Here is a 60,948-nt window from a genome sequence, read left to right as displayed (position 1 = left end):
GGTTCACTCCCCAAATGGTCTCAGTGGCCAGAGCTGTGTCAATCCGAAGCCAGGAGCTTCTTCTAGGTCTCCCACGTGGGTGCAGGGGCCCAAGGACTTGGGCCATCTTCTGCTGCTTTCCCAGGCCATAGCAGAGAGCTGGATCGGAGGCGGAGCAGCTGGGACTTGAAACGGCACCCATAGGATATGCCGGCACTACAGGCGGCGGCTTTACCTGCTATGCCACAGCACCAGCCCCCACCCCCATTTGGTTTTTAAAGGGTATACAGCAAAAGCCGTTCCTCTCACCTCTGTCTTTGAGCCACCCAGCCCCCCGCCCCCCGCAACTAGGCAATCAATGTTCCCTGGGTATTTATTTTTTTTCTATTTATTAGAGAGAGAGAGAGAGAGAGAGAGAGAGAGAGAGAGAAATAAAGAAACAAGTTACCATCCAGTGGTTCACTCCCCAGTGCCCACAATAGCTGGGGAATGGGGCTGGCAGCCAGGAACTCAACCTCCATCTCCCACACAGGTGACAGACAGAGACCCAGCTACTTCTGAAACCAGCACCTGCTGCTTCCCAGTGTGAGCATTAGCAGGAAGCTGGGATCAGGAGTGGCGCTGTGACTGTGACTCTGATGGGCGATGTGGGCGTCCTGACCGCTGTCTCCACTGTGAAGCCAAACCGCCCCCCCCCAAGTCTGTTTCTCAGGTTCCAGAAACATTCAATCAATGCTCAGAGAAAACATCAACACTCTCTCCAGAACATTCCTCAGAGAGAAAGCAGGGCTGTGAGTCCCTGGCAGTGGGATTGCGGAGTTCATGGTTTAGTTCCCATCAAGTGCCCTCCAGGGAGGCTGCACAGTGCATCTCCTCACCAGGGTCCCACAGCAGGTTTCACCCCATCTCGGAGTGTTGGTTCAGTTCCCGGCTCCTCCACTTCCCATCCAGTGTCAGAGAGACCTGTTTGTTGTCTGACAGCCCAGTGCACGCACTTCAGGCTCGGCCACGCTGCCGCCCTCCCTTCTCGGCCTGACCCGGATAGGTGGGTCTGTCCCCAGGGAGGGAGCAGAGGCCAGAAACCATCCAGTGACAAACACGCCTGACAACACCGACTCTCTCGAAGGCCACTGCCTCTGCGGCAAGGCACACAAAGGGTCAAGGCTCACTGAGTGTTCAGATTACCGGGCCAGGAAAGACAGCAACTCAGGACCCAAATCTCACCTCCTGCTGGTGAGCAAACCGGTTAAACGCGGCTCCGACTTGCTGAACGTGAAAACAACTGGATTAAAGTATCATCTGGCTGCAGGGGCATGGCTGTGCGCTGGGAAAGCCCGGGAGGGAGAGAGCTGCTGTGTGCACCTGCCAGGCAGGCCTGCTCCTTCCAGGCTCATAGCAAGTTCTTTTCCTTTAGCACAAGACAGCCAAGTCCCTGCTCACTGGCTAACGCTGGCCTCCAAGGCACCTGTGTGGCACTGGGGGCAGTGGTGTTCACAGGCACCGGCCGCCAGGGCGGATGTTCCGGCATGGGCCCTGGCCAAACTGATCCGTATCAGGGCAGCATCCGTGGCATGCGTGGGTTTGTGCGGGTGGGAGGGCGGGTAAGGTGGGAAGAATCACTATGTTCCTAAAGTTGTATTTATGAAATGCATGAAGTTTGTATTCCTTAAATAAAAGGTTCCTGGAGGGAAAAAGATTTGGGTTTGAATCCCCATTCCATTTATCGGCTATAACTTGGACAAATGAAACTCTGCCCCAGTTCTTGTCTCGGTAGAACAAGGAGAATACCCATCCAGCAGGATTATTTTGAGAATTAAATGAGATAATAGGGGTAAAGGGGCAAGCTGAAACCTAAGCCACTGTTCCTTTTCCTCTCCTACACCCACACCCGGAACACAGAGCCAAGGCTGCTCCCTATCAGGCTGGCTCGGCACACCCAAATCTCACTCCGTGACAGGCAGGAGTTTCACACCATGGGTGCTTCACCATTTTGTGCCAAAAATCCCTAGTCAGGTATCAGTTTATAAAAGCATAAAACACATAAGATTATATAAGAGGGGCCGGCGCTGTGGCATAGCACGTAAAGCTGCTCTCATGCCAGCATCCCTTATGGGCGCTGGTTCAAGTCCTGGCTGCACCGCTTCCATTCCAGCTCCCTGCTAAAGCTCCTGGGAAGGCTGTGGGAGATGGCCCAAGTGCTTGGGGCCCTGCACTCATGTGGGAGACCCGGATGAAGCTCCTGGCTTCAGCCTTGCCCAGCCCTGGCCATTGAGGCCATTTGGGGAGTGAACCAGGAAATGCAAGACCTCTATCTCTTCCTCTCTCTCTCCCTGTAACCCTGCCTTTTAAATGAATAAATAAATCTTTTTTTTTTTTTTAAAAAGTACACAAGAAACCAATTTGTTGAAATCCACTATAAACTAGTTTTCAAGAAGTGATCAAAATCTAGTACAAAAATGTGATATAATTAATATATCTGCACTTTTAAAGATTGGTGAGAATCCCAAGTTCTGCTAGTACTCCTGTGGTCTGCTCCTACATTCATCATTGAAGAAGTGCTAAATTTAAGTTGCACAATACTGAAGGTACAGCTTCTTTCCCCCTCCAAATGAGTCTCCAGGCTGGGAAAGTATCATCCCACCTTCGGTTTCAAGACTACTGATAAAGGTTTTGAAAGCAAGCCAGGGGCTGGTGCTGTGGCATCGCAGGTAAAGCCACCGCCTGCAGTGCCGGCATCCCATATGGGCACCAGTTCGAGATCCGGCTGCTGCACTTCCGATCCAGCTCTCTGCTATGGCCTGGGAACACAGTAGAGGATGGCTCAAATCCTTGGATCCCCGTGCCCACGTGGGAGACCTGGAAGAAGCTCCTGGCTCCTGGCTTCAGATCTGCACAGCTCCAGCCATTGTGGCCATCTGGGGAGTGAACCAGCAGATGGAAGACCTCTCTCTCTCTCTGCCTCTCCTTTTCTCTCTGTGTAACTGTGAGTTTCAAGTAAAATTAAAAAAAATTAAAAAAAAAAAAAAAAAGCAAGCAAGCCAGGACTCTTGAATTTTACTTCTGACTTCAAGATTTTCTCTTGGCTTTGGTTTTCTGCAGTCTGAACACCCTGGGCATAGGTGTATTTTTTTCTATTCGTGATTCTCGTGCTCTCTCAGCTTCCCTAACCTGTGGCTTGGTCAATGTTCTCAGCCATTCACTTCCCTTCCACCAGCCCCATCCCATTTTTCCTTATCTCAGTTAGATGCATGCTATGCCTTTTTTTTTTTTCTTTTTAAAGATTTATTTATTTACTTGAAAGGCAGAGTCACAGAGAAGCAGAGGCTGGTTCACTCCCCAGTTGGCCACAAAGGCTGGAGCTGCGCCGATCCGAAGCCAGGAGCCAGGAGCTTCTTCCGGGTCTCCCACGTGGGTGCAGGGGCCAAGGACTTGGGCCATCCTCTATTGCTTTCCCATATGCCTTTCTTAACCTTGGGGTTCCCTGCAACAGTGATCTACCACCGTCATCCTGGGGCCCCACTGGGGCGGGGCTAAGGCCCGGGGCGGGGCCTCCCACACCAGCGTTCCTGTGAGCTCGTGATCTTCCCACGTGTTTGCAGTGGAGCGGCTTCCCCTCTGGCTCACCCCTTCCCAGGCTGCAACAGTCCAGATCTGTGCTGTTAGCGACTTTTCCTCAGGTAACATAGGAAGGCAGCGGCATGTGCTGTGGCATAGCAGGTAAAGCCGCCGCCTGCAGTGAGTCCTGGCTGCTTCACTCCGATTCAGCTCTCCGCTGTGGCCTGGGAAAGCAGCAGAAGACGGCCCAAGTCCCTGGGCCCCTGCACCTGCGTGGGAAGACTCAGAGGAAGCTCCTGGCTTCGGGTCGGCCCAGCTCTGGCCGTTGCGGCCAACTGGGGTTCCCCCCCACCAATTTTTGTAGTAAGGCTTTGGTGTGGGTGTTCTGAACACATGGCGGGCGGGGGGGGGGGGCGGAGGCGGCTCCTCCAAGACTATTAATCCCCAGGGATGTCTCATGCTCCACCCCAGCAATTCACCCACACTTCCATGAAAAGTATTCCCAGTTTCTGGCTCCAGCAACTTGAGCTCCTGGTAGGCGGTTGCTGGCTGCACCTTTTGATTTTGGCATGGTGTGCCCTACAGCTTCAACTCTCCAACGGGCCCGTCTTTGTCCTGCTGTAAGCTCAAGGGGGCCAGCTTCTAAACCCTACCCGCGCAGGCGCTGAAGTAGCAAGAGTTCACTTGGAATGGTCACCCTCTTCCCTCCATAGAATGCCATGCCCAGGCAGGTTGGCCACAGCCCAGCTGTGCCATCAGTGAGTCTTCCCCGTGACAGTGTCCTAAGCCAGGCAGAGTGGAGAGGACCGCTGTCCTGACCTCTCCGTGCGGGTCAGCACTCTGCGCATGTACGGTGCCGGGCTGCGCTGCTGGCTCACGTCCACTTAGGGCACACACTGACAGGAAAGAGCATCATCAAACTTCCCTTTGTACTTCCGAGTTGATGTTCCTGGCCCCAAGTCAAGGTCTTACTTCCTTAGCAAGGCTGGACTATGGCAAGCTGCACTTACTGATCGACTTACAAACACAGCATCTCAAGAACTGACAAATCCTTTTTCTCAATTTCCTGGTTTATTTTTGTGATGACTGACAGCCAGTAATATTAAATCTGACCAAATTCTTGGAAACCAAAAGGCCTCCAAGCTGAAGTGCCCAAATGGCTATTTCAGAAACAAAGGAGAAAGAGAGAAGGGGGGCGGGGGAGGGGAGGGAGGAAAACCGACCATCCCGGACCCAGTCTTGGAGAGCAACAGGTGCACAGATACATTTAGGACAAGATGGTAGTTCATTAAGCTAGCTCTTCACTCTTCAGGAGCTGTCTGCACCTAAACTCAAAAAGTGAGACAAAAGCACATTCCACTTAGCCAGAAGACGCGGGAAATGGTATTGGAAAGTCACCCTTTCATTCAGTCAGTAACTGTGCTAAAAGCCAGTGGGCCCAGGCACAACCTGGAGTCTTGCATCTTTCATGTAAACCCAGTGTGTGCCTCCTGGTTCCATGGCGAGCCTCAGTCTTCTCATCTGTAAAGGAAAACACGACCTACTTCACGAACTTGTGACAGAGATCATAGTGGGAAAACTGAAGACGTACATTCTCTTGTCCTAAATTGGTTTCTAACTCCTCGCCCAGTCCAAACACTGGCATGTTGTACCCATCACGGCCAGCATCTGCTGAGCGCTGAACCCACATGCCACGCAGTATGCAAGCAGACGGAGACACACGTGTCGCACCTGTAAAAGCCTAGGGGCCAGGAGCCTCCTGCTTTCATTGGGCATGCCCTTCCCCACTCCTGTAACCAAAACAAAGGACATCGAGGCAACAGTTCAAGCAAACCCATAGGATGTAGTAACATGGAAATGCCCTGCCCTTAACCCCTCTTCTGCCCTCCTGAGCAGGAAACCAGGTACCAGAAACTACCATGACAATAGGTTAACAGGCCATTTTTTTTTTTTTTTAAAGATTTGAAAGTCAGAGTTACAGAGAGAAGGAGAGGCAGAGAGAGGTCTTCCATCCATTGGTTCACTCCCCAAATAGCTGCAACAGCTAGAGCTGAGCTGATTGGAAGCCAGGAACCAGGAGCTTCTTCCGGGTCTCCCATGTGGGTGCAGGGGTCCAAGCACTTTGGCCATCAGCAGGGAGCTGGATCGGAAGAGGAGCAGCCAGTACTCGAACCAGCAGCCATACGGATGCCAGCGTCAAGGGTGGCGGCTTTACCTGCTCTGCCACAACGCCAGCCCCAGGCAGACTTACAGGAGCTTAAGGGCTTCTAACCACCAACCTCCCCCTTCCCGACCCCACCACCATGCGTGCAGTTAAGAGCACCTGCATTTTTCCTTCAGAGGTTAAAGGTGTAGTTTTACTATAGACCATGGTCTCAGTTTAACACTGAAAAGCATCCTCCCCTAAATTAGGCAAAAACACATTCTCTGGAATAAGCAACGTTTTGCTGAATTTAAGTCCCATTCTCTCGCTTTGTTCCAAGTGATCAAAACCAAAAGAACTCCCAGCCGGCGCTGCTGCTCACTAGGCTAATCCTCCGCCTTGCGGCGCTGGCACACCGGGTTCTAGTCCTGGTCGGGGTGCCGGATTCTGTCCCGGTTGCCCCTCTTCCAGGCCAGCTCTCTGCTGTGGCCCGGGAGTGCAGTGGAGGATGGCCCAGGTGTTTAGGCCCTGCACCCCCATGGGAGACCAGGAGAAGCACCTGGCTCCTGCCATCGGATCAGGGCGGTGCGCCGGCCGCAGCAGCCATTGGAGGGTGAACCAACGGAAAAGGAAGACCTTTCTTTCTTTCTCACTGTCCACTTTGCCTGTAAAAAAAAAAAAAAAAAAAAAAAAAAAGGACCCCCAGGCGCTATGGACATTGTTGTGCCGTGGGAGGCTGTCCTGGACACTGTGGGAGGTTTAGCAGCATCTCTGCCTCCCACCTCAGATCCCAGCAGCATTCCCCAGCTGTGACAATGTATTTCCAGACGCAGTGGAACGTCCCCCAGCGGCAAACTCATCCCTGGTTGAGAACCACTGCTTTAGCGAAATTACACGTCTAGCAGCCTTACCATCCTCCATGCCCACATGCAAACGGCCAGCCCTGAGCTTATTTCTCCAGCTCACTGCAATGCAATCAGTATGCCGCTTAGCTTTGTGCTTCTTCATGTGTCGGAAGCACCCAGAATTCGGGAACTGTGAAATACTGCTTGGGCAACAAAGGGCCTAATTATAGTGCAACTCTGACTTCTTCCCATGACTTCCCATCTCCACCCTTGGGGAGCCACAGCCTAAACCAGTTTGCTCTCAAATGGCTGGGGCTGTGTCCAGGAGGCACCTCTGAAGTGCAGGATCCCCCCTCTTTGCCGGGGGGTTGTGCCGACTCGTCTGGAGACCACAGCCCCGGCTGCAAAGAGCTGGCAACAGCACAGGTCAGGGAGCAGCAGTCGCGTATTTTCTGACCTAGTCAGGGTAGAGCACTTCTCCCCTAAAGAGGTTAAGGTGTGCCACAATCCTGCGTTGAATTAAAGCAAGCACAAATGTGCTAAGGAAAGGCTTACTCCACCCCTGTGAAGATTAAACAAGTCACTCAGATAAACCAGGAAAAAAAAAATTCTTCTGAAAACAAGGAGGCATGGGGCGGACCTATCTTAGAGGCCTTTGAAAGAATCGCTTGAGATTTTATTTTTCAAATGCACAAAGTGCTTCCTAACAACCCAGAAGCTTTAAGGAATGCTTGTTTTAGTGCATCACTTTTTTTTTCTTGTCTAAAAGAAAATACCCCATTGAAAGGGTGGAGGCACACTTGATATCACCACTGCTGAAAGAGGAATGGAGTTACAGGAATGAGGAGTATATAATTAGTAAATAATCCCTCTCAACAAGTGAGTTAAGTAGGAAAGCCAGGAGGGAGGAAAGTCGAAGGCAACACAATCGGTGCATGTCAGAAATGCATTTTAATTTTTATTTGAAAACAACTTAAATTTTTAGACAAATGATTTTAGTATATAAATTTTATTTTATTTTTGTACAGAATATAAAGATTTCCCTCATAATCTTCCATGTGAAGGGTATTACAGGCCTGAAGGAAGAAACTTTTTGCACACAAATGTGTATCTCACGTGGTTGGTTCTGGAAACAAATGGTGTAGTGCTCCTACACATAAATAAGTGACACCACACATTAAGAAGGGGGAGAAAAATATTCTAGTTAATCAGATTCAAGAAGCAAACATGACACAAAAACTGTGCAAATAAGACAGAGTAACTTTAGTTAGGACACTGCAGATTGTACTGGAAGGCTGGTGAGGCTATAGTGTGCACCACATTAAAACAGCGAGGGAGAGTCATTTATAGAGAAAGGCGGGGATGAGGGATTTTCACTAAAGCAAATTAACTTCTTGTCAACTGCCAAAACAAAAGGAAACAAAACTGAGCACATGAGTGTTAGTATACTGAAGGCATGTTCTACCAGTTTCTGTGCAGCATGCTGAAGTTAGTTAGAACTTCTTCACTGGTGCCCACGAATCACGAATGGTCACATTTTTGCCCCTTCTCACCAAATTTCAGGCATGCCTTATTTTAGAGGGAGTATAGCTTTTATCTATGATTTCATCCTGTAAAAACATGTGAAGACAACGTTCATTCTGTGCCAGAGGATGACCAGCGACCCTGGGAATAAAAAGTGCAAATTTAGTACAAGCGTTTATAAAAGGGGTAGCACTAGTAGTGGTCCAAACACACACATATACAGTTTACTACCAACAAGTGTTGTTCTGGGCTGCCTATAAAGCTAGGCTCCTTCAACTAATGGTATATGCGCTTTCCTTTGGTTCACAAGAGTAATTCAGAACACAGTTAATTGCAGATTAACTTTGCATAGCTTCTGGCATGTGTACCCAATTAGCTTCTTAACCATTAGCTGATGTATTCACGAGAAATTTAAATGGATTGTAATGTTAAAAGTGAAATACACTCTAAAAATTCATTTTAAAGAGGAGGATATAGGACTGGAATTGGAAATACAGTGAAGCTTAGTGAAAGCCTAAACAACTAAGATACAGGCACAAACGTCCAGGTGTGTGCGTGTGTGTGTGTGTGCGTGTGTGTAATATATTTACTTGCTTTTAAAGGTTTCCATCCCTGCCTAATACAAAAGCAAACTGGGCACCAGACTTCTAATATAACATTGCCTTTCCCCAAAGGAAGCTATATGGTCACAAAAAGACAAATGAAGATTGTATGCTACAATAGATAATAGTGAGTTAAAGGTTTTGTGTAGCTCCTTTTCTTCTATGAACCACTCACAGATCTTCAAATTACTAAGTAAAAATTTAAGTATAGGCTCACACAACAATATTCTCTAGGCTTTGACTTTACTTGGTCAAACAAGGCCAATGTACAATTACAGTGAGCCCTTTCTTGATGTAACATTGGCTGTTACTTTGGTTTCTTAAAAACAGGTAGAAAGTATCTTCAAAATGTTCACTGACAAATGCATATTATGGTTAAAAATAAAAAGCTTTCAAATTTCTTTGCACCCAAGTAAACTTATCTTTTAATTCAATTTTCTCCAAGTGTTTTGAAGTCCCTTGGTCTAATAGTTCAAGTGGGGATGAACTAAAAGCTAGAAATACTGGCTTGGGTTTATCAAGAGTTTCTAACCTGAAAGACAAATAATCCTAAGTCTTCTTACATTTTCAAAAGAGTACATTTTCTGCGAAAATTAAAAATGTACACCTTTTACACAAGACGTGCTGATAATAACCTCGATCTGCAATCAAACAAAATGATTGCAAGTATATTGTTAGCTTTATTGTTCATGCTAGAACATACCTTAAATCAGAAAGAATCATAAGTAAAACTATTTTTTAAATGCTGTAATTTTAAATGCAATTTGCATAAATTACCCAAGAAAAATAAATACAAAACTTAGGCCAACACAAAGCTATTCATTTCAATTACTCAGGTGTGTTAATATTTATCACATGATATTCAACTTGTCAGATACTTTAAGTAATTCTGAAAGTTAGGAAATGGCCAAAAGGAAAGGCATGCTCACAGCTGAGCACAGCATCTGAATGACCAGTAGTCACTTCGAGACTCTGTTCACACTGATCCTTGTAGAGTAGAAAGCACTTACTTGTTTATAAACTGCTCCAGTCCTTGCTTCCTTTCCTCAATAAAATTGTCATCAAATATTCCGTCATCTCCTCTAAAAGGAAGTTGGCGCAAAAATGCTTTCCCAGGGAGTGGGGGAACTACAACCTAAAAGACAGAAAGAACATTCTTGACTATGTTGGCTGGGCACAACGTGAAGGAAAGCTAGCGCACTCTCACACTAGTTCAAATACAGAAGAAAATGAATTTCGAAACAACGCTGAAAAAAAGACAGCATTTTCGAAGCAAGATAAACAAATGCAGAAAAACCCACTGGGTCAAAGCTCCTCAAAGGCTAGGTCCACAGCTTGTCTTGGACTCATCAAAGCAACAGTATTCACAAACTCAAACGAAGGGCTGCTGGTGCTCCTCCGGGACTGAGGACACGCGCGAATAAAACGCTGTGTGTTCTCACTGCGACATGGGTGGGTCAGAGTTCTGCACTTTCTTCAGCCTCTAACCATCTGCAAGTTTCGGATTTGTGCTTGAGGTGATGACAAAACATACAATCCCATTTGTCACCACTCTTCCAACTTCCTCTCCTATCCCCTATTCTGGATCTTTCCCTAACAGCCTGTCATTTTTTCCTTCCCTCACTGTCAGAACACCCAAATTACCCCCTGCAAAATCCAACAGAGGACCAAGGCACGCTGATCTTTCCCTTCTGGAAGCTATCTGAAGATCAACTCATTTCAGTCAGCACTTAGCTCTGCAGTTCACAGGTTACTGGGCTTCTCCATCCTAGGGTTCTCAACCACGGCACGGCTGATGTTTTAAGCCAGGTGACTCTGTCCTGGGGCGAGGGGCTGGGGACTGCCCAGTGCACTGCAGAATACTCCGCTGCACTCCTGCCGCCCTCTGCCCCACAGACGTCTCCAGACATCCTCAAAGGCCTTCTGGAGGGAAAGTGTCCTACTAATACCTTCAAACCAAGGACTCTGTTTTAGGTTTCTTATGGGCCAAGAAAAGGTGAGCATACAACGGAAGTTTAAATATCTTAAATGACCAGCCACTTAGCTGACTCCTTATATCAAAACAGAAAAGGTTTAAGTGAACAATTAGAACAAGGAGAAATGAAAATAACAAACATATATTTAAAACATTTCTTTCACTGATAACACAAAGTATATCTACTCCAAGAGAGTAAAAACTTTAAGTTCTTGCTGTAATTTTTGTATCTAGAAATTTACCCTAAAACAATGATTTTACAGAAAAAAAGGAAAATTGCAGTTCAACTGCATACAAACGAGCAACAAAAATGACAACAAAGACAACATGAAACCAGATGCCTGACTTAGACATTATAATCTCTTCTGAGATTTATTACTCCAGGAGTCCAGTGATTATAAACATCTAAGGTTTTATTTCCTGAAGTCTCCTTTAATATTCATCAATTGTTTAGTTGAGTGTTAAAATCTACAGGGATCTTACAATTGAGAAATAAAAGGATCCTGACCACTGATCACTACTTGGTGGGCAGCAGAAAACACCTCTATCTACAAAGCTATAATATAAAAGCTACTACATAAAAAAGGACTCTATGGGGCCGACGCTGTGGCACAGTGGGTTAACGCCCTGGCCTGAAGCGCCGGCATCCCATATGGGTGCCAGTTCGAGACCCGGCTGCTCCACTTTCCATCCAGCTCTCTGCTATGGCTGGGAAAGCAGTAGAAGATGACCCAAGTCCTTGGGCCCCTGCCACCCACGTGGGAGACCCGGAAGAGGCTCCTGGCTTCGGACTGGCGCAGCTCCGGCCATTGCGGCCATTTGTGGAGTGAACCATTGGATGGAGGACCTCAATATCTCTCTCTCTCTCTCTCTCTCTGTGTGTGTGTGTGTGTGTGTGTGTATGTGTGTGTATAACTCTGACTTTCAAATAAAATAAATAAATCTTAAAAAAAAAAAAAAAGACTCTAGAGGGGGCCAGTGCTGTGGTGCAGTAGATTAATCCTCCATCTGCCGCCCCTGCATCCCATATGGCTACTAGTTCTAGTCCGGGCTGCTCCTCTTTCTCTCCAGCTCTCTCCTATGGCCTGGGAGAGCAGTGGAGGATGACCAGGAAGAAGCTCCTGGCTTCGGATCAGTTCAGCTCCAGCTGTTGTAGCCATTTGGGGAGTGAATCAGCAGATGGAAGATCTCTGTCTCTCCCTCTCACTGTTTGTAGCTCTACCTCCCAAATAAATTTAAAAAAACAAAACAAACTCTAGAATCGGTGTGCTAAATAAGTGACCATTATTAACTCATGGTAGAAATTGACAGAAAATTTAGGAAAAAGATCACTATGTGGGTAAGATACATTCAAAACAGTCTTTCAAATGGATGCTAAGACTGCATACAACAGGAGTAACAATCAACAAAAATCATGAGCGCTAAAAAGATCCTCTTCAACATTAAATTATTTTTGCTTAAATAGTCTGAAAAGATCTCATTAGAATTCTTACACCACTTTAAGTCATGTGTGAGAGACAGGAAGACACCTGGTAAGCCTAATACACTGAAAGCAAAGCACTTGAATAAAAGTTGAGGGACCGAACTATACTCCCCAGTAAAGACAGCCAAGGTCACCTAGTTTAGAGCAGATCTGATCCACCTCAGTTAAAAGTATTAACATATGATAACGTGATGCTGCCGCCCTTGGCAATACTCTAACGTGAGTACAACTTTCACAGGTTCAGTCCCCAAGATACTTACCTGGTCTGTTAAATGGGAAGCACTGTGCTTCAAAGGACACCATGAAGAAAGTGAAAAATAACCCACAGACTGGGAGATTTTGGCAAATAATGTATCTGATAAAGGACCTGGACCTGTGAGAGTTCCTTTGACTTTCTATGTACAACTCCAAATAAAGAGGCAAATGGCAAAATAAATGGGCAAAGGACTTGAATAAACATTACTCCAAAGAAGACACCCAAATGGCCAATAAGTACATGAAAAGATGATCCACATCATTAGCCATCAAAGAAAATCAAAGCCAACAACAAATGAAGACAGCATTTCCAAGGCACTAGGACAGCTGTACTGAAGAGAAGGTGTACCAAAGTGGGACTCTCACACGCTGCTGGTAGAAATGAAATTGGTGCGCTGCTCTGGAACACAGCCTGGCAAAAGAGTTATGCCTAAGAGCAATGAAAACCGGTCCAGAAAAAAACGTGCATAAATGTTCTTCAGAGTATTGTATTTATATATATATATACATATATATATACACACATATATATACACATACATATATACACATATATATATATAATGTAACAATCCAAAAGGTCACTAAATGATGGACAGATAAAATATAGTATATCCACACAACAGGATGTTACTTACCAGTGCAAAAAGTACTGATACATATTACAACAGGCTGATCCTCAGGAACATGCAAAGTGAGATAAACTGCACACAAAGGATCACATATCCTGTGATTTTCCAGTTATTTTAAAAAAAGTTGAGCAAACAACAAACATAAGCTAAAATATTTGCTACATGCCATTTATATGATATGTCCAGAGAAAGCCAGTTAGTGGATGCTGAGAGCTGGTAAGGAGCAATTGGGAAGAAATTGGAAGTAACTAATGGGAACAGGGCTTCTTCTACAGGGTGATAAAATGCTCTACAACTGATTACAGTGATGTTTGCAAGCTCCGGGAATACACTAAACACCACTGAATGATACACTTGAAATGGGTACTGCGGGGTAGACACCTGGCCTAACAGTTGAGCTGTCAGTGAGAGAAACAGACACACACATACTCTCATTCACAGCAGCCGGGGTTGGGCCAGGCTGAAGCCAGGAGCTGAGAATTCAACCTGGGTCCCCACATGGATAGCAGGGACCCAAGTACCTGAGCTATCACCTACTGCCTCCCACAGTATGCGCCTACTGCATTTTAGTCCTAAAGTCACTTTTCATCCTTCTGAGCATCCCATGCCCTTCATGGCTCCAGGTCGCGATGCCACTCTGGAACAGAGCTGAAATGAGGGATTTTAGGGTGAGGCTTCACTCCATTCAATTTATTTTGCAGCCAAAGCCATCAAAGTTTCTTCTAAGAGAAGAAATCCAACAGTGTTGTTAGACCACAGGTGACAACCTATTAGCAGGTCAGGGCCACCACTGAGGAAAAGCTAATCTAAAGAACATCTGCCTATATTACACAAAGGTAATTACTGTTTCATGAAAACTGTCACATGTACATGTGTGGTAATGAAAAAGCATACTTGTGATGAGTCAATAAAACAAAACTGGAAATACACTGACATGAGATGTATGGAAGAAGAGAAACTTGGCCAGAGGTGCAGAGAGGGTGAGGTGGGGTAAGATGACAGAAAGGAAGGAAGTAAAGCAAGAAACTTCAAAGAAGTATCACTCCAGTGTGGGTTAACAAAGGCCTTGGTTGGCACTGAAGAAAACAAAAAGAGTTCCAAGGAAAAACTACAACAGCTCCTCCCCAACACCCATGAAATAACTGAAGATTTGAAAAAAAGAAACTGTGTCTGCTTTAACCCTACTTCGGTCAAAATCATTTTCCTGAAAGGTCTTCAACAATAAAACTTGAGATGTTTTGTCTTAAAAACAACTCTTACCTTGCTCTCTCTTTCTAATTCACTTCGCAGCCATTCAAAGTCACTGTATCTTCTTCTAACGGTAGATTCCTTCAGCTTGAAAATTGGAAGATTTGTCTGAAACAAAAAAGTCACCCCTAAGTTGAAACAGGTTAAGGAGACTTCAAAAGAAAATGGTTGGGGGTAGAGGGGCAATCTGTCAAATTGATAATGTGAGTCTGGCTACCTTAGATTAGAAAATCATTGGCTACCTTAGATTAGAAAATCATTAACTTAGTAAGACATTTTTACCTATAGCAAAACTTAGGGAAAAAAAGTGTATCGTTTAAACTAGAATACAACTTTTTTTTTTAATTTAATTTTATTTATTTGAAAGACAGAGTTACAGAGAGAGGTAGAGCCAAAGAGAGAGAGGTCTTCCATTCCACTGGTTCACACCCAAATGGCCGCAACCCTCGGAGCAGCACTGATCTGAAGCCAGGAGCCAGGAGCTTCTTCCAGGTCTCCCACATGGGTGCAGGGATCCAAGCACTTTGGCCATCTTCCACTGCTTTCCCAGACCATAGCAGAGAGCTGGATCAGAAGTGGAGCAGCCAGGACTTGAACCAGTGCCCTTATGGGATGCCGGCACTGCAGGCTGGGGCTTTAACCCACTGCACCACAGTGCCAGCCCCTAGAATACAACTTTTAAAACATACCATTACATGTATGCTTCTGGATATCACTCTGAGGTTAGTCACATAAATATAGGTCATTTTCCCCCTTATTATTGCAGTGAGTAGGGGTAAGCAAAGCTAGCTCTATTATCCAGCTCAGCTAGTACCTTGGTACACAGTGCTCTGACAGAAAATACATGCTACCTATTTTTACACAAAATACAAGACACTGTTATTAGAACTAGATTAGAGCCGGAACAATAAAAGACACGAGTAAGGCTTTAAGTTTTACTTCTTAAAAAAGTCACAAGTAAGTATATATTTATGGGGCACAATACACGTACACATTGTGGGGTGATCACATCAGAGAAAAGAGTGAGAACGTTTACAGTTCTTTTCCTTGTCTGCAGTCACCAGGCCATGCATCGGCACACTAGAACTTACACCTGCTCACCATCTGTGAGGTTGCACCCACTGACCAGTGTCTCCCCTCTTTCCCTGTCCCATCCTGCTTCTGTTTGTTTGGCTATAAAGCATTATTTTTTTTAAAGATGTATTTATTTATTTGAAAGTCAGAGTTAAACAGAGAAGAAGAGACAGAGAGAGAGAGAGAGAGGTCTTCCATCTGCTGGTTCACTCCTCAAATGCCTGCAATGGTGTGATCTGAAGCCAGGAGCTTCTTCTGGGTCTCCCACATGGGTGCGGAACCCAAGGACTTGGGGCATCTTCCACTGTAAAGCATTACTCTTAATGGCCTTCTAAAGAATGCCAACAACCAGGGAAGTGTTGCAATGCACATTCTCTTACCATTAGAAGGAAATTAAGAATCAAAAAAAAGGGTTCAGCATTGTGGCATAGTAGGTAAAGCCACTGCCTGTGACACTGGCATCTGGCTGCTCCACTTCTTATCCAGCTCCCTGATAATGGCCTGGGAAAGCAGAAGATGAACCAAGTGGCCCCTGCCACCCATGTGGGAGACCTTGGTGAAGCTCCCGGCTTTGGCCTAGTCCAGCCCTAGCTGTTGTGGCTATCTGGGGAGTGAACCAGCAGATGGAAGATCTCTCTGTCTCTTCCTCTTGTAACTCTTTCACAATAAAAAATAAATCTCAAAAAAAAAAAAAAAAAAGTCAAACAAAAAAACATTTCCTGACAGAAAAAAAAAAAAAAAAAAAAGGAGAGGAAGGGAGAGAGGGAGGGAGGGAAGAAGGAAAAAGGGGAGGAGAGAGGGAGGTAGGGAACATAAAAGGAAATGAAGGGGGGCTGGCGCTGTGGCTCACTAAGTTAATCCTCTGCCTGTGGTGGCAGCATTCCATATGGGCGCCGGTTCTAGTCCCGGCTGCTCCTCTTCCAATCTAGCTCTCTGCTATGGCCTGGGGAAGCAGTAGAAGATGGCCCAAGTGCTTGGGCTCCTGCACCCACATGGGAGACCAGGAAGAAGCACCTGGTTCCTGGTTTCAGATAGGCGCAGCTCGGGCCATTGTGGCCATTTGGGGAGTGAACCAGCAGATGGAAGACCTTTCTCTCTGTCACTCCCTCTACCTCTCAAATAAATAAAATCTTTAAAAAAAAGGAAACAAAGTCATCCTCATAGATTCAGAGTTTTCCAAATAGAGGACAAGGTAAACATGTACTTTTTGTTCTTTTTTCTTTTGAAAGGCAAAAGGACACGGACATACACACACACACACACACACACAGAGTGAGAAAGAGAGACAAAGAATCTTTTACCCATTGTTCACTTCCAATATGCCCCAACAGCCAAGGCTGAGCTAGGCTGAGGCCAGGAGCCCAGAACACATGTGGGTTTCCTATGTGGGTGGCGGGAACCCAAGTACTTGAACCATCATCTGACTCCCAGGATACAAATCAGCAGGAAGCTGTATTACAAGTGCAGGAGCCAGACTCAAACGAGGAACTCCCACGTGGGATGTGGATGTCCCAGGCAGCAACTTAACTGCTGTGATAAATGCCTGCCCCACACCCTGCATCCCCCCCAACTTCGTCCTTTACAAGAGTGCAAACACTAATTGTTACCTCTTCTGTCAACTTCCAAAAGTAAAAAACAAGAAACATTTGTATTATCTTCTAGTGAGTCCCTCTGAAGAAAAAATATGCTAACAAGTCCAGTAAAAAGATTTATGACTAAAGACTATTAGAACTGGTATAATGCCATCATTTTATTATCAAAAGATTTAAGGAGAAGAAGGAGAGGAAGCTGGGGAGGGTGGCGGGGCCTGAGGAAGCCCCAAGGGAAGCAAGCCTGGGCTGCCTGTGCTGCTGGAAGGGACAGGATCACTGCCGCGTGGAAGGGCACATCCTCTTGGTGACTGCTGGCCACACCTGCCCTGCCTGGCTGCAGGTACCCAGGATGAGGCTTCCCTGAGGGCACTGACCAATGTCACAGTCAATGGATAAAGAGGAGAAAATGAAATCTCTTACAACACAGGTGTCAGACATGTCTTGTGATGACTGCTTTGTTGTGCTAACAAAGTATGTTTGGCGTTTTCATAAAAAATTTTTTAAAATGCATATGCATGGGTCATCGCTGTGTGCAGGTTAAGCTGCCTGAGATGCTGGAATCCCACATGGGCACTGGTTCATGTCCCAGCTGCTCCACTTCCAATCCAGCTCCTTCTCAATGGCCTAGGAAAAGCAGCAGAAGATGGCCCAAGTGTTTGGGCCCCTGCCACTCAAGTGGGAGACCAGGAAGAAGCTCCTGGCTCTGGCCTAGCCCAGTGCTGGCCATTGCAGCCATCTGGGGAGTGAATGAGTGGATGGAAGATATATCTCCTGCTAACTCTTTCAAAACAAATAAATATATCTTTTAAAAAAATGCATATGCATATAGCATCACGAAGGTAACGCAATGCCGTATCTTACTAAAAATGCTACTTAACACCATATATTCTTTTAGACAATATATTTTGTCCCTTGATTCAGTCTTTATTTCCAGAACTGCAAGATATTTTATAGTTGAAAAGAAAAAAATGCCAGCTGTAGGGCAAGACAGGTGTCCTGCTTTGTACAAAGGGACATCACCGTCCTGTAAAATTCACTCCAAGGAACATTCCTCTCATTTGTTAAACCTAATGCCACTGGTAAATAGTTGTCATTCAGCAAAAGAAAAGCTCTTTATTCAGGACCTTAAATCCATTTTGTAGTGCCCTCAATTTTTTTCCAAAGTGTATTAACTCCTCTATGTTGTATACCTTACAGCCTGGAATCTTCTACCGATGCTATTGGGCGTAACAGTGTATAGGTTTCAAGCGCGAAACCTAATCTCAAAAGAGGTTTAAAGCACTTGAATTTTCTTTCCCAGGTAACCACAACATTTGTTCATTGTATTCATGACTAAGAGCAAAATTGCACCTAACAAGACTCTTATTATACTAAAAGTCAAGCTTATATTTAGAGGTGCTGGCTTGTTGTACAGAGAGGTATTCTCATTCCCCACAGGGAATAAAATCAGGTCCCCTGGAGAGCAGGATGATAATTCCAGAAAGAAAGCACTGGATTATTTCTCTCTAATTTCACCCATTGGCTTTTTAACCAAGTTCACCCTTCCGCATTAAAATATTAAGTCTTTGTAAGTGTCTAAAGATAGAAAAGCCTTCACAGAGCTGAGTGTTTTCTGCAGGTGAGATTTTACATTTAGAATCCCCTCCTCTCAAATTACTTTACAAAAGGGATTAACTGCTCTCTTTATTCAATATGTTAAGATCAAGCTTGTGAAAAGAGTTCCTTAAGAATTTTCATACTTCTGGGCACGGAAGTCTATAAAGTTAATCTCTGAAACAACATATCAAGCTTACAGGTACAACGTTGAGGGAAAAGTGCCAATTCAGCTCATTTTACCTCCCATTTTCCCTTTTGAACTTTTGACACAATCATGATTATATCTGATTCCCCCTAGTGGAGGGGGAGTGAGTGAGGGAAAAGTCCCTTCCCTCCACGATTAGTTAACAGTCTGATAAATTATACATTACAAACAGGATCATAGTTTAAGAAAATTCCTTTCAGTGTTTTAAGGTGGCTATGATGAGGGCTGCTTTAGAGTTCTGACAAAGTCGCATCACACCCTTTACATTCAGAGTGGTAAATCTGCCTTGAAACTTCTTCCTGGGCAGCCTCAGTTAAACGGCGTCCCACACTGCAGCACCTGCTTCCATACTGGTTCCCGATTCTAACCAACTGCTAATGCAGACCTTGGGCTGGGGCACCAGTGATGAGTCCAACAGCTGAGTTCCTGTCACTCACATCAAACCTGGACTGAGCTCTCAGTCCTGGCCTCAGCAGGTTCCCTGTCACCGTGTGACTATTTGTGGAGTGAACCAGGGGATGGAAGATCTCTCTCTCTCTGTCTCTGTCCCTCTGCCTTTCAAATCAGAATGAAAATAAATTTTTTAAAAATTTAGGATGGAAATGACAAAGAAACTACTATAAACCATAAACAAACTTGAAAGACAAATAACAAATTATGGACAAATATTTGTAATATACAATAAAGGAATTAAGTTCATTAAAATGTAGAGAACTTAGAAAACAATTCAAGGGGCCGGCACTGTGGTGTAGCGGGTAAAGCTGCTGCCTGTGATGCTGGCATCCTATATGCGTTCTGGTTCAAGTCCCAGCTGCTCCACTTCCCATCCAGCTCCCTGCTAACGTGCCTGGAAAAGCAGCAGAGGATGGCCAAAGTCCTTGGGCCCCTGCACCCACATGGGAAACCTCGAAGAAACTCCTGGCTTCAGATTGGCTCGGCTCCTGCTAACCAAGACTGGTGCTGAGGCACAGCCGGTTAAGCTGCCGTCTGTGACAGTGGCATCCCATACGGGCACTGGTTCAACTACTTGCTTCTCCACTTCCAATCCAGCTCCTGGCTAATTGCCTGGGAAAAGAAAGCAGAGGGAGATGGCCCAAGTGCTTGGGCCCCTGCAAGCATGTGGCAGACCTGGACAAAGCTCCTAGCTCCTGGCTTCAGCCTGGCAGAGCCCTTGCCACTGTGGCCATTTTGGGAGTGACCCAGATGGAAGCTCTCTCTCTCTTTTTCTAACTCTGCCTTTCAAATACATAAAAGTAAATATAAAAAAGACTAACCAACAAAACTGAAAGAACACAGAAAAACCAGTAGCCAATAATGTTTAAAATCACTCACATATGACATGCTAATTGAAACAGCAATATTCCACTTTCACTTATTAGGCAGGCATTAAATTCTAAATGCCCAGTGTTGTTGAGAGGAGATACAGTCTTATTTATTTATTTTTGGACAGGCAGAGTTAGACAGTGAGAGAGATAGAGAAAGGTCTTTCTTCCGTTGGTTCACTCCCTAAATGGCCGCCACGGCTGGCGCTGCACTGATCCGAAGCCATGAGCCAGGTGCTTCCTCCTGGTCTCCCACGCAGGTGCAGGGCCCAAGCACTTGAGCCTTCCTCCACTGCACTCCCAGGCCACAGCAGAGAGCTGGACTGGAAGAGGAGCAACCAGGACAGAATCCGGTGCCCCAACTGGGACAAGAACCCGGGGTACCGGCACCACAGGTGGAGGATTAGCGCTGGCCAAGACAGTCATTTTAAAAATCATTTTAAAAGCCTACTGGTGGCCGGTATGGGCTGTATGGGAGACCAGGAAAAGCACTTGGCTCCCGGCTTCAGATTGGCACAGTGCGCCAGCCGCAGCGGCCATTGGAGGGTGAACCAACGGTAAAGGAAGACCTTTCTCTCTGTCTCTCTCTCTCTCACTGTCCACCTGTAAAAAAACAAAAAAACAAAACAAACAAAAAAAACAGTGGGCCAGAGCTGTGGTGCAGTGGGTAGGGCTGCTACCTGCAGTGCCAGCAACCCATATGGGTGCTGGTTCGAATCCTGGCTGCTTCACTTCTGATCCAGCTTTCTGCTATGGCCTGGAAAAGCAGTAGAAGATGGCCCAAGTCCTTGGGCCCCGGCACCCACGTGGGAGACCTGGAAGGAGCATCTGGCTCCTGGCTTCGGATCAGCTCAGCTCTGGCCACTGCGATTATTTGAGGAGTGAACCAGCGGATGAAAGACCTCTCTCATTCTCTCTGGCTCTACCTCTCTCTGTAACTCTTATCTTTAAATAAATAAAATCTTAAAAAAAAAAAAAAAGCCTACTGATGGTATTGAGAACTGGTTTAGCCTTTAAATAGAGCATACTGGTAGATTTATAACTCTTTTAAATGCATCTTTTTTTTAAAAATTATTTTATTTCTTGGAAAAGCAGAGTTACACAGAGAGGAGGAGAGACAGAAAAAGAGGGAGAGAGGAAAGAGAGATCTCCATCTGCTGGTTTACTCCCCAGATGGCCCCAACGGCCTGGGCTAGGCCAGGCCAAAGCCAGGAGCTTCATCCGGGTCTCCCACATGGATACAGGGACCCAAGGACTTGGGCCATCTTTAGCTTTCCTGGGCATATTAACCGAGAGCTTGATCAGAAGTGCAGTAGCCAGAACTCAAACTAGTACCTGTATGGGATGCTGGCACTGTAGGCCGTAGCTTAATTCACAGTGCCACAATGCCAGCCCCAAATGCATCTATCTTTTGAGCCAACAATTCCATTAGGAATTAAACCTACAAATATTTCTAAATATGTGATAAGGTATAAGTGAATAGAAATTTACTTTAGCATTGTTTGGTAACACCCCCCACCAATACAAAAAGAAAACCAGAAATACAAAAAATTTAGAAACCTAATGAAACTGATAGAAACACGAAGTACTATGCAGCTTTTATACAATATGACTTAGCCAGAGACTGATGAGAAAGGCTACTGAGATGTGTTATTTCAAAACAGTACATAAGGCAGAGCATCTGAATAGTAACAAAGAAGCTTAAAGGAACTGATAACGGATTTGGCCAGGTTTAACACAGGGAGCTAGCCATACCACAGGATGACAGTTGAAAATGGTGTTAATAGTATGAACTAAATGCAGAGAAAAAGCAGGTGCAGCAGAAACAGACTTAGAGCTGGCAGGGAAGCACAGTGCTGCAGCTTGTGATACAGCATTCCACATCAGAGCTCCAAATTACGTCCCATATGCTCCGCTTCTAATGCAGTTTCCTGCTAAAGGGCCTGGAAACCCATAGAAGATGGCCCACACGTACTTGGGTCCCTGCCACCCATGTGGGAGAACTGGACACAGTTCCTGGCTCCTGGCTTCTGCATGGCCCATACCTGGCTGTAGCCATTTCAGAAGTGAATCGGCCAATGGCCCATCCTTGCCCCACCCCCTGCCCGTCACTCTGCCTTTCAAAGAAAAAATAAAGACTTAGTAATTCTTAATTCTTATATAGCCTAAAGTATAGAGACAATGGGAAATAAGACTATAAAGGTTAAAGTCATTGAGTGTCTGGCAAAGATACTTATCTGTGAGCATCAGGTATTAATAAACACCTTTGAGCAAGAAAATGGCATCTTTCAACAGAAAATAGAAAGGAGATGTTACCACAGAAACAGAAGCTAAAGAATGTGGCAGTTTAGCTGCAGGTGCGTTTTAGGTGTAGCCATAGGACAGCTGGTCCTAAGGTTTATCTGCTCAAAGTAAAAGGACAAGAGTCAGACTACTCAAGTAAATCATAGCCAAAATCCCTTAGAAGTTTTACTTTGGATGTCCACTTAAAATATTTTAGGATTATCCAGAGAGAAATAAGAGTACTGAATTCTAAAATTAAATGTAAGTCAGGCTTAAATATGACTGACTTTAATATGATAAAAACTCTGGAAATTCAAACAACAACACTTAGTATTCTCACTCTGACATTCACATATTTCCCCTGATCTCAAGAGACAGGCAAAAATATTCCTAAAGTCTAGCATAGGAAAGCAGCATCAATTTGTATGGGTGTTTATTTTTCTTTCTTTTTTTTGTTTTGAGAGGCAGAGTGGACAGTGAGAGACAGACAGAGAGAAAGGTCTTCCTTTGCCGTTGGTTCATCCTCCAATGGCCGCCACGGCTGGCGCACCGTGCTGATCCAATGGCAGGAGCCAGGTACTTATCCTGGTCTCCCATGGGGTGCAGGGTCCAAGCACTTGGGCCACCCTCCACTGCACTCCCTGGCCACAGCAGAGAGCTGGCCTGGAAGAGGGGCAACCAGGACAGAATCCGGCGCCCCGACCAGGACTAGAACCTGGTGTGCCGGTGCCGCAAGGTGGAGGATTAGCCTAGTGAGCCGCGGCGCTGGCTTTGTATGGGTATTTCTTAGTAAATGTCAGAAAAGGTAAACGGGGTAATCTTGGTCTACTTCTGATTTCTCATTTTCATTCATGGTGTTAGTGAAAAGTTCTACAAATCATATTTCATTATATACTTGAAGCAAAAATGAGGTTCAAATAAGCCAGACTGATCTCAGGACCTGTATAAGAAACTCACTATAAACAATCATTTAAATTTATATCATGGTAATGGCCAAAATTAATATTTAAAAAGCAAAGAATTGTAATTATAGGTAGCTTGAAAAAGTTACCTGGTTGCCTGGAATCTATGAAGTCCATAAACCTATCACATTTTTTTCTATACACCCAAAAGTCTTTATTTTCATATGCCAAATGATAGTTAATTTGTTACCACTGTTTGCTAACATAAACACTGGAAAACTACAAAATAATTATCAAGAGAGACAGAAGCTGAGAATATAAGAATATTTGTATCTGGCACAGAAAGGAGCTTCTAATTTTTTTTTTAAAAAAAGGTTTCTTTATGTGTTTATTGGAAAGGCAGAGTGAGAGAGAAAGAGAAGGGGGGGAGATGGGGGTGGAGAAAGGGAAAAAGGGAGAGAGGGAAAGAGAGAGGGCGAGGGAGGGAGAGGGAAGGAGAGCAAGAGAGCGAGGGAGAGAGCGCTTCCATTCGCTGGTTTACTCTGCAAATGGCCGCAATGGCTAGGACTGGGTGATATGGAAGCCAGAAGTCTGGAACTCTAACTGGGTCTCCTACCTGGGAGGCAGGGGCCCATGTATTTGTGCCATTTTCTGCTGCTTTCCCGGGCGCATGAGCAGAGAGAGCTAGATATGAGGTGGAGCAACAGGGATTCAAACTGTGCTCTTATGGGATGCCAGTGCAGCAGGCCACAGCTTAACCCACCAACAGCTACTAAAATCACATCTAACCCAGGTCTGGCCCAGATGTTGGTCTTTCTTTGTTTCTCTCTCTGAAATTCTGCCTTTCAAATAAATAAATCTTAAAAATATTTTTCTAAAAAGCCACACCTAATCCTGGCAAGAAGTAAGTGATAGTTTCAAGTAGTTGGGTCCCTGTCACCCACATGGGAAACCTGGGTTCAGTTTCTGGCTACTTCCCTGGCTGTTGTACACATCTGGGGACTGGACCAGAGGATGGTACATCTAATAAACTCAATAAAATTAGATAAACATTATTCAATTAAAAATCCCCACCTTCCATATTCTGCTACTACCACTAAAATAAAAAAGATATCAGTGGGGCCGGTGCTATGGTGTAGCAGGTAAAGCCACTGCTTGTGATACTGGTAACCTATGTGGGTGCCAGTTCAAGTCCGAGCTGCTCCACTTCGATTTGGCTCTCTGTTATGGCCTGGGAGGGCAGTGGAGGATGGCCCAAGTGCTTGTGCCCCTTCACCCATGTGGGAAACCTGGAAGAAGCTCCTGGCTCTGTATCATCCCAGCGGATAGAGGACCTCTCTCTCTCTTTCTCTCTCTGCGCCTCTGTCTCTGTAACTTTCAGGTAAATAAATAAATCTTAAAAAAAAAAAAAAAAAGGTGGTGAAAAACCAAAAAGGTATCAGTGGCTCTTCCACCTGGTTATATTGCAGAATTACCTGGGTTATCTTTTTTTTTTTTTTTTTTTTTTTTTTAAGATTTTATTCATTTGAAAGGCAGAGTTACAGACACGCAGAGGGGGAGAGGGGGAGAGAGAGAGAGAGAGATCGGTCTTCCATCCACTGGTTCACTCCCCATCTGGCCGCAACGGCTGGAGCTGTGCTGATCCAAAGCCAAGAGCTTCTTCTGGGTCTCCCACAGGGCCTGAAGATTGGGCCATCTTCTATTACTTTCTCAGGCCATAGCAGAGAGCTGGATTGGAAGTACAACTGCTGGGACTCGAACTGGTGTCCATATGTGATGCCTGCACTGCAGGTGGCGGCTTTATCCACTATGCCATAGCGCCGGCCCTTACCTGGATTATCTTAAAATTACTTTTTTTTAAATGGAGGTATAACACAAATAGAGAAAAACACACAAATGCATCAAAGAGACAGTTTGGAGGCTGGCATTGTGGCACAGCAGGCTGGGTCATTGCATGCAATGCCAGCATCCCACAGGAGTGCTGGATAAAGTCCTGGCTGCTCCACTTCTGATCCTGCTACCTGCTAATGCCTGGGAAAGCATCAGAGGATGATCCAAGTGCTTGGGCCCCTACTACTCACATGGGAGGCCAGGATAGACTTCCTGTCTCCTGGCTTCAGCCTGGTCCAGCCCTGACCATCACAGCCATTTAGGGAGTGAACTAACAGATGGAAGATCTCTCTCTCTCTCTCTCTTTACCCACTACACCACAGCACAGGCCCCAACCTACTCTTTATATAAAAGAATAACCACCCATTTTCTACAAAAAGTGTAACTAACCACACAAGATCAGATCATCAGGAATCCACATGGACATAGTCACAGAACAGATTTTTGAAACCATGGTATGGAAGTCTAAAACAAGTGCTTCCTTGCAGTCCAAGCACAGGAAACTCCCACACTATGGTCTCCAAAAAGCTAAGTCTGAAATACTTAGACAGGCTGACCTATTAAAGTCAGCAGCTCACTGATACCCTATCTGTAACCTGATTATCTCTGATAGCCAAGCAGGAAAATCAAGCCTGAAAATGTGATCACCTGAAATAGCTTGACAATAGATACTAGAAAAATGTTTACAAGGTGTGTCTAGTATTTCTTAAGATAGTGTCACGTGTACATTTAAAAAAGAGACTGGCAACAATATCAAAAGTATACTCAATAGGCCATACTCTATTCACCCAATCCTAAGAGATGTAAATGGATGCCCACTACAGTTCTCATTAAACAGCTGCATTTCTCCAAATATCTACATCTAGAGATAAAGGATAAGCTGAGAAGTGCTTAAGCTATTACCTCTCTCTTCAATACTTTTGATACTTGTTTTACGCTATCTGGAACAGCATGAAAAACTGGAGATATGGTTTATAACCTAGATGAACTCTAAATATGGCTAGAGAGAAGTCATTTACAGGAAGAATAAGCTTTTAGTCTGGAGAACCTTTGAAATGTAGATTGTCACTAGGCCAAGGTATTTAGTTTCTTTCTTTTTTAAAAAATAAGGACATAGCCTTGCAGGGATACAATTCCTCGCTATTTTAAAAGAAGTATCCTTTATGGTGTTATTTCTAAAACAGTAGAGAATGAATTATCTAGATTAGTTTAATGCATAAACCAAGTAATTCCATATACCTTTTCTACTTTTGCCCATAGTCTTCAATTGTGGATTAGCAACAAGAAACATTTGTGAGCTTGTGCAAGATTTTCATTGAACAATCTTCACCTGAACTGTGCAATAGTTATTCTATGGTAAAGAAAAATTCATTCATAACAGTTCATGAACATTTACTAATCCTACAGGCTTATGGTAAAAGAAAACTGCCTAAGACCTTTTTTCTACAATTTTTGTAGTGCAGAGTATTTTCTTTATTTCTATTTCCAACTTGTGTAATCCCAGAAATCATAACCCTCAAGTGCTGTAATCTGGAGAATCTCATTCAACTTCTCAGAGTAGAGTTTGAACACCAGTATTTTATTGACAGGCACATGGAGAGACAGCAAGAAAGAGAGCTCCCACCCTCTGGTTCACTCCCCAAATAGCTGGGACTGGGCCAGGGGCCTGGGAGCCAGGAACACAGGAGAGGTCTCCCACATGCGTGGCAGGAACTGAGCTACTTCAGCCATCACTGCTGCCTGCTGGGGTCTGCATTAGCACGAAGTTAGAGTCAGGAGCTTGGAATTAAACCCTGGTGCTCTGACAAGGGATGCAAGTGTCTTAACCACGAGGCTAAACACCTGCCCTGGACATCAGAATTTTGAAAATAATTTTAATTAATTAATTAACTAATTAGAAAGGCAGAGTGATGGAGACAGAGAGGGAGACAGAGATAGAGAGAGAAGTCAATCTTCCATCTGCTGGTTTACTCCCCAAACAGCCATAACGGCCAGAGCTGGGCTAGGCCAATACTAGGAGCCAGGAACTCCATCCAGGTCTCCCATGTGGATGGCACAGGCCCCAGTACTTGAGCCATCATCTGCTGCTTTCCCAGGCACATCAGCAGGGAGATGGATGGGAAGTGGAGAAGCCAGGACTCCAACCAGTGCTCAGATAAGGGACGGCAATGCCAGTGTCACAGGTGGCAGCTTAATGTGCTGCACCACAATGCCAGCCCTGAACATAAGCACTTTTAAGTGATTCTAAGATGTAGCCAGAGTTGAAAACCATTGCCCTAGATTAACATCCCTAAGACAGAATAGACGCTTAGAAAGCTGCATGATCACCAAGTGATTCTGGTTTAGCTGAGATGAATATGGGAAATAAAGTCTTACTTCCTCAAAAATAGCGACTTGAATCTAATACTATGAGAATATTGACCTGGGAATGGTATGCAAAGACATTCTAAGTAAAACCATGAGGTGGAAATCAGTGAAAGAATATCACTTAAGAAGCTCTTTTCAACAATCATAAATTTCACATGGAACCTGAATTACCAATGTAATTCTGAGGGGTAAAAAAACAAAGTTGGCGGCATCACACTTTTTGATTTAAAATATTACAAAGCTATAGTAATCAAAACCATATGATCCTCGCATAAAAATGGACTCCAAGATTAGTGGAGCAGAATAAAGAGCCCAGAACTAAATCCAAACATACCTGAGTATGGTCATCTAATTATCAACAAAGCACCAGTTAGACATACTAGGAAAAGGCCAGTCTCTTCAGTAAATGGTGCTGGGAAAACTTGATTTCCACATGCAAAAGAATTAGATCCTTATCTTAACACTATACACTATCAACTCAAAATAAATAAAAGACCTAAATGCTAAGACCTGAAACCATGAAACTTTTAGAAGAAAATCTAGGGGAGAAGCTCTTCACTTTGATCTTAGCAATGTCACACCAAAAAGTCACGGTACAAAAGCAAAAGCAAATTAATGGGACTGCATCAAACTAAAATGGATCTGCGAGCAAACAATGAAACAGAAAGGTGACCTAGAGATTTTGAAAAAATTACAATTGCAAACCATTTATCAAATAAAGGGTTAACATCAAAGATTTAGAGAAAACTCATGCAACTCAATTTAAAAATGGGCAAAGAACATGAATAGACCTTTCTCCAAAGAGGACATGATCCAGAAACCCCTCTTCTACGTATACACCCAAAAGAAATGAAATAATCACCTCTAAAGATATGTGCACTCCCATAGGCACTGCAGCATTATTCAGAGTGGTATGCCTGTACAACTGAGTATCGTCAGCCTTAAAAAAGGAGATCCTGCCATTTGCCAGAACGTGGGTAGATCTGGAGGATACGAAGTGAAATCAGACAGAAAGAGGAAAATACTGTATGACCTCACTTATAGGTGGAATTTTTCAAGACTTATTTATTTGAAAGTCAGAGTTACACAGAGAGGGAAGAAGAGGCAGAGAGAGGTCTTCCATCCACTGGTTCACTCCCCAATTGGCTGCAACGGCCAGAGCTGCGCCAATCCCAAGCCAGGAGCCAGGAGCTTCCTCCGGGTCTTCCCATGTGAGTGCCGGGGCCTAAGGACTTGGGCCATCTTCTATTGCTTTCCCAGGCTATAGCAGAGAGCTAGACAGAAAGTGGAGCAGCTGGGTCTCGAACTGGTGCCAATATGGGATGCTGGGACTGCAGGTGATGGCTTTACCCACTACACCACAGCATTGGCCCTAGGTGGAATCTTTAAAAATGTAAATTATATATACACACACACACACACGTGTGTATATATATATATGGTTACCAGGGTCAGGATGGGGAGGAAGAAATGGGGAGATATAGGCCAAAGGATACTACATGGTAAATAAGTAGGATGAACAGATCAGATGTGCAACATGAAAACTACTGTTAATAATAATGTGCTGCAGTCAGGGCATCTGCTGAATAAGTTCTTACCATAGGGGGGAAGTTAACTATATGACAGATCAGTCCATTAGCATTACTATGGTGGCCATTTTACTCTCTGTGTATGTCTTCTTAAAAAGATGTATGTATTTTTTAAGATTTATTTATTTGAAAGGCAGAGAGAGAGGTAGGTCTAGGATGCCAGCCTGGCAGGTGGCAGGCCTGCTCACTACGCCACAGCACTGGCCCCAAGATTTATGTATTTTAAAGTCAGAGGGTCACTCCCCAGATGGCTGCAATAGCCAGAGCAGGGCCAGGCAGAAGCCAGGAGTGCAGAAAAATGGATGATAGCCAGATGATGTCTTCATATATATGATCATATATATGATCAACAGTCTCGGCTGAGCTGCCAGCCAGGCCTACCACTGGATCATCTTGGAACTCCTCCGCTCAAGCTGCCCAGCAGGTACAAGTGGTACAGAGATAAGCCATCCCTTCACAAGGTCTCACCCAACTGCAGAACTGTGATGAAGTCAATACTCGGCTGTTACTATTAAGTCATCAATTGTTGGGATTCATTGTTACACAGCAACAGATCGACTGAATCAATAACTTACCTCTGACAGAATTTGGTTACACAGTAAGATTATAGAATATTTTATATATAAAAACTTGGTAATGCAAAAGTATACAGACATGCTGTTTAACTCTATTTACTCCTTTTTGCTTCCTCAATTAGCTTTTGACTATGTTCTGAGTAGATGAGATTCCCCAAAACTCCAAGGTTTAAATTCATTCGGGAATATTAACCAAGGAAAGTATCAACTCTTCCATAATGACCTGATCAAAAGAACTGATTTTTTTTCTTTGTAAATGGAGTTAGGTTTTGGTCCATCTTTTTCTTTACTATTAACTTCCTGTTGATAGCTTGTTGTTCAGTAAGGTTGAAACACAACAGTGTTTATTTTTATTAGATTATCTATTCGTAGAAATCAGGTTTGCAACTGATATCTGAGGGCTCTTCAAAACATTCATGGGAGGGACCATCACAGTGGTGTAGCAGGTTAAGCCACCACCTGCAATGCTGACATCTCATATGGAAGCTAGCTGGAGTCCCAGCTGTTCCACTGCTGATCCAGCTCCCTGATAATGCACCTGGGAAAGCAACAGAAGATGCCCCAAGTGCTTGAGCCCTTGCACTCACACGGGAGATATCAAAGAATTTCTGGGCTCCTGGCTTCAGCCTTTAAGGCCACTTGTGGGAGTGAACAAGTGGACAGATGATCTCTCTCTCTTTTTTCTCTCTGTAACCCTACCTTTCATACAAATGAAAATAAATATTTAAAAAGAAAAGTTCATGGGAAATGTGTAACATGGAAAACTATACAGATTTCATACTTTTTATACCAAAATAAACATATTTTAATTCCATTTTCTATGAACTTTTGTTTTTGTTTTTGTTTTAAAGAGTATTTATTTGAAAGACAGAGTTAGAGAGAGAGGTAGAGACAGAGAGAGAGATCTTCCATCGGCTGGTTCACTCCCCAGATGGCCGCAATGGCCAGAGCTGCACCGATCTGAAGCCAGGAGCTTCTTCCGGGTCTCCCACACGGGTGCAGGGGCCCAAGCACTTGCACCATCTTCTACTGCTTTTCCAGGCCACAGCAGAGAGCTGGATCAGAAGAGGAGCAGCCAGGATACAAACCAGTGCCCATATGGGATGCCGACGCTTCAGGCCAGGGCTTTAACCCACTGTGCCACAGTGTTGGCCCCATTTATGAACTTTTAAATTTATTTATTGGGGCCAGCACTGTGGCGCAGCAGGTTAAGCCACTGTCTGCAGTGCTAGCATCCCATATGGGCACTGGTTTGAGTCCCAGATGCTCCACTTCTGATCTAGCTCCCTGCTAACGTGCCTGGGAAAGCAGTAGAGGATGGCATAAATGCTTTGGCCCCTGCACCCACATGGGAGATCCTGAAGAAGTTCCTGGCTTCAGCCTGCCCAGCCCCGGCTGTTGCAGTCACTTGGGGAGTGAACCAGAAGATGGAAGCTCGCTCACTCTCCCCTCTCTATTTATTTTCATTTACTTGAAAGGTAGAGCAACAGAGTGAAACAGAAGAGACATCTTCCATCTGCTGGTTCATTCCCCAAATATACAAACAGCCAGGATTGGGCCAGGCCAGGCAAGAACTCTATCAGGGTCTCATGCATGGGTGGCAGGTGCCCAAGCGCTTGAGCCTTCATCTGCCACTCCCCACCACAGTGGCAGAGTCCAGCAGCTTTAACGCCCTGAACTTTCTCTTAAACCTGCTGCATCAGATCCCAGGCATGCTCCACCATGTAAGACGAGGCAGTGAGCACCAACTCCAAGATCACCACCCAGGACTTCAAGGAGAAGGAGGAAGTTGTGGAGGATGGAAGAGATGCCCCGTTAATGGGAATGCTAATGAGGAAAATAAGGAGGCAGCAGCAGACACTGGAGGTAGATGAAGAAGGGGACTTGAAGGAGCACTCCAACCCCATTAAGCAACAATGCCTGCCTCTACATGACCATTTTTTTAAAATATTTATTTATTTATTCAAGAGGCAGGGTCACAGAGAGAGGTCTTCTAACTGCTGGTTCATTACTCAAATGGCTGTAATGCCAGAGCAGGGCTGATCCGAAGCCAGGAGCTGGGAGCTTCTTCTGTTTCTCTGACATCACTGCAGGGGCCTAAGGACTTGAGCCATCTTCTGCTGCCTTACCAGGCCACCAGCTGGGAGCTGTATGAGAAGTTGAATGGGCGCCCATATAGGATGCTGGCACTGCAGGTGGAAGCTTAATCCACCATGCCACAGTGCCAGCCCCTCCATGAACTTTTTCTAATTAATTAATTTATTTTTATCTGAAAGGCAGACTGACAGAGACAGAGAGAGAGAGATCTTCATCTGCTGGTTCACTCCCTAAACAGCCACAACAGCCAGAGCTGGGCCAGGCTAAAGCCAGGAACCTGGAACTCCACCTGGGTTTCTCACATGTGGCAGATGCCCAAGCACTTTGGCCACCTTCTGCTGCTTTCCCAGGTGCATTAGCAGAGAGCTGGATCAGAATTGGAGTAGCCAGGACTCAAACAGTACTTATGAGATGCTGGCCTCACAGGCAGTAAGTAGCTTAACCTGCTGTGTGGCACAACATTGGCCACTCCATGAACTTTTTTTAGAAGTATGTTCACATAAAAGAACTGCATTAGACATTCTCACTTTTAGTTAATGGCTAAGCTAAACCCAAGAGCATTTTAAAAAGTTCATGGTAAAAAAAAAAATTTAAAAACAATACGCATGTTTTCTATTACCTTTTTGAAACACCCTGGTAGTAGTAATAATATCTTGGTTTACAATGAGGTTCTCCTGGGCAGGATATTGTACATGTAAATTAGGAATTATTGATAAGTTATTTGTAAATGGTTAGTTACAAACAAAATCGGCAGTTAAACCCAGCCTCCCCCTCCAAAAACATCCAATTTTTCTCTAATTCCTTTTCCCTAAAGATTTATTTATTTTACTTGAAAGTCAGAGTTACACACAGAGAGAAGGAGAGGCAAAGAGAGAGAAAGAGAGAGAGAGAGAGAGAGAGAGAGAGAGAGAGGGAGAGAGAGAGAGAGAGAGAGAGAGAGAGAGAGAGGTCTTCCATCAGCTGGTTCACTCTCCAATTGCCACAACAGCTGCAGCTGCACTGATCCCAAGCCAAGAGCTTATTCCGGTCTCCCACACGGGTGCAGGAGCCCAAGCGCTTGAACCATTCTCTACTGCTTTCCCAGGCCATAGCAGAGAGCTGGATAGGAAGTGGAACAGTCGGGACTCCAACAGGCGCCCAAATGGGATGCCGGCACTGCAGGCGGCGGCTTTACCTGCAATGCCACAGCGCTGGCCCCTCTAATTCTTCCTTTCAAATAATAAATAAATAAATCTTTAAAAACAACAACAAGAAAGCGGAGCTGTTTCTTCAAAGCATGAAATTTTACCTGGAAACTATAAAAAACATGAAAAAGGAATCTTCTTTAAAACATGAGTGATATATATATTAATAGACTCCTTTCTCTTCTAATCAGTGATTAGGTATAATTGGAGCAACCAGACAATGACATTAAACACTATACACATGCACACTTTAAATCTGCAGACTGACAGCAGTGTCACTGCAATACTTATCCTTTCATAAAGTCCCACAAAGGGTGATTATTGTTCTAACAGCCTGACAGAACTCAAGTCATAACACAAAAATCTTTTTATTACAAACAGGAAGTAACTCTTTGTCTAAGAGTTTTTATAATAAACCCTGCCTAAGAGTACAAGTCACCAGAGGAGCTGCAACTTGCTATCAAAGGTTTCCAGACATAATTAGCTCAGCAGGATTTAAAATATTTTCAAGACAGGGGCTGGCATTGTGGCCCAACGGGTTGAGCCCCAGGGAATTTAGAGTGAACTGATGGGAAATCTCTCACTGACTTGCAAATTAAATAAAAAGCTTTAAAAATAATAAAATTAAAGTTAAGGGGAAAGTCAGAGTTACACACAGAGAGAAGGAGAGGCGGGGGGGGGGGGGTGTCTTCCATCTGCTGGTTCACTCTCCAATTGCCACAACAGCTGCAGCTGCACTGATCCCAAGCCAAGAGCTTATTCCGGTCTCCCACACGGGTGCAGGAGCCCAAGCGCTTGAACCATTCTCTACTGCTTTCCCAGGCCATAGCAGAGAGCTGGATAGGAAGTGGAACAGTCGGGACTCCAACAGGCGCCCAAATGGGATGCCGGCACTGCAGGTTTTGATGCTCATCTTTGTGGGTGAAGAGTTTTTAAGCTCTGTTTTTCCATTTGCCTAAGAAATTCAAGGTAACGATATTAATGTTGTACCTTAAGACACACGGCTCAAACTGTTACATCACTTTCTATGGAAGTTATGGATACAGTGCATTGTTGGAGGAAAAAGTACAAGTAAATATGAGTACAATTCAATACTTACTTTGTACCATGACTATAGATTTAGCTTAAAAGGAGCTAATCACAAATTTATGACACCATTTCTGGTTCCTTGAAGAAGCAAGGAACAGATACATTAGTCAAGCTGACCTGGGTTCAAGTCCTCCTGTAAAAATTGTTCACAGTATATCAAGTTACTTTCCTTTTCTGAATCTGAGTTTCATTACATTTATTTAAAAAATTATCAAGGATCTATTTTATTTATTTGAAAGGCAGAGTGACAGAGAGGAAGAAACAGATCATTCATGCACTGGTTCATTCCCTAAATGTCCAAAACAGTCAGGATTAGGCCAGGCCAAAGCCAGGAGCCCAAGTACTTGAGCCATCTTCTGCCTTCTCAAGCACTTCAGCAGGAAGTTGAACTGGAAGAAGAACAGATGGGACTAGAACCAGCACTCCAATATGGGATGCTGGTGTTGTAAGCAGTGGCTTGACCCACTGTACCAGATGGCCAGCCCCATGAGTTTCATCATTTTTAAAATGAAAATACTGGGAGGCCGGCGCAGTGGCTCAATAGGCTAATCCTCCACCTAGTGGCACCGGCACACCGGGTTCTAGTCTCGGTCGGGGCGCCGGAATCTGTCCCAGTTGCCCCTCTTCCAGGCCAGCTCTCTGCTGTGGCCAGGGAGTGCAGTGGAGGATGGCCCAAGTGCTTGGGCCCTGCACCCCATGGGAGACCAGGATAAGTACCTGGCTCCTGCCATCGGATCAGCGCGGTGCGCAGGCTGCTGCGGCCATTGGAGGGTGAACCAACGGCAAAGGAAGACCTTTCTCTCTGTCTCTCTCAATATCCACTCTGTCAAAAAAAAAAAAAAAAAAAAAAGAAAATACTGGGGCCGGCGCCGTGGCGCAGTAGGTTAATCCTCCACCTGCCGTGCCAGCATCCGATATGGGTGCCGGTTCTAGTCCCAGTTGCTCCTCTTCCAATCCAGCTCTCTGCTATGGCCTGGGAAAGCAGTAGAGGATGGCCCAAGTGCTTGGGCTCCTGCACCCGCATGGGAAACCAGGAAGAAGCTCCTGGCTCCTGGCTTTAGATCGACGCAGGCCAACAATTGCGGCCATCTGGAGAGTGAACCAGCAGATGGAATACCTCTCCCTCTGTCTCTCCCTCTCACTGTCTGTAACTCTACCTCTCAAACAAATAAATAAAATCTTAAAAAAGATAAAATGAAAATACTGCCAATAATTAAAGAACTATTACTATTTCGCACAAATTATCACTTATTGGATACTTACTGTAGGGCAAACATTATGCTTTATGTCACATTTAATTCTCCTAAGTTTTACTTTATGGCTGAAGAAATTCAAAGAGAGAAGTAACTTGTGCAAGGTCACATGTTTACTAACAGGCAGAGAGAATTCTTGCCCATGTGACTCCAAAATCAATGCTCTGAAGGCATTCTATTCTTACAATGCCTGATTCAAAGCAGACATTAAATAAATAAATAAATAAAGCTTTCAAACTACACTAAGATAACATTTAATAAGTATCTCCGCCACTGGCTTTTCTGAAAAGCCACCTCTGTACTGTTCTGGGTCTGCCTCCCTACTGGCCATAGCCACCATCGCAGCAGAGTCCAGCAGCTCTATGGCCCTGAACTTTCTCTTAAATCTGCTTCATCGACCCAAGATCCAAGATCACCACCCAGGACTTTAATGAGAAGGAGGATGTTGTAGAGAATGGAAGAGATGCCCCGCTAATGGGAATGCTAAAGAGGAAAACGAGGAGCAGGAAGTAGACACTGGAGGTAGATGAAGAAGGGGAGGAAGCAGAGGAGGAGGAAGAGGATGATGGTGAGGAAAAGAATGAAGATGAAAATGAGGAGGCCAAGGCAGCTATTGGCAAACAGGCAGGTGAAGATGATGAGGATTGTGGTGGAATGAGAAGGCCATGCCAAGGTGGCCACTGGCAAGCGAGTGTCAGTTACTCAGGAATGGCTTTGAAACCCACCTGGCAACGGAGCCTGCCTGGCAACAGGCTGTGATTGGTTGGGGCATAGGCCGCCCCTTGACCAGATTGGCTGGTCTTGGCTATATAAGATGTTGTTCCAACTGTAATAAACGAGTCTGCGGGCTGCTCGCCTCAAGCCTGCTTTCACCCGACTCCCGGGGTCTGTGTGGTGACTCTGCGCCTTTTGCCCCCACCACGCTGCTCCTCTCAGAAACGAATCCACTGCAACATTGTTGAGAAATCAACGGCAACAGAGGATGACAATGCCGACCCCAAAAAACAGAAGACTTATAAGAATGACAGCAAAAATGAAACATTTTAAAAGAAGTTAAAAAAAAAAAAAAAAAGGTAGCCATGATCTCTTCACCCTCCGATTCCTGTCTCTGAGTCTAAACCTGGTCACCTTCAAGTAGCAATGAAAGGTTGCTACACTGGGGAAAGAAACAGACCAGCAGACTTTAAAGTACAGCAAGGAAATCCATACTATCACACAACCCTGGTGACCTGGTGGTATGAAGAATTGTGTGCTTTGCACAAAGCTGTACAGAAGCCCAGGAAAGACTGAAGAGAGCCTTGGTTATCTACATATCCATGGCTGAATATGAGGCCTTTAATAACTTAAAGGGCCATAGACATGAGAAGACTCAGTACAAAGTAAAAGCTGGGGAAAATTTGTAGTATGTCTGAACAATGAATGCATTTCCTGGCCTATACGCAGACCTTACTGGCTCAGAGTATTCAAGCATATGCTGTGACTGGCTGATCACTAAGCTAAATCAACTCAGGAGTGACCCCTAGGAAGTGAGGTTTTAAAAAAATATGGCCCACATTGTGGCACAACAGGTTAAACTGCCACTTATGATACTACCATTCCATGTAAGAATCCCTGTTCAAGTCTTGGCTACTCCATTTCTGTTACAGCTTCCTGTAATTGTGCCTGGGAAGGCAGAAGATGGCCCAGTGGTACTCACATGGGAGACCTAGATGGAGTTCTTGGCTCTTGTGGCCACTTGGGAAAGGACCCAGCAGATGGAAGATCTTTCCTTCTGCCTTTCAAATGAATCAAAAAAAAAAAAAAAAAAAAGTGAGTAGATGGGAAATTATATATGCTGAATATGACTATAAGAATGCTGGATGGTGTGGGCATTGCAGTGAGGCAGTGAGTTTAAATGCAGCTTGCCAACACATACATCCCATACTGGAGTGCTTGGTTTGCATACTGGCTACTCTGCTTCCAATCCAGCTTCATGTTAATATGCTTGGAAGGGAGCAGATGATGACTCAACTACTTGGAATCTGGAAACCCACAAGAAGACCCAGATGCAGTTCCAGGCTCCTGGCTTTGGCCTGACCCAGCCCTGGCTGTTGTAGGCATTTGAGGATTGAACCGGTGGATGGAAGATCCCTCTAGTTTGCCTCTCCCTCTCTCTGTTGCTCTGTCTTCCAAGTAGATGAAAACAATAAGTAAACAAACATTTAGAGAACAAAAATGCTAGAATGGCAATGTTTTATGCATAGCAGGGTGACCACAAATAACAATAATACATAGTTCAGGCCGGTGCCACAGCTCATTTGGCTAATCCTCCACCTGCGGCGCTGGCACCCCAGGTTCTAGACCTGGTTGGGGCACTGGATTCTGTCCCAGTTGCTCCTCTTCCAGTCCAGCTCTCTGCTGTGGCCCGGGAAGGCAGTGGAGGATGGCCCAAGTGCTTAGGACCTGTACCCTCATGGGAGACCAGAAGGAAATACCTGGCTCCTGGCTTCGGATCAGCGCAGCGTGCCAGTCATAGCGGCCATTTGGGGGGTGAACCAATGGAAGGAAGACCTTTCTCTCTGTCTCTCTTTCTCTCACTGTCTAACTCTACCTGTCAATAAATAAATAAATAAGAATTTAAAAAATAATATAGTTCAAAAAAGCTGGAAGAAAGGCATTCCACGTGGGACGAATGTTTTCACCATCATGTCTCAGGACAGATATGCTTACCTTGATTTGAACATTACATAAAACACATATATATTAAAACATCAGTCAGTACCTAATATGTACACTTTTTGGTTTGTCACTTAAAAATAAGTAACTTGGAGTAGCAATATTAGCATCAGGCTGAGGGCATTATGTTTCATGAAAAAAGTGAGGGAGGCCAGCACCAGCATTGTGGTTTAGCGGGTTAAACCATCGGACTTGCATCAAGTCCCAGCCATTCCACTTCTGACCCAGCTCCCTGCTAATGGCCTGGAAAAAGCAGTGGAAGATGGCCCACGTGCTTGGGTCCCTCCCTGCACCCACATGGGGGATGAAGCTCCTGGCTCTTAGCTCCCGCCCAGCCCGGCCCAGCCTTAGTAGCCATTTTGGGGAGCCTTTTTTTTTTTTTTTTTTTTTGACAGGCAGAGTGGATAGTGAGAGAGTGAGAGAGTGAGAGAGTGAGAGTGAGAGAGAGAGAGAGAGAGAGAGAGAGAGAGAGAGAAAGGTCTTCCTTTTGCTGTTGGTTCACCCTCCAATGGCCGCCACGGCTGGCGCGCAGGAAGATACTTCTAATTCTGCCTTTCAAATAAATAAATAAGTTAAAAAATTGAAATAAGTCAGATAAATACCACATGTTCTCATTTATATGTGAAAGCTAAAATGTTGATCCTATAGTGGTTACCAGAAAGGGCAAAGGGGAGAGGGAGGTGGGCAGAGGGGAAAGGGATGGTAGTGGGACAGTGGTGCAGTTGTATAGCAGGAATAACTTCTAATGATCCACAGTGCAAGATAACTGGTTGACACAACTGGATGTTTCTAAAGAGCTAGTAGAGAGGATTTTGTTCCCAAAACAAAGAAATGGTAAATATCTGTGAGGTGACAGGTATGCCAACCACCCTAATCCCATTGTTACATTAGATACCAGTATTGAAAAGCCACACTGTACCCCAGAACAAGTACCATCACCATGTGTCAATTAAAAAAAGTTTTAATCTGATAAAACAGACTTTAAGACTTGATAAAGAATAAGCATCAGGGCTGGCGCTGTGGTGTAGCAGGTTAAGCTGCCACTTGCAGTGCCAGCATCCCATATGGGTGCCGGTTCAAGTCCTGGCTGCTCCACCTCCAATCCAGCTCCCTGCTATGGCCTGAAAAAGCAGCAGAAGATGGCTCAAGTGCTTGGGCCCCTGCACCTGCGTGGGAGACCTGGAAGAAACTCTTGGCTCCTGGCTTGGGATCCGCACAGGTTCAGCCATTGTGGCCATCTGGGGAGTGAACCAGGGGATAGAAGACCTCTCTCTCTCTCTGCGTCTGCTTCTTTGTAACTCTGCCTTTCAAATAAATAAATACATGTTTTTAAAAAAAGTACTAAGATTCTTGATAAAAGGCCATAAAGAACTGTTCTCCTCCCTTGCTTTGGTTAACTTGAAGGGCAAGATTATCTAACTTAAGCAATTGCCTTCCCCATTATTTGTTACCTGTTTTTTATTACTGCAGTGAAATATACATAACATATAATGTACCATTTTAGCGATTTTTAAATGTACAGAGCTCTATGGCATCAAGTATGTTCATAATAGTATGCATCCACCACCACCATCCATCTCCAGAACACCCACGTTTAAAATAATGTATTTTGTAAGCAGACAAGTAAGGGAGGGGCACCTTTGGTCTGCTGTAAATATACATGAGTCCCATATCCAAGTGCCTGGATTCACTTCCTAGCTCTGGCTCCAAACGCCAGCTTTTTGCTCATGTGGACCCAGGGAGACAAGAGTGATAGATAGCTCAAGTAGGTGGTCCCTGACACCCACGTGAGAGACCTGGACTGAGTTCCCAGCTCCTGGCTTCATCCTGGTCTAGTCCCAGCTGCTGCAGGCATCCGGAGAGTGAACCAGCAGATGGGAGATCTCTGTCTCTGTGTCTCTTTGCCACTGAAATAAATAATCAAAAGAAAAAAACCTGCCAAAGAAAAAGTGTTGAAGCAATTCAAACAACCTTTACAGAAAGTGACTCGGCAACAAGAACTGAAATTAGGAAGTATAAAAATGGAAGTTCTCTAGGGCATTTCAACAAAGCAACAACTGAAGTTATTTTTGCTTTGTAGCTTACTCAAGATGGCCCACCCTGATTCCTTACCAATCTCAGGTGTTTAAGAAAAGAACACATATGTGTCAGTGTACACATTTATGACAAAAATGACTCATAAAAGTGCTTTAAAATCTAAACTTAATACTCATGCTGACTAACCTTAGGTTTGCCTACGTGAGAATTTAAGACATAAGACTTCAATGTTTTGATCTAGCAGACTTTGAGAGGGGTGTGTGTAAACTGCAAAGAAACCCTGAGTAGGTGGGACAGGAAGGGACTGGGGAAGCACTTCCTCTCCCACTGGCAGTACAGACACAGAACAGGAAATTCCTTTGGGCCCTGAGCTGAAGTATCCAGGGACAGACTGGAGTCCTCAACAGAGCAGACCTAACTGAAATCCATCTAGGACCAGGCACTTTCAAATCTTCACCATCTAACTTGGACTGAAAAGAAAGGAGTGAAGATACTGTGCACTCTGAGAGGTGCCATTTACTCTCATCCTGGTTCACTTTTAGCTAAGCTACAGTGTCAGCAGACTATGTAAAATGATGTTTAATAGCCTAACAATAAAATATTATGGTCAAGAAAATAAGTCTTTAACTTCGGGTTAAGAAATCTTTTCTCCTCTGTCTTGATCTACACAGAATGGGGTGTGTGTATAGTCAGTGTGTACATAAAATGTGGCACAAAGGTAACAGCGACTGGACTGAGTGATCGGTAACGACAGTCACAGTGAGATGTGGCAGACTGGTCACAGCAGCTCCGGAGAAAAGGTCCTGCACCGTACACTGGCCCCTTCCCCTAGGAGCAACCTTGTATATTCCAGAGAGGCCAGTGTCACTTACAATCACTAAGGACAAGTCTAGCAAGTCAGCTTCAAGTTGAGGAAACTGGACAAACAATGTCTGGAGGCCGGAGCCCAACATTTCAATCCAAATAGCCATGTGCGGCTAACGGCTTCGGTATTTAGGGCAGTTTTAAAGGAAAGCCGATCAATGAACATGCTCCTTCTAAACAATCACATAACTAAATCCAAAACTGATGGCCTACTTCAGCCTTTACAGCTTTTCTCAATTTTATGAATGTTTTATCTAATTCTATATAATTATAAATCTATATCTACAATGGTCCTATAGCCTTTTTTGTTTGTTTGTTTTGACAGTTAAGAGAGAGAGGTAGACACACAGAGCAAGAGACAGAGACAGAGAGAGAGAGAGAGAGAGAGAGAGAGAGAGAGAGAGAGAAAGAGATATCTTCCATCTGCTGGTTCACTCCCTAGACGGCTGCACCAACCAGGGCTGGGCCAGGCCAAAGCCAGAAGCCAGGAGCTTCTTCAGGTCTCCCAAGTGCGTGGCAAGGGCCCAAACACTTGGGCCATTTTATACTGCTTTTTCCAAGCCATTAGCAGGGAGCTGGATCAAAAGTGGAGCAGTTGGGATGAGAACTGGCACCCATTTGGGATGCCGGTGTCACAAGCAATGGCTTTACTTGCTACACTACAACACAGGCACTATTGTTCCCTCAGCTTTTTGACATTCCTTAACCTTCTCCATATAGAATCTCTGGGATCCTTATATATTTGATATACTTCATAAAATTTTTTTTCTTTCTTAAAACATAGCTGATAGCTGTCAATAATCTTTTTTCCTGAAAAAGAGGTAAAGGGGAAAGAGAGGCAGAACAAATTCCCTCATCTGCTGGATTACTGCCCAAATGCCTGCAATGGACAGGAGCTGAAGCCAGGAGCCAGGATCACAACACAGGTCTCCCATGTGGGTGGCAGGAACCCAATTACTTGAGCGGTCACTGTTAATTGCTAGGGTCTAAATTACGAAGCTAGAGTCAGGAGCTGGACTGGTACTCTGATGTGACACTCAGGCACCTCAGCCAGCATCTTTTTTAAAAAGATTTATGTTATTTACTTACTTGAAAGGCAGAGTGACAGAAAATGAGAAAGAGAGACCGATCTTCTGTCTGTTGGTTCACTCCCCAAATGGTTACAACAACCAGATCTGGCCCAGGCAGAAGACAGAAACCAAGAACTCCATTCAAGTCTTCCACTTGGGTGGCAGAGCCCAAGTACTTGGCCATCTTCTGCTGCCTTGCCAAGTGCATTAGCAGGAAGCTGGATGCAAAGTAGAGCAGCTGGAACTCAAACTGGCACTCCTAAATGGGACGCTGGAGTCACAAACAGCGGCTTAACATGCTTCTCCACAATGCTGGCTCCTGAACTAGTATTTTATTTATTTATTTTTTTTGACAGGCAGAGTGGACAGTGAGAGAGAGAGACAGAGAGAAAGGTCTTCCTTTGCCGTTGGTTCACCCTCCAATGGCCGCAGCGGCCTGCGCACCACGCTGATCTGATGGCAGGAGCCAGGTGTTTCTCCTGGTCTCCCATGCGGGTGCAGGGCCCAAGCACTTGGGCCATCCTCCACTGCACTCCCGGGCCACAGCAGAGAGCTGGCCTGGAAGAGGGGCAACCAGGACAGAATCCAGAGCCCCGACCGGGACTAGAACCCCGTGTGCCGGTGCCACAAAGCGGAGGATTAGCCTAGTGAGCCGCGGCGCTGGCCTGAACTAGTATCTTAACCACTAGGCTATTTATACGCCTACCTCCACAGTATTTTCAATTTTTTTTTTTTGAAGATTTATTCATTTATTATGCAGGCATTTTGGACTGACCTACCAAACAGACTCAATCGCTCTTTCTTCCTCTGCCTTTCAAATAACCAAAATAAGTAACTATTTTTAAGTGCAAAGGAAGATATTTCATAAAATAATCAACTAAGGCTGGCACTGTGGCCAAGCAGGTAGAGCCACAGCATGTGATGCTGTCATCCCATATGGGTGCCAGTTTACATCCTGGATATTCCATTTCTTATCCAGGTCCCTGCCAATGACCTGGGAAAAACAGTGGAAGATGGTGCAGGTACTTGGGCCCCTACACCCAAACGGGAGATCAGGATAAAGCTCCTGGCTTCTGGCTTTGGCCTGGTGCAGCCCTGGCCATTGCAGCTATGTAGGGAGCGAACCAGCAATGGAAGATCTGGGGTGGGGGGGGTGGGGGTATTATGTAGTAGTAAGTTATGCCTCCACCTGTGGTGCCAGCATCCCATATGTGCACCGGTTTCAGTACTGGCTGCTGTTCTTCCAGTCCAGTTCCCAGGCCGCAGAGGAGAGCTGGATCAAAAGTGGAGCAGCTGGGACTCAAACTGGTGCCCATTTGAGATGCCAGCATTGCAGGCAGCAGCTTTACCTATTATGCCACAGAGCAGGCCCCAGTAAATCTTAAGAAAAAAAAAATCCCAGGACTGGGATTGTGGCACAGTAGTTTGGTTAAGCTGCTTTCAATGCCAGCATCTAGTATGGGAGTGCAGGTTGGAATCCCAGTTGCTCTGCTTCAGATCCAGCTCCCTCTCTTGCCCCAGTGCACCTGGGTAAACAGCAGAAGATGGCCAAAGTACCTGGGTCTCTGGCTCCTGTCTTTAGTCCAGACCAGCCCCTGCTGTTGTGGCCATTTGAGGAATGAACCAGCAGATGGAAAATCTGCTCTCTGTCACTCTGCCTTTCAAAAAAAAACAAAAAATATTTTTTTAAAAAAATTTCAAAGGATTTTTCTCCTACTGTGTGTAGTAAAAGGAAGACAATAGGGGCCAGAGCTGTGGCACAGCAAGTAAAGCCACCAACTACAGTGCTGGCATCCACTATGCGCACCAGTCGAGTCCCGGCTCCTCCACTTCCAATCCAGCTCTCTGCTATGGCCTGGGAAAGCAGCAGGAGATGGCTCAAGGCCTTGGGCCCCTGAACCCAGGTGGCAGACCTAGACTGAGTTCTGGGCTTCTGGCTTAGGATCAGTGCATCTGTGGCTGTTGTGGCCAGCTGTGGAGTGAACCAGCAGATGGAGGACCTTTCCCTCTCTCTCTGCTTCTGTCTTTCAAATAAGTAAATAAATCTTTAAAAAAAAAAAAAAAGGAAGACAATATATTGCTTCTAACATCTCTTTTGGAATTATGATGGTTCAAAGGATTAATAAAAATATGAGGGGCTGGCGCTGTGGCATAGTGGGTTAAAGCCCTAGCCTAAAGCGCTGGCATCCCATACAGGCACTGGTTCTAGTCCCGGCTGCTCCTCTTCTGATCCAGCTCTCTGCTATGGCCTGGTAAAGCAGTAAAAGATGTCCCAAGTCCTTGGGCCCCTCCACCCACGTGGGAGACCCGGAAGAAGCACCTGGCTCCTGGTTTCAGATCAGCACAGCTCTGCCGTTGTGGCCACCTGGGGAGTGAACCAGCAGATGGAAGACCCCTCTGTCTCTAACTCTTTCAATAAATAAAAAATAAAAAAAAAATGAAAATATGAAATCTTTCCTAAGTTAAAATTTAATCAACAGTCAATGCTGGCCTCCCATGTGAGTCCCGGTTCAAGTTCCAGTGCTCCACTTCCCACCCACCTCCCTGCTTATGCATATGGGAAAGCAGTGGAAGACGGCCCAAATGACTGGGCCCCTGCCATCAATGTGGGAGACTGGATGGACTCCCAAGATCCTGGCTTCAGCTCAGCTCAGCTCAGCTCTGGCTGTTGCAGCCATTTGTGGTATAAATCAATGAATGGAAAATCTTTCACTCTGTCTCTCCCTGTCATTCTGCTTTGGAAATAGGGACTAGTGTTGTGGCAGAGCAGATAAAGCTGACTCCTGAGACATCCCATATGGGTGCCAGTTCTCATCCCAGCTATTCCACTTCTGATCCAGCTCCCTGCTAATGACCTGCGAAAAGCAGTGGAACAATACCCAAGTATACGGGCTCCTGCACCCAACTGGCAGATCCAGACTGAGTTCTGGGCTCTTGGCTTCGTCCTCACCCAGTACTTCCTGGCTTGAGGGGTGAACTAGCATATGGAAGCTCTTTCTCTCTCAAATAAATAAAGTAAATTTTCTGTGTCACTAGTTCAACCAAAACCAACTTAAGTAATAAAAAATCACTGATATTGGGGCTGGTGCTGTGGCACAGTGGGTTAAGCCGCTGTTTGCAGCACCAGCATCCCATATGGGCACCAGTTGGAATCCAACTGCTCCACTTCAGATCCAGCTCCTTGCTAATGCACCTGGGAAACCAACAGAGGATGGATCAAGTGCCCGGGCCCCTGCACTCATGTGGGAGACCCAGATGAAGCTCCTGGCATCAGCCTGGCCCATTCCTGGCCACTACAGCAATTGGGGGAGTGAATCAGCCAATGGAAGATCTCTCTCTCGCCCTCTCTCATTCTCTTTCTCTATAACTCTGCCTTTCAAATAAATAGATAAATCCTTAAGGAAAAAAATTCTGTTAGATACTATTCTTCAGTTTTATCACTGGTTTGATGACCGACTCTAACCACCATGAATCTAGCTACCTGTTAGCTTTATCAGCACCAACTTTTGCTACTTTACATGGTTATTCAGAGTTTATAAGAGGTGTGAGAAAACAAGTTTTGTAAACCGAAACAGTAGAGTAATAATACAAAGTCTACAAAAGACTTAGATCTCTATTAGAACAAAAAGCGGTGACTAATATTTCATTCACCCAGCAACAGGTCTATGCATCAAGATCGTCATGGGTGGGTAGTTTGGCACAGGACCCTGTATCAGCATGCCTGGCTAAGTCCCAGCGCCTCCATTTCTGATCCAGCTTGCTGCTGATGAGCACCCTTGGGAGCCAAAAGATGATGACTGATGACTCAAGTATTTGGGCCCCCAACACCCACGTGGGAGACCAGGATTAAGTTCTCAGCCCTGGCTGCTGTGGGCACTTGGGGAGTGAACCCGTAGATGGGAGATCTCTCTCTCCCTCTGCCTTTCAAATAAAATCATAGCTGATAAATGTATTTTTTTAAAAGAATTATTTTATTTGAAAGTCAGAGTTACATAGAGAAAGAGAGAGAGAGATCTTCCATCCTCTGGTTCACTCTATTTATTTATTTATTTAGACAGGCAGAGTTGGACAGTGAGAGACACAGAGAGAAAGGTCTTCCTTTTCCCGTTGGTTCACCCCCCAAAATGGCCGGCACTGCGTGGGTCCGAAGCCAGGAGCCAGGTGCTTCCTCTTGGTCTCCCATGTGGGTGCAGGGCCCAAGGACCTGGGCCAGCAGAGAGCTGGACTGGAAGAGGAGCAACCGGGACAGGACTGGTGCCCCAACTGGGACTAGAACTTGGGGTGCCAGCGCCGCAGGTGGAGGATTAGCCTAGTGAGCTGCGGCGCCGGCCCCGCTGGTTCACTCTCCAATTGGCCATAATGGCCGGAGCTGTGCCTATCTGAAGCCAGGAGCCAGGAGATTTTTCCAGGTCTCCCACAAAGGTGTAAGGGCCCAAGGACTTGGGCCATGTTTTATTGCTTTCCCAGGCCACAGCAGAGAGTTGGATCGGAAATGGACCAGCTGGGACTCGAACCGAGGCCCATATGGGATGCTGGCACTGCAGGTGGAAGTTTTACCTGCTACGCCACAGCGCTGGCCCCTACAATTTTATTTAAAAATATACTTATTTTGAAAGAGTTACATGGCGGGAGTGGGGGGAGGTAGAAAAAGAGATCTTCCATCTGTTGGGTCACTTCCCAGATGGCTTCAATGGCTAGTGCTGGGCCAGGCCAAAGCCAGGAACCAGCTTTATCCACTGCTGCTTCCTGAGACACTAGTATCCCATGTGAGTGCCGGTTCACATCCTGGCTGCTCCACTTCTGATCCAGCTCCCTGCTAATGGTCTGGGAAAAGAAGCGGAAAATGGCCCGATTGGGTTCCTACCACCCAGGTGGGAGACCCAGATGAAGCTCCTGGTTCCTGGGGGTAAGTTAGGAGCTCCCAGTCAGACATGATACCAACCATGTACTGCACCAAGACTTTTTCATGTATAAAAAACAGAACAAGGCTGGTGCGCGGCTCAATAGGCTAATCCTCCGCCTGTGGCGCAGGCACACTGGGTTCTAGTCCCGGGGCGCCTGATTCTGTCCCGGTTGCCCCTCTTCCAGGCCAGCTCTCTGCTATGGCCCGGGAGTGCAGTGGAGGATGGCCCAAGTGCTTGGGCCCTGCACCCCATGGGAGACCAGGAGAAGTACCTGGCTCCCGGCTTTGGATCAGTGCGGTGCGCTGGCCGCAGCGGCCATTGGAGGGTGAACCAACGGTAAAGGAAGACCTTTCTGTCTCTCTCTAACTCTGCCTGTCAACACACACACACACACACACACACACACAGAACAAAAACAACCCTCTCTTCTTTACTTTGAGGTATCTGTGAGAAGAGCCCCAACAGTATTCTGATACAATCTTATTGGCAAGCTACAGCAAATGTTACATTCTACTAACATATCCAAATTCCTAGGTTCTAAGTTAAAGATATATTTTTAAGAAAGAATGAGAACTTTAGATGAACACTTTAAACCTTCTAGCTAAGAAATCAAATCGATAAACAGCTACTCCAAGATTTTCTTGGACACTATCTTTACCTGATGTTCAGAAAGTTGCTGACTCTTGCATGGCAATAGCAGAATATAGCACAAACATCAAAGAAACTAACAGTAACAGTCCAGTACTTGTTGAGGGGTGGGGTGGGCAACCATGATTACGAACGTGAGCAGTAAAGGAAAACCTCTATCACAGGCAATCACCAGGGTAGCTAACTTAAACATGTTTAGACTTTGCTCTAAAAGTAAAACTGTAAAGAATAGCAATATTTATAAAATATAGATTCCTTTCTTAAATGAACATTTTGTGTTTTCCTGACTTTTGGCTTACTTACATGATCCTTATATGGGTAAGACACGCATGTTCCAAGACAGGGGCAAATGATCTGGTTTGGCTACATACAGTCACTGGCCACCCTTTCCCAAACCTAAGCTATAGAAGTTGGCATGCTTGCAGCACATACTTAAATCCTCTGCCCTTCCAAAACAGTTCTGAAAAATGCCACTGGGTTTTCTCTCTGCTGTCAGGATCTGCTATTTTCTGGTTTTGTTTTATGTACTTACTACAATTTTAGAATCTGCTTTTTTAAACTCCATGAAGGCTTCCAATCACTGTGGCTCTCTATGTTCTCATTATTTCTCTATTCTATGTCATTTCTCAGTGAGACAGAAAACATGGCGCACATCAGAAGAAATTCTTGCTGTGAATCAGTCAATACCCTTACTGGGGTGCTCTTTTTAAGTTTCCATTGCCATATCTGACCTCATCCCAATTCAAAAATATCCAATGGTTTCAAAAGCTGCCCAGACAATCTGTTCAGTGAGGGTGAAAGAAAAATTATGGGTTTTTAAAAATTATTATTAAAGATTTATTAATTTATTTATTTGAAAGGCAGGGATACAGAAAGAGGAGGAGGACAAGAGAGAGAAAGAGAACTACCTCCACCATCAGCTGGTTCACTTCCCAAACGGCCACAACTGGGGCCTTACTAGGTTGAAGCCAGGAGTCAGGAACTTCTTCTGGGTCTCTCACATGGGTGGAGGGGCCCAAGGACTTGGGCCATCTTCTGCTGCTTTCCCAGGCCACAGCAGAGAGCTGGATCAGAAGTGGAGCAGCTGGGTCTTGAACCAGCACCCATATGGGAGGCTGGCACTGCAGGCAGAGGCTGAACCTTCTACACCACAGCACCAGCCCCAACATTATGGTAATTTTTTAAAAAAGATTTATTTAATTGAGAGGTTGAGTTACAGAGAGAGGGAGAGACAGGTCTTCCATTTGCTGGTTCACTCCCCAAATGGCCACAACAGCTGGAGCTGGGCCAATCCAAAGCCAGGAGCCAGGAACTTCTTCCAGGTCTCCAAAATGGGTGCAGGGGCCCAAGTACTGGGACCATCTTCCACCACTCTCCCATGCCATAAGCAGAGAGCTGGATTGGAGGAGAAGCAGCCGGGACACGAACTGGCGTCCACATGAGATGCCAGCGCCGCAGGTAGAGGATTCGACCCACACCACTGTGCCAGCCCCAAAATTATGGTTCTTAAGCTCAGGAGAATCCACATTTATATCACAGCTTTGCTGTTTAATGGCTGGGACCCTGCAACTTTTCTAAACTTCATCTTTCTAAGTGTCCATCGTGTGCTACGTAATATCAGGTGTTGTGTTCAGGTGATTGTTAACAGTCCCTGTCCTCTAAGAGTTTACAGCGGAAATAATATAGGAATTAAAGAAAGCCACAGACAATACAGCTGTGTTAATCCCAATACAGCTGTTGGTGCACACAGAAAGTCAATCCAGTTTGCAGCAGAGGTATTGGCAAAGCCTCTGAAATGGGGCCATTAAGACTGAGTACTGCAGGATAAGCACAGTAGCACCTGCTAAAGGCAGGCTGCTTTCAACAGAAGGGGAAGTGTGTGCAGAGGTCTGCAAGTAACAGAACTCAGCTTAGATGGCAGACTGTGGGGAGCAACTGAGACTAGACTAAGTTACTGGAATTAAGACTTATTCTATGCATCTGCTCTCCCATAATATGGCGCTGAGAGAGAGAGAGACCAAACAACCTCTACGCAGCTGCCTCATCAGTTTGAAGAGTTAAAATTGTATATGTGCGGGTGTAAAAAGTTAAGCTTAAGCTTACAGGTTTAAACCTTCCTGGTGCAGCTGTAAAAATAAGACAGAGTGAAGTAACACCTTGACAGTAGGGACTCCATTTTGGAGCACTTGAGACTCCATTCTGAGAAAGCACCCCCCCCACCGTGAGACTCTGGTCTGAAACTATGATCTCAAATAGTCAGACAATAGCAGCGCACTACATCACCCTTGGCAGAGCACAAAAACCCCCTAGCATGATTGCTCAAGCTTAAAAGTAGAAAGGTTGCACCTGGGTTACCTGGGCTAATAATAAAGATGTGATTTGTCTGTGTCTTACATTAATGTCAAGTCCTAATTGCTAATTGTAATATTGTAACTGGTATTGTCAAGATTATGATAATATTAATTTCACTTAGGTTTTAGGTTATGTTGACCCCAGTAACCATATATTCTCTTTTGATTTTATGTACTCTTTTGATTTTAGCAACTGTGTATAGCAACCATGTATTCCCCCCTTCCCGGTTTTGCGGTTTTTGCCTTTATAAACCCTAACCTTTGGTTATTCGGGGCTGCTCTGTTCATGTATGATCAGACAGCCCCAGCATGCTGGATAATCAATAAATCTTTAACCCTTTGCTGGTTGCATGAGAGAAAAGTCTCTTGGAGTCATTCCTCGGGCGGTGGGCTTTTTCAGACTCTAACATGACAAGCTGCAGGAGCTGATCCTGCTCATGATTGGAGGAGAGCAGTGTGCTCGGCATGTGGGCAGCAGAGCACGGATTGGTGGAAGAGGACTATAAAGGAGGAGAGAGACAACATGCACCAGGAACATCTGAGGGAACACCTGAGCAGCCCCTGAGAGAGCTGGCCGGCGGTGTGCCGCTCCCCCGCGGAAGCGGAGAAAGTGGCAGGGGGAGCCGCCCCTCCATGGAGTTGGAGGGGTCGGCAGCCAACCCGGGAAGGACCAGCAGCAAACCCGGGAAGGGCCGAGCAGACAAAAGAACAGTGCAGGGTCCTGTGTCGTGCCTCCGCGAGTGGGGGAGCGACAGCAGACTGGAGCATAAAATAACAAGGAAGGCACAAGAGATGAGGATCAATACTGACTTCAGAGGCCAGTGTTGTGCCTTAGCAGGTTAAGCCACCACCCTCAGCACTGGCCCCATGTGGGTGCCGGCTGAGTCCCGGCTGCTCCACTTCTGATCCAGCTCCCTAATAATGTGCCTGAGAAAGGCGGCAGCAGCAGATGGCCGAAGTGCTTGGGTCCCTGAATCCATATAGGACACCTGGATGAAGCTCCTGGCTTCAGCCTGGCCCAGCCCTGGCTGTTGCAGCCATTTGGGGAATGAACCAGCAGATGGAAGATATCTGTTTCTCCCTTTCTCTGTAACTCTTCCAAATAAATAGAAATAAATCTTAACAACAACAAAGAGCGCTTCAGCTTCTACACCTGCAAAATCAGGACATCCTGATTTTGGTTCCCTCAAAGATGGAATTATCTATTTCTATATGTATGTACACACATTAATATATACATATATGTAACAATGCCTTGCACAGAGTAGGTATTCAAATGACAGATCCCTTCTTGACTCAACTTTAATACAGAAAAATAACTTGCCTTCTACAGGCATCACTAGATAACCACTAGCACACCTTTCTTTTAGGTCACCTCACCCGAGCACAGAATTTAATGGTAAGCTTGCTCTTTTCAGCTGTTCATTTTTCCTGGGTGCATCTTACCTATCATGAATTACCGAAATGAAGTCAGCTTCCAGGTCTCAAGGGTGTCAACACTGATATTTCCTTCAAAGGGTTCAGACACTGGAGGGTGCCCCAAGACTAGGCTATATATAACACAGTTCTTAATGCACTGCTTTAATTAAATGAACTGCAGCTGTTGGCCAATTCCAAACCAAGAACAGAATACTTGAGCACTGGCTCCAAGACTAATTAGATAACTTACCCTGGGTGAGAGAAAACCATTTGTGCCTTGTTCCCTGGTAAGTTAAAATGAATAAAGAACAGAGTCCCTAATGGCTCAAAATAACAGAACAGAGTTATTTTTTATTTATTTTTATTTTATTTGAGAGACAGAGAAAGATGCTCCATCCATTGGTTCATTCACCAAATGCTTATAACAATCAGGGCTAGGCCAGGCCAAAGCCAGGATCCTGGAGCTCCACCTGGATCTCCCATGTGGGTGGCAAGGTCCCAAGCACTTGTGCCACAATTAGCTGCCTTCCCCGGTACGTTAGCAGGAAACTGGACTGGAAGCAGAGAACAAGGACATGAACCAGCACTCTGAGATCAGATGCAAGTTATCTCAAGTCATGGTTTAAGCTGCTGTGCCACAACACTGGCCCCAGGGGGATGTTTTAAAAAATCTAAACTTCAAAAGTCTATTTGGGGGCCGGCGCCCCGGCTCAATAGGCTAATCCTCTGCCTTGCGGCGCCGGCACATCGGGTTCTAGTCCTGGTTGGGGCACCGGATTCTGTCCCAGTTGCCCCTCTTCCAGGCCAGCTCTCTGCTGTGGCCCGGGAAGGCAGTGGAGGATGGCCCAAGTGCTTGGGCCCTGCACCCCATGGGAGACCAGGATAAGTACCTGGCTCCTGCCATCGGATCAGCGCGGTGCACCGGCCGCAGTGCGCCAGCTGCGGCAGCCATTGGAGGGTGAACCAACGGCAAAGGAAGACCTTTCTCTCTGTCTCTCTCACTGTCCACTCTGCCTGTCAAAAAAAAAAAAAAAAACAAAAAAAACAAAACAGTCTATTTGATTAAGTACTAAAAGAGGTGGCAGCTTCTTTTTATATCACATTTGCCTCAGCAAAATGTATTTCCAGGCCAAGTAGATTTCCTGAAAGGAAATCTCGTGATTTTAGTAGTTCAACTGCATATTAACACAGAAAATATACCTGGGTGCTGAAGATTTTATTTATTTTAAAGGCAGAGTTAGAGAGGAGGAGACAAAGAGATCTTCCATTTGCTGGTTTACTCCACAAATGCCTGGAATAGCCAGGGCTGGGCCAGGCCGAAGTCAGGAGCTTCTTGTGGGTCTCCCACATGGGGCCAGGTGCCCAAGCACTTGGGCCATCTGCTGCTTTGCCCAGATGCATTGCCGGACAGCTGGATCAGAAGTGGAGCAGCCCGGACTCAACCTGCGCCCCTATGGGAAGTCAGCATTGCAGGCAGAGGCTTAACCTGCTCCGCCAGCACTCCAGAGGGTTGGCTTTAACCTTTTTGTGTGTGACAGTGCTCAAGGGGTTGGCTGTATTATTTCAGTCCTATGTATTAAGTACAATTATCAACAAACCTATTTCACAGAGGGGAAGTACAGCTTTGAGTTTGTACAGTATGCTGCTAGTATGTATCTATTCTTTGAACCTAGAACTAGCTCAGAGCTCCAGAAAGCTCTTTAACTCAATCCTGTTCAAAACATTGTCTCCAGGTAAAATAGCAGATCTTAATTAAAAATATTAGAAAATTAAAGTTACAACAGAAACTTCATAAAGAGTGACTGCATTTCCCTTTCAGCCTTCCCTTTAATATGCCAAAATAATTCTAGCCCCTGAGCTTTCCCAAACCTTTAATCATTTATGGTGCTCTGTGCTGTACCTACCCATTAGAACAATTAAAAAAAAAAAAAACCATGAACACTGTGCCAATTATTTTCAAAAGCCCAGAGATACCAATCAAGCGATCCTAATAGTCTTGAACACCATCCTCAAACCAAAAGATAAATGGAGATTGGGAAACTTGCATTCTAAAGTGCCACCATCCAGATAAAATTACCCTGTGAATTGGAGTAATTTCAATCAGATCCTATAAAATTGAACATTTTTCTCAAGACCAGAATTACAGAGTAACTATAAAATTGTTTAAGGGCCCAAACTCTAGAACAGAAAATGGTTTTCTACATGGCAAATTCAACAGCAAAACGCAGGAAGTAGGGGCTAAGGAGAGCAGCAACAGTTTAGGAAAGCAGTAATAAATAAAATTACAAAATGATTAACCTACTCATCTTATGGTCATTCCACCTTAATATAAGATTGTAATTATTCTCAAAAATCACACACACACTGATGAAATAAGGCTAATGTCTAACTCTCCTTTGGTATCCTGAATTTTAAGCTAACATGTTGCACATTAAAGGAAACTCCAATGGCATTTCATAAATGTTAAAAACTCAATTATATTTTCTTACAGGGCGACTGCATCTCACAACTGTAACAGTCATTAGTGAATTGGTTTACATAAAAATACAAACCAAAGTAGGAGTTTTTTAATTCCCTAACTCATAAATCACTCTTAAAAAGGATTATTCTCCCTAATATGCAAATGAAAATATCATAAAGAATTTCTCACATTATCTGGTAATACTGTATGAGATGTATAAAAAAAAAAGAGAGAGAGGATTAAATCATCACATTAGAATCCACTTAAAATAATGCATTCAGAAAGGTAAACACAAAGTTTTTAAGAGGAAGAAGTGGAGGCAGGAGACTCCAATTCAATTGTGTGACAGGAAGCTCAGGAATACCAGTTCTGTTTTAGTACAAGAATAAAAGGAAAACATGCTGGCAAATGAGAGCAAAAGAGGAAGTTCTTTTTAGTGAACCAGCTGCCACATATTAAGGACAATCCAAAATCATTCCAAAAGTTTTTGTATTAAAAAAAAAAAAAAAGAAAGAAAGAAAACCACCTCACTTTTTCAGGAGTCTTACATGAAAGGGTACTTCCCCACAGGGAACGGAGCCTGGACTTGAAGAAAGCCTCCAGGCGATTGGTAACAGCTTGTTATCTTCAAATACAATTAGATGATTAGCCTTTTTTTTTTTTTAAGCAACGCTTTGTAAGGATTTTTTTATTTATTTGAAAGGCAGAGTCACAGAGAAGCAGAGGCAGAGAGAGAGAAAGAAAGAAAGAGAGAGAGAGAGAGAGGGAGAAAGAGAGAGAGTGTCATCCACTGGTTCACTCCCCAAATGGCCGCAACAGCCAGAGCTGTGCCGCTCAGAAGCCAGGAGCCTTCTCGGGGTCTCCCACGTGGGAAACCAGACACACATGCAAATGTTTAAGTTAATGAGAAATTATTCCACTTAAATGTTGATGGTAACTGTTTACATAAATTTTGATCACTCTAAGGCCGAACTGTTATGCTTCATTTTTAATAAAGTAACTTCTAATAAAGTAACTTCTTGATGTTGTCTTTAACGGCTGGATTAGTTCTACACATTAATTTTTATATACTTCCACACATGGGCAAAGGTCTTTAATCCTGAAATACAGAGCGAAAGGGAAGCACTCATTCTCAATTAGCACCTTTCAAATCATCTAAATGACTTACTGCCAACAAATACCAGGTATGAGATTCTTAGTGTGTCTCTATGTCTCTACTTAAGCAGACGCCTTCAATCAGTGAGGCGTAAATCGCGAAACGAAAAGAGTAAGATCCCTAAATAGGCTTTCCTTAAAGCAAGGGAGGCGACGGCCCCCACACCTCGGCCTTTGCGGCCACTGTGGTCACCGCGCTGCGGTCAAGGGCTTCCAAAGGCCCTGGGCGGCCGGTTCAGCCTCACCAAGAACCGGTCTGGCCTCCGTGAGCTCCCTCCCAGCTCCGTCCAGAAGGCTCCATGACCCAGGCTGGAGGGGCGGCCTGGGGCGCTCAGCCTGGCTGAGAACCATGGAAGGCTCTAACTTCGCGCTGCCACCCTCCCCGCGAAACGCTGCGTTCTCGAAAGATCTACCCGTTCCCAACTTAAATGTCATTCCCAGATCAGCTGCCTGAGGGCAAGCGGCGCTCAGCCCACGCCCTCTTCTTCGAGCACCTTCTTCAAGGGCCAGCGCCGGAGCCCCCAGAAAAGCCCCCCAACCAAGAGGGGCCCTGGCTCCTCAAGACCCCGGCCCGGAGACAGGGCTGCCCCACCGCGTCTGGAGGGGGCTCCAGGCCTGGGCGATGGGAGCCGACCCCAAAGCAGGGGTGGGGGCATCAGGGGCGGCGGGCGGAGTCTGGGGGAGACGGAAGACGGCCTCACCTTGACTCTGATTTCGTAGGTGGTGAAGCGGCCCCGGCCGACCCCCACGGTCTGTGGGTTGCTCACGTCGATCTCGAGGAAGTTGCTGGGCGGCCCGTAGGCGTCATTCAGGTTCTGCGGCTTGGTGATCAGCCGCCGGGTGTCCGCCACGGTCTCCGCCATTTCGCTGTAGCCGCCGCCGCCGCGGACTCCCTCCGCCCCCTCCGCTGGACGCCCGCCGCTGCCGCCCGCCGCGGGGACACGGGGCTCGCGCGCTGCGGTCGCGAGGGAACGAGCACGTAGGGCGGGCGTTCACCCCGCGCGCGAAGCTCCTCCCCACGCCCCTCGGGTTTCCGCCTCGGAGTCCAGGAGAGAAACAGCTGACTCGCCGCAAAGTCGCGCCCCGGGCCGGGAGGCCCCGCGTAGACAGGGAGGGGCTCTGCGGCTGGGGACTTGAGTCGCAGCGCCGTCACGGGACCCGTGGCCGGGCACAGGTTCCGGCCGGACTACAGTGCCCATAATGCACCGGGCGAGCGCGTCGGCGCCGGGCGGCGGCCTTGGGGCCGAGAGGCCGGACGCCCGGGAGCGAGCGTTTCCTGTGCTCTAGGCCTGGCCCAGGCTGAGTGCCCGAGAGGGTCTTCGCCGCTTGTTTTGGGGGCTGCGGGGTGAAGTTTAATGAGAGGGCTGGGGAAGAAAAAGAAAAAACTGCCTCTGCTAAAGGCCACCCCGTCCACCATCTCACCTTGAACCACAGAAATGTCTTTCCAGATAGCCTTTTTAACGGTACCTCTAATGATAATTTTAGCTTCAACCGGAGTTTTATCAGACAGGCTTCTGGTAAATCGAAGTCTGTAAATGAGGGAAGTGGAAGCAAATGTTTATAAACCTGGTGAGCTCCTGGCGCAGATCTGCCTGCTAAAACCACATGGAGTAGTGGGGCTGAAGCAGCCTCCAGTAGCCTGGGTCTGGGAGAGCTGCCACTGGTTTTCTTCATTTCCCACAGAGTCCCTTTTGTTAGTGTTTGAAGTGGTAAATGTGTCTCTACAGCACTTGAAATGCAACTCAGAAAAGCCGGTATTAAAAAGGAAGAAAGAAAGATAATGAGATCCTAGTTCGTCCCTATGGGTTGAATGTTAGAAAAGCTAAATTTCTAGCTCTGCTTGGATAGTTATCTCCCTTGTAGTTATGGTCTCACAATGATTTGCGCATTTTTTATATGCTGATTATCAGTAACTCCATTCACTGTGCTGTCTTTTACCCGAAAATATTTCCAAAAGATCAACAGCAACCGTTCTTAGTAACACTAAGAAAGGTTGGGGAGGCCGATGCTGCAGGGTAGCAGGTGGAGCAGCCGCCTGCAGTGTCGGCAACCCATATGGGAACCGATCCAGCTTCCTGCGAATGCACCTGGGAAAGCAGTAGAAGATGGCCCAAGTCCTTGGGCCCCTGCACCCGCGTGGGAGACCTGGAAGAAGCTCCTGGCTCCTTCCTGGCTTTGGATCGGCACAGCTCCGGCCACTGCGGGCATCTGGGGAGTGAACCAGCGGAGGGAAGACTTTCTCTCTCTCTCTCTCTCTCTCTCTCTCTCTCTGCCTCTCAAATAAATAAATAAATCTTAAAAAAGATGGGAATAAAAAAGTTATATATGTTAACGATGTAGATTATTTTCTAGAAAACAACATTCAATGAATATTTGTTGAAGGTCTAAGTTTTTTCATCTAGAGGTTAAAGAATAAATAAGTTTATAATCTATTATATGGCCTATCTTGAGGACACAACTATACCTGCCCTAATATGACTGATGCTATAAAGAAAATAAAACCTGGTGATATAACAGACTGAGACAAGCTTGTTAGATGCTATTACCAGGGAAGTCCTTTCAGGACATCGGTCTTTCAAAGAGTAAGGGTAATAGCAGAATAAGTAGGCCCAGACAAGACTCTTTGCTCGAAAGAAACCAGATGGGAATTTGGTCTGACTACAGCAGGGACCTGAAGAAATGCAGTTTGTGAGAGCTAAGTCAGTTAGTGCATTGTGCTATCATCCATGACACATGTACACAGCAACTGGCACTGGCCACAATCTGGCACTCCCATAGGGAAAGGGGGTATCCAAAGTGGCAACGGAAGCAGTTGTGCAGGACCAACTGTCTCATTCTCTGGAGGCCCCCTTGGCAGCAACAGCAAATCCCTGTGTAAGGGAAGCAGCTATGGGAATATGGCAGCACAGCGTGGTAGTACAGGCATCCAGCTAAGTAAGACCTTCCTGATGTAAACCTTTGGGGGGAAAAAACCTTAATTTTTCAGGCACTAAGATTGTATTCCTAGGATACAAATCCAAAAATAATAAGCTACTAGAATCTAAAAGAGAATTTAGTGGCTGAATGGAAAGTAATGTAATTAATAGCTTCTCTTTGCCTAGGCAGTATTTAGTTCGAATAGAAATGGGAAAAACATCCTATTTACAACAATCAAAAGTACAAAACACCTGGGAAAGAAGGCATAAGATCTATTGGAGCAAAACTATGAATTTTATTAAAAGACATAAGCCAAAACAAAGAGTCAATCTTCCTGGACATGGGGAATTAATGCCAGAAAAATGTCCCTTCCCCTTTCTCAGATAGGTAGGTGCTATAGGCAAGATGTTTCGAAAGTTTGTAAGTTGGGGAATACCCAAGAAAATAAATTTTTTTAAATTTATTTATTTGAAAGAGTTACACAGAGAGAGAAAGAGAGAGAGAGAGATCTTCATCTGCTGGTTCACTCTCCAAATGGCTACAATGGCTGTGGCTGGGCTTGGCTGAAGCCAGGAGTCAGGAGCTTCTTTCTGATCTCAGGGGCCTAAGGACTTGGGCATCTGCAGAGAGCTGGATTGGAAGCGGAGCAGCCAGGTCTCGAATGAGTGTGCCCATATGGGACGCCAATGTCATGGGCGAAGGCTTTACCTGCTATGCTACAATGCTGGCTCCCTAGAAAATAAAGGATAAAATAATTATAGGGGGGACTTGCTTTACCAAATCCTACATCAGAACGCCAGCTACTCTGATACAATTAGAATCCCATGTACTTTGCTTCCAATCCAACTTCCTGTTAACGCACCTGGGAGGAAAAAAAAATGATGGCTCAAATACTTGAGTTCCTGCCATCCAAGTAGGAGATCTGGATGGAGTTCCTGGCTCCTGGCCTCAGCCTGGCCCAATCCCTGCTATTGCAGCCATCTGGGAAGTGAATCAGTGGGTGGAAGATCTCTTTCTTCTTCTTCTTCTTTTTTTTTTTTTTAACATTTATGTATTTATTTGAATGTCAGAGTTACACAGAGAGAGGAGAGGCAGAGAGAGAGAGAAAAAGAGAGAGAAAGGTCTTCATTCTGATGGTTCACTCCCCAGTTGGCTGCAATGGCCACAGCTGTGCCGATCTGAGGCCAGGAGCCATGGAGCTTCTTCTGGGTAACCCACGCGGGTGCAACAGCCCAAGGACTTGGGCCATCTTCTACTGCTTTGACAGGCCACAGCAGAGAGCTGGATGGGAAGTGGAGCAGCTGGGTCTCGAACTGGCGCTTTGGGACATTTCGGGACGGGCATTAACCTGCTGCGCCACAGCACCAGCCCCAGATCTATCTCTTTCTACCTTTCAAATACAGTTTTTAAAAGGCATTATAATGGGCCAGCACCGCGGCTCAGCAGGCTAATCCTCTGCCTGCGGCGCCGGCACACGGGGTTCTAGTCCCAGTCGGGGCGCTGGATTCTGCCCCGGTTGCCCCTCTTCCAGGCCAGCTCTCTGCTGTGGCCTGGGAGTACAGTGGAAGAAGGCCCAAGTCCTTGGGCCCTGCACCCGCATGGGAGACCAGGAGAAACACCTGGCTCCTGGCTTCGGATCAGTGTGGTGCACCGCCGCAGTGGCCGTTGGAGGGTGAACCAACAGAAAAGGAAGACCTTTCTCTGTCTCTCTCTCTCACTGTCCACTCTGCCTGTCAATAAATAAATAAATAAATAAATAAAAAGGCATTATAATGGAAAAAAATAAGAAATACAAACACAAAGCTGCTTCAAAACATACATGGAGGGGGCTGGTGCTGTGGCGTAGCAGGTTAAGCTGCTGCCTGCAATGCTGGCGTACCATATGGGCTCCAGTTCGAATACCAGCTGCTGTACTTCCAATCCAGCTCACTGCTAATGTGCCTGGGAAGGCAGTAGAAGATGGCCTAAGTCCTTGGACCCCTGCACCCACGTGAGAGACCTGGAAGAAGCTCCTGGCTCCTGGTTTCGGATGGGCACCATTTGGGTAGTGAACCAGTGGATGGAAGATAGCTCTCTCTGTGCCTCTGCCTCTCTGTAACTCCACCCTTCAAATAAATCTTTAAAACAAAAGTTCGTGGAGGTTAACGTTCCTGCACAACCACCTAAGTTGCCACTTTGGATGCCCCTTTCCGTGTGGGAGTGCCGGATTGTGTCCAGGCAACTCTCGTTTCAAGCCAGCTTCCTGCTAATGCATCTTAAGAGGCAGCAGATGATGACTCAAGCGTTTGAGTTCCTGCCACTCGTTTGGGAGACACGGATGGAATTTCTGGCTTCATCCTGACCCAGCCACCACTGTTGTGGCCATTCTTGGAGTGGACTGGCAAATGGAAGCACGCGCTCTCTCTCTGTCTTACACACACACACACACACACACTTTGCCTTTCTAATAGATGAAAATAACCTTTTTTTTAGTTTAAGGGAAATGGAATTAAAATATGTTTATTTTGGTGCAAAAAAATTGAAATCCTTGGCCGACGCCACAGCTCACTAGGCTAATCCTCTGCCTTGCGGCGCCGGCACACCGGGTTCTAGTCCCGGTCGGGGCGCCGGATTCTGTCCCGGTTGCCCCTCTTCCAGGCCAGCTCTCTGCTGTGGCCCGGGAGTGCAGTGGAGGATGGCCCGAGTACTTGGGCCCTGCACCCCATGGGAGACCAGGAGAAGTACCTAGCTTTTACTGCAAGAGTCTATGGTGCGCAAGAAAATAAGTGTAAGGAAGTTATGTCTTGTTTGTAGCGACAAAAACTAGGAAAGCCTGAAGGTCCAGCAACAAGAAAATGCTTGGGTCAGAGCACAGTGCACTTAAACTGTGGAAAATGACAGAATCATTTCAGGAAATAAAGCAGGTCTGGTTTTGTTTATTAGAATATTAGGAAACATTGGCCGGTGCCACGGCTCAATAGGCTAATCATCCGCCTTGCGGCGCCGGCACACCGGGTTCTAGTCCCGGTCAGGGCACTGGATTCTGTCCCGGTTGCCCCTCTTCCAGGCCAGCTCTCTGCTGTGGCCAGGGAGTGCAGTGGAGGATGGCCCAAGTGTTTGGGCCCTGCACCTCATGGGAGACCAGGATTGTGGGGAGCAACCCGGACTAG

At 45.6% G+C, this 60,948-nt stretch overlaps 1 protein-coding gene and 1 long non-coding RNA gene across 2 annotated transcripts; both read right to left on the bottom strand.

Annotated features, from left to right (window-relative positions):
• Positions 1–4,586: 4,586 nt before the first annotated feature.
• On the bottom strand, positions 4,587–6,373 carry LOC138849625 (uncharacterized). The gene is made up of 2 exons (XR_011388595.1): positions 5,266–6,373; positions 4,587–5,055 (listed from the first exon to the last, which is right to left on the bottom strand). It is a non-coding gene; the product is annotated as an uncharacterized lncRNA (long non-coding RNA).
• Positions 6,374–8,081: 1,708 nt separating this feature from the next.
• On the bottom strand, positions 8,082–55,746 carry SNX3 (sorting nexin 3). Its single transcript, NM_001171324.1, has 4 exons — positions 55,585–55,746; positions 14,254–14,349; positions 9,659–9,783; positions 8,082–8,187 (listed from the first exon to the last, which is right to left on the bottom strand). Exons 1-4 carry the CDS (start codon positions 55,744–55,746, stop codon positions 8,082–8,084), a joined length of 489 nt encoding a protein of 162 aa, NP_001164795.1.
• Positions 55,747–60,948: the final 5,202 nt, after the last annotated feature.

The sequence above is a fragment of the Oryctolagus cuniculus genome, chromosome 5, assembly GCF_964237555.1.
Source record: "Oryctolagus cuniculus chromosome 5, mOryCun1.1, whole genome shotgun sequence".
In the NCBI taxonomy this organism is placed as follows: Eukaryota; Metazoa; Chordata; class Mammalia; order Lagomorpha; family Leporidae; genus Oryctolagus; species Oryctolagus cuniculus.
The sequence above is the reverse complement of the archived record's forward strand: the minus strand, read 5'-3'. Positions and strand labels throughout refer to the sequence as shown.

Coding starts and splice junctions, on each gene's coding strand:
- SNX3 (NM_001171324.1), bottom strand. CDS start 55,746: ATGGCGGAGACCGTGGCGGACACCCGGCGGCTGATCACCAAGCCGCAG. Junction 9,784..14,253: donor AATTAGAAAGAGAGAGCAAG/GTAAGAGTTGTT, acceptor TCTGTCTTTTAG/GTTGTAGTTCCCCCACTCCC. Junction 8,188..9,658: donor CTGGAGCAGTTTATAAACAA/GTAAGTGCTTTC, acceptor TTTTATTCCCAG/GGTCGCTGGTCATCCTCTGG.